The sequence below is a fragment of the Felis catus genome, chromosome D4 (assembly GCF_018350175.1).
Source record: "Felis catus isolate Fca126 chromosome D4, F.catus_Fca126_mat1.0, whole genome shotgun sequence".
NCBI classification, from domain to species: Eukaryota; Metazoa; Chordata; class Mammalia; order Carnivora; family Felidae; genus Felis; species Felis catus.
Window position 1 is genome coordinate 71782822 of NC_058380.1, and position 72089 is coordinate 71854910.

Consider the following 72089-nt stretch of genomic DNA (forward strand, 5'->3'; position numbering starts at 1 on the left):
TTTTTTTTAGACCTCACATATAAGTAATGCCACACAGTATTTTGTCTTGTTCTGACTGGCTTATTTCACTTAGTATAATGCCCTCCAGTTCATGCATACTGTTGCAAATGACAGAATTTCCTTTTCTATGGCTGAAGGATATTCGTGTGCGTGTGCGTGTGCGTGTGTGTGTGTGTTTATCCGTTCATATGGATACAAACACTTACGTTGTTTGCATACCTTGGCTATCGTGAATAATGCTGCAAAAATTCATTTCTTTGAAGTGTACAATTAGGGGTTTTTAGTATAGTCACAAAGATGTGCAACTATCACCACTATATAATTCAAGAATATTTTTATTTCCCCCCAAATAAATTCCATACCTATTAGTCATCACTTTCTACTCCTCCCGGTCCCATCTGTACAACTACTAAATCTACTTTCTGTCTCTAAATGTGCCCATTTGTTCTGGACATTTCATATAAACCGAATCCTACAATGAATGACCTTTTGTTTCTGTCTTCTTTCACTTTAGCCTAAGGTTTTCAAGATCTTATGTTGTAACATGTATCAGTACTTCATTCCTTTTTGTGGCTGAATAATATTCCATTATAAATATGCCACATTATAGCATATTGGACATTGGCTTGTTTCTTCTTCGGGCTGTTATGAATAATGCTGCTATGAACATTTGTGTACAAGTTTTTGTGTTGACATATGTTTTCAGTTCTCTTTGGTGCATACCTGGGAGTGACGTTGATGGTTCATGGGGCAATTAATTCTGTTTAGCATTTTGAAGAACTGCTCAACTATTTCCCAAAGCAGCCACCCCATTTTACATCCCTACCAGCAATGTAGGAGTACTGCTAGAATCAATTTTTTACCTCTTTGCCATCACTTGTTATTAACCTTTTTTGTAACAATTGGTTACAAAAATCCTACTGGTTCCTCTTTATTTTTCTTAAATGGAGTTTGCATTTTTTTTTAAGTAGGCTTCATGCCCAGTGCAGTGCCCAATGTGGGGCCTGAACTCAAAACTCAGAGATCAAGGCCTGAGCTGAGATCAAGAATTGAATGCTTAACCAAATGAGCCACCCGGTGCCACTGGAGTTTGTATTTTTGTTATGCCTTATGTTATTTTGGATGATTTTCCGGAGGACAAAGCAGAATTCTTTACTCCCTTAAAACCAGAAGCCCTATAGATCTTAAAATTTTTCAGTTGGGCTAATAATATGCTGTCAGTGGTAATGTCCTGCCTGGTTCTTCATCTGGAAATGTCTGTCACTTTACTATTGAAATTTCACTGAAAAAAATTATATTCCTGGGATATGCACAAGTTCACAGAACATATTACATGCTGGAAAAAAGCACATTTTTGGTGCAATCAGTTGTATCATATCAAGTCCAATTAGCTACCTGGAAGCAGTTCTGGATTATGCTGTTAGCATCAGGCTAAAACACTGCAGTGATGATTTTAAATGAGTTAATCCGAAATACTGTATTTAAAAGAGCACTCTTGGGGCGCCTGGGTGGCGCAGTCGGTTAAGCGTCCGACTTCAGCCAGGTCACGATCTCACGGTCCGTGAGTTCGAGCCCCGCATCAGGCTCTGGGCTGATGGCTCGGAGCCTGGAGCCTGTTTCCCACTCGGTGTCTCCCTCTCTCTCTGCCCCTCCCCCGTTCATGCTCTGTCTCTCTCTGTCCCAAAAATAAATAAAAAACGTTGAAGAAAAATAAATAAATAAATAAATAAATAAAAGAGCACTCTTTTCGGGACACCTGGTGGCTCAGTTGGTTAAACATCTGACTCTTGGTTTCAGCTCAAGTCATGATCTCATGGTTTTGTGGGTTCGAGCCCTGCATCGGGCTCTGCACTGGCAGCGTGGAGTCTGCTTGGGATTCTCTCACCCTCTCTCTCTGCCCCTTCCCTGCTCACCATGTCTCTGTCTCTCTCAAATAAATGAATAGACTTTAAAAAATATTTTAAAAAGGAGCACTCTTGGGGCGCCTGGGTGGCGTAGTCGGTTAAGCGTCCGACTTCAGCCAGGTCACAATCTCGCGGTCCGTGAGTTCGAGCCCTGCGTCAGGCTCTGGGCTGGTGGCTCGGAGCCTGGAGCTTGTTTCCGATTCTGTGTCTCCCTCTCTTTCTGCCCCTCCCCCGTTCATGCTCTGTCTCTCTCTGTCCCAAAAATAAATAAATGTTAAAAAGGAGCACTCTTGTAATACCCTATTAAAAAATGCATAATTGTGCATAGATTGACAGATTATTTAAAAACTTTCCCAAGCCCTGGGGCATCTGAATGGCTCAGTCGATTAAGCGTCCGATTCTTGATTTTGGCTCAGGTCATGATCTCACGGTGAGACTGAGCCCCACATTATTGGGGATTCTCTCTCCCCCTCTCTCTCTCCCTCCACTGCTTGTGCACGTGCACACACTCTTTCTCAAAATTAATAAACATTAAAAAAAAAAAACTTTCCCAAGCTATAGGAATAACTAATAAAAAGTGTAATAGGAAAAAATCCTATTCCCAGTAGTGACAAAATAATGAAACACAAAGATCAGTTGAGCGGGTTAGTCTAGCTATGAACCAAGTACCTATGAATAGAAAACACAGTAAAAGATGTGTTTGAAATCAGTGAAGGGTAGATGGGAGTATTCCATAAATGATGTAGGAAAAACTGGCTCCTAACTTGGAAAAAATAAAGAGGGATATGTATCTTACAGTGGGGACCAAGATAAATTCCAGACAAAGAAGTAGATGGGAGTGGGGGAAACATGAAGACCTGTGTTCATCCTGTCTCAAGTTGAAAATATTAATTCCCATTTAGGAGGCTTTTCCACAAAGTACATACCTTGTGGTTGTAGATCTTACAGACTTTGGCCTTACGCTGGCTGTTTATCATATTTCTTTCTCTCTGCACGTAAGTCAGGAGTCTGCAGTGGTTTGGTAGCAAGCAAGCTCCTGACTTGCAGCCTACCTTTCATACTGGACATATTATCTTCTTTTTAAAAATTAACTGTAGTAAGGTATAATTTACATACAATAAGATGCACATTTAAATGTACCACTTCATGAGTTTTGACAAATGTCTCCCCTTATGTAATACCTACCCCCAACAGGACACTGAAATCGCCCCCAGATAATTCTCTCTTGCTTCTTTGCAGTCAGTCTCAATCCCCTATTCTCTGCTGTCACAGATCTAACATAACAGCTAAAACTGTAAAACTTACAGAATAAAACATGGGAGAAAAATTTCATGACCTTGAGCTAGGCAAAGATTTCTTAGGTGAGAAACTAAAATCAGTAACCATCAGGGCACCTGGGTGGCTCAGTCTGTTAAGCGTCCAACTCTTGGTTTCAGGTCAGGTCATGATCTCATGGTTCATGGGTTCGAGCCCTGCATTGCTCTGCTGGCAGTGTGGAGCTGGTTGGGGTCCTCTCTCTCTCCACCCCTCCCCTACTCACCCTGTCTCTGTCTCTCTCAAAATAAATAATCTTTAAAATAAAATAAAAAAAATAAAATCAGTAACCATAAAGGAAAAAAAGATAAGTATTTTCAAAATTAAAAACAAATGCTCTTGGCTTCCAATTTCTGGGCCAGCCCATGTTGGGTTTGGAAGTCATCACTTTGTCCCAACAAGAAAGAAGTTGAGGAAACTGAAAAATCAACTCTCTTTAGAGACAGCAGAGAACTGAGGTCACAAACTGCTGCCCCCAAATTTAGAAAGTCAGACAGACACAGAGAATCATGTGATTGGAGTCAAAGCCCAAGAGCAGAAATCTCCATGGGAACCAGTAGTCCCATGGCAGGAAAACTGAAACTATAATTGAGGAATTATTGGAGGCTCTGGATATCTTTGAGAGTTAAAAAAACAAACAAAAAAAGCAGGGGTGCTCATCTTGGGGATACCCCACACTTGCCTGAGTTTTATCTCATCCCTGTATGGGGGACCCAGAAAGGTGAAGATTTTTTTTTAATTGTATTTTAAATAGTGGATAATTTGTAAGACCTAGAATTCAAAAAGTACAAAAGGTTACATAGTGTAAAGTTTCTTGCCTTCAGGCACTCCCCAGTTCTCTTCTCTGGAGACAAATCATATTATCAATTGTTTATTACATCCTTCTTGAGGTTTCTCTCTCTCTCTCTCTCTCTCTCTCTCTCTCTCTCTCTCTCTCTCACACACACACACACACACACACACACACACACACACACACACACACACACATTTTCTTCTTCCATTTTTTCCCTTCCATTTATCACTGTGGTCTAATTTACCCCTTACCCTATTTGGAGGCAGAATTGACATCTTTATAATTCTGAATCTTCCTATCCAAAAGCATGGTACCTTTCCAAATTTTAAGTCTTTGTGTTCCTCAGTAATGCTTTAAAGCTCTAAAGTGTTCGTGGGTGGGCACCTGGCTGGTTCAGTCAATAGAGCTTCTGACTCCTGATCTCAGGGTCATGCGTTCAAGCCCCACGTTGGGTGTAGAGAGTATATTTAAAAAAAAAAAAAAAGAGAGCTTGAAAGTGGTCTTCATTTAACTCTCAAACACTTTGGAGGCTTATATCCCCATGTGCTATCTTTTTGTAGCTGTTGGGAATGATAAATCCCTTCCTTGGTCTGTCATATTATTAGACTCAGCTGCAGAGAACCAGTTTGGGCTGCCCTGAGACCCCCATGAGCAATGATTATTTCTGCTCATGTAATCATAAGCAATAAAAGTGATAATTTTATGACTTCAAATTCACTGATTTCTGCAGGAAGATAACTAACACTTACTGGGTACCTAATATAGGCCAGGCATTATGCTGGTATTTTAAATAAATTTATAATATGTACATAACGCAGATGTTACTATCCTCACTTTACAGATCGGAAATAAAAACAAAAAAAACCAAAACTCCAAAGTCACAGAGGCAGTAAACTTTTGGCCTCTAAGCCATTATTTTCTCCCTTAACCTAGAAGGAGCTGTAGTAGGCAGTGACATGACTGGCCATTGTTCACTATGAAATTTTCACTCTCTGTTGCTAATTACATACCACTTAAATGTGTTTTATTAGATAGATCAAACTCATTACAATTTTTAGGTAATGAAGGCAGTATGTATTTTTACTAAATGGTTAAAAAGACATGGTAATCATCCAAATGAATTCTAGATTCCATGTGTCTTTTTTTTTTTTTTTCATGCTTTCACTATTGTTTTCCCCAAATTTTCACCTTTCAGCATTCCCATAAACGCAGCTGGCATGTTTTCAAACCCTTCAGTGATGTATTCACGGTACTGGATTTTACCCTGTATCAAAATGACAACAAATATAACAGATTAATTTCATATTCTGAATGATATACTTTTCTCATCATAGCAACAAATTTATCAGGAACATCATTATCTTGGACATCTAAGAGGGAGGCCCAATCCACCATGAGCGTATAGTCAATCTAGTGGCATGAGCCACAAAGTACACATAAAAGTTTGGTAACAGGTGTTAGGTCACAGTATAACAATAGAAGAAATGTTACAGGAAGTGATTAAGCAATTTATAAGTAAATCACATGGAAAAGTTTAATAATGTAATGATCTCAGAAGAGGTGGAAGAAGATGGAAAAAGGGGCCCCCTTCCAGAGTATTATCTACTTTAATCCGTCCAGTAGCTTCATGATGTAGCATCATTACCTCTCTTTGACCCCTGAAGCGGCAGAGCCTGTTCAGGAATTGTAAATACCATGGCAATCTAATAATTCGTCCTCCCTTCAAGCCCAGATTCTTTCAATATGTGTTGAACATTCACTTAGGAATGTGGGAGGGAAGGGTTATTTAGTGAGGGTTTTTCATTTCTCTGCTACAAGGCAGTCTACTAAGTGGAACTAATTTACATTTTCAAGGTTTTTATAAAGGGCCTTCTGTGGAGACTGGCGTTACCGGATACCATTTATTTTCTTAACATATTCCAGTGATGGCTTAGTACCCTTTATGAATTTATGGAGGGACAATTTGCTTGGGGTCACTCAACTAATTGATAAGTACGGAGGCTGGGATTTGAGGAGGCCTTGACTAGGAAGCCCCAGCTCTTTTCTGTTCTTAAAGGAGGCAAAGAACCTGTAAAGCGGCAAATGCTGTAATCAAAAGTTTATAAGTTAAAAGTAGAGGATGAATACTAATATATAGGTGATAATAATATGGTAAATTAAGGTGTAGAATACAGGGCATATTGAAACCCTTTGTACCATCTTTGTGATTTTTCTATAAATCTAAAACTATTCTAAAAGAAAAGTATCTTTTCAAGAAGAAAAAGAGATGAGAAAAAAAAATAAGTAGTTGAGAGAGAAATTAGGCCAATTCACTAGTTACTGAAAACAAAACTGTAATTAGGTCCACTCTGTTAGAAGGAGGCATTAGGAAGACCAGCACAGTGGTTTCTTGTTGTCAGTTGCCATCATGGGAGGGCTAGATCAGATTTCACCAACAGGGACAAAGAGGCTCCACACTGGGAGCTTGAAAATCATTCAGCTCTTCCCAGCTTCCTGGAAAGAGCCCAGCTCAGCACTCCAAGCGTTGGACTGGGAAAAACACCAAGCTCCAGTGGCTGCCAGAGGAGCAATCTATTTGAATTGGGAAAGGATGATAAAGCCAAGAGTTTAGAAGTGTGATATCACTTTTCCCCTCCAAAACTAAAATAATGCCCCTTGGTTATTCAGAATTCTGTTGACTAAAACTGCAAATTGTGAAAGACGGGAAAAGTATCACAACATAGGACAGGATTGGCTTCTTCCTGTGGATTGAAAGCCATGGCTATAGGAAGATGCCAATTTGGGAACTGGAAGAGCCACAGCCCCAAATATATGCCTCTCCAACATTTATCCAACAATATTCATCTAGAGTTTACATTGATTCAGACACTATTCTAGGTGGTGGGGATACATCAGGAAAAAACGCATGAATGTTGCTGCCTTCATGGAGGTTACATTCTCACAGGAGGGTGATGGGCAATAAATATACATGAATTATAGTATACATCATGTTAAAAGATAATAATTGCTATGGGTAAAAGTAAGATAAGGAGGATCAAGAATGGAGGGGGACTGCAATTTAAAATAGGGGCATTATGGGGCACCTGGGTGGCTTAGTCAAGTTAAGCGTCCAACTTTGGCGCAGGTCATGATCTGGTGGTTCATGAGTTTGAGCCCTGCATCCAGCTTTGTGCTGACAGCTCAGAGCCTGGGGCCAGCTTCGGATTCTGTGTCTCCCTCTCACTCTAACCTCTTACCTGCTCACACTCTGTCCCTTTCTCTTATTAATATTTAATAAACAAATATTTAAAAAATAATAAAAAAATAAAATAAAATAGGGCCATTTTAAAAGTTGCCTCATTCAGAATGTAGTTATGACTTGAAGGAGATGAGTGAATTAAGGAAGCAGTTACAGAGGGCAGAGGGAAGTGGGGAGGGATTGGGCAAAGAAAGCAAGGGGTGAACACTAAGAAATGAAATTAGGTAATGGAGGCCAGATCATGTACAATCTCGTAGGTTTTTTTTTTTTATTAGTTTATTTTTGAGAGGCAGAGAGAATCAGAGTGCCTGTGGGGGAGGGGCAGAGAGACAGGGAGACACAGAATCAGAAGCAGGCTCAGGCTCTGAGCTGTCAGCATAGAGCCAAATGCGGGCCCGAACTCACAAACCGTGAGGTCAAGACCTGAGCCGAAGTCGGTCGCTCAACCGACTGAGCCACCCAGGCGCCCCTCGTAGGTTTTATTGTAAGTGAAATGGGGAGCTTTGCAGAGTTTTGAGCATAAGAATGACATGGTTTGATTTATGCCTTAAAAGATCACACTGGCAGCTGTGTTGGGAATTGTCTATTGGGGCACAAAGTTGGGAGGCCAGACAGAGGCTACTAGGCTAGATAAGAAGGCGGCCTGGACCAGGGTGGTGGCAGTAGAGGTGGGAGAGCTGGACAGATTCTGTGTATATTTTGAAGGCTGAGCCACCAGAATTTCCCAACAGATTAAATGTGGGTCTGAGAGAAAGAAAGGAATCAAAGATGATTTCAAGGTTTTTGGATTGAGCAACTGGGGGGGTGGGGGTGGGGATAGAATTGCCGTCACTGAAATGGTGAGGTCTGTATATGGAATGGATTTGGCAGGAAAGATCAAGACATATTTAGTTTTTGACGTGTTGAGTCGAAGATGTGTATTACACATCTAAGTGCAGCTGTTGAGCAGCCCAGAGCCCGGGGAGAGATCCAGGCTGGAGACAGACATTCAGGAGCTGTCAGCATACCAATGATATTTAAAGCCAAGAGCCTGGATGAGCTAAGTAAGGGATAGACAGACTGTGGCAGAGAAGAAAAGAAGTCCAGTGATCATACCTTGGGACACTCTATTATTGATCTGCAGAGGAAAAAAGAAGTTAGCAGAGGAGGAGGTCCTCTGAGAAGGATGAATCTGTGAGGAAAACCAAGAGCCAAGGGAAGGCAAGGGAAGAAAGTGTACCAAGGACAATGTGATCACCTCTGTCAAACACCCCCCAGAGCCAAGTGATACTAAGAACTGACCACTGCAGTTCACAATCAGGACATCGTCAACCTTGACCAAAGCAATTATGGTGGAGCGGCAAGAGTACAAAAGCCTGATATGTGGGTTCACAAGAGAATGGAAAGAGAGGAACTGCAGACATTGAGTGTCAACACTTACTGGGGCATCTGGGGGGCTCAGCTGGTTAAGTATCCCACTTGGGCTCAGGTCATGATCTCATGGTTCCTGAGTTCAAGACCTGCATGGGGCTCTGTGCTGACAGCTCAGAGCCTGGAGATTCCTCAGATTCTGTGTCTCCCTTTCTCTCTGCCCCTCCCCTGTTCACACTCTGCCTGTCTGTCTATCTCTCTCTCTCAAAAAAAAAAAAAATCACATTAAAAAACAAACACTTCCTGGTATTTTGTTCTAAAAGGGGGAGCAGTGAGATGGACCTGTATCTGCAGTGGAAATGAAGCCTATAGTGTCAGAAGAGAATGGGATCCAGTGTACAACTGGGGGAGTAACTCTGGAGCTCCTCACCTCTAAGACCCATGTCAGCAAGTCTTTCAGAGCCTTCTGACGGACATCTCCTTGCCAGCGGGTGACAATGAACCCTTCCATGCGGAGTTGCTGATAGATGATATTCTCTGGGGGTGGGCCTGTGAAAGAGGAGGACACATTTAGGTGACAGGGTCCAGGGAGGTGGCTGTGGTGAAAACACAAGCAGTATAAGTAACATCACTGTTCTAGATTTCTCCACTCTTTTCTGATCCACGAGGTTGTCCAAAAATCAACATGCCCTCTGTGGTAGACAGAATAATGGTCTCCACAGGTGGCCATATCTTAACTCCCAGAACCTATGAATGTGCTTCCTTACATGGCAAAAAGGACTTGGCAGACATGATTAAGTTAAGGGCCTTTAGATGAAGAGATTATTCTGTATTATACAGGTGGGCCCAATATAATCACAAGGGTCCTTGGAAGGGATGCAGAAAAGTCAGAGTCAGGAAAAAATATGTGATGATGGAAGTATAGATTAGAGTGAAAGAGAGAGAAAGAGAGACTTTGGAAGATTCTGTGCTGCTGGCTTTGAAGATGGAGGTAGGGACCATGAGCCACAGAATGCAGGCAGCCTCTAGAAGCTGGAAGAGGCAAGGAAACAGACTCTCCTCTTGAGCCTTCAGAAAGAATTCAGCCCTGCTGATCCATGTTAGACTTTTGATCTCCAGAACTATAAGGCAATAAATCTGTGTTGTTTTAAGCCACTAAATTTGTGGTAATTTGTTACAGCAGCAATAGGAAACTAATACACACTCAGTCCTTGCACAGGCCAGGAAGCCAGGGAATGTTCAGCCTGCACATGCCAGAAGCAAGGCCCACCAAACACTGCCCAATGGCAGTCCATAGAACACTGTTCTATGGAACAGAAGTGGGTCCTGAAGATAACGTGAAAATGTTCCTGTACTAATCAACCATAAATACCCTGATATTCCCGACATGTAGAATGTTCTTTTTCAGAATCACATGGAAGGCTTATGAAAAGAGATTGCTGGCCCCTCCCCCAGTTTCTGATTGTGGATATGGAATGGGTCCCAAGAATCTATATTTCTAACAAATTCTCAGGAGATGGTGATGCTGTTAGTCCTGGGCCCACACTTTGAGAACCACCAGCCTAGAAAAAGTACCAGCCTACTCTGCAGCCTATCAAGAAGGTAGTATTCAGGGCCCCTGGGTTGCTCAGTCAGTTGGGCATCCAACTTCGGCTCCAGTCGTGATCTCATGGTTCATGGGTTCAAGCCCCATGTCGGGCTCTGTGCTGACAGCTCAGAGCCTGGAGCCTGCTTTGGATTCTGTCTCCCTCTCTCTCTGCCCCTCCCCCACTCACACGCTATCTCTCGCTCTCTCTCTCTCTCTCAAAAGGAAATAAACATTAAAAAAAAAAAAAAGGTAGTACTTTTCTGTGTGAGAGAGAAAAGGTTGTGTTGGTTGCCTGGCTTATTTTCCCAAGGATCCTGAGTGACCAGAAACTGAGGGAATGACACCTGAACATAGTCTTAAAAGTTTCAGGAAGTCAGGTGAACATGCCCCTGAAACCTCAGCACCAGATGAGCCGAGGTGACTGGCAGAATTTATTTGCGGCATCCTTGATAACTGGCATTGCTCAAGCTGAAAGTTCCTACTCCCTACTTTGGAGAAAGTCACATTAGCAGTCAGAAAAATAAGGCCTTGTCCTGAACCAAAAGAAACTGGTGCAAGAGGAGCGAGATACGAGGGTGACACAAGACAGCAGCACGTCCAAATGTCAGGTTGCCCTTGCAGAGAGGGTGCTTCTTTAGGAGATGCACACCAACCATATTTCTCTTTAGGTTAAGAACTGGAATCCTCATTTCCTCATCTTGGAAGAGGATGAAATACCATTTTGGGGCTTATCCACCCTGATGGGAATATAGTTTCTTTATTGGGAGCAAGAAGAATGTGGCATTTGAACGTGGCATTAATGCTGGGGCAAATAATTACCTCTGAGCTATCCTAACAGTGATATATGTTAGAATTTCTGGAGCTCAGAGGCAGGGCAGGATCTCATCTAAAATGAATGGACAAGGCCAGCTGACGTCTCAAAGACCTTCAACTTCCAAACTCTAATTGCTAACAAGACGAGATCAAGTTACTGGGCCCAAATATTTGGCTGTACCTTATTGGACTAGGGTCAAGAAAATGCATCCTGGTGCTTTGCTCAACGGACAGGCAGAAGATTTCCCAGGATTCTAGCTTAGCTTCAATTAGAAAAATAGAGGGGGGAAAAGTCCATAGCAATAAGACTGCCAAGTGCACCTGGAGTCTTTTTGGAGATGGTAGTATCTTTGATTTTTCCCAGCCCAAGAGGGAGTCTGCAAGCTGTCCTTTCTCAGTCCCTTCCACTCTCGCTCACCTGTCTCAGTGCAGTTGTGGAATTGTTAACTAGCAGGGCTGCAGGGTTTCATTCCCATGAGTGAAGCCCATCACAGAAGCCCAATTTATTTATGGTTATCATCCCAGATCTTGATGATAATCTCTAAGATTCCTTTTGCTCTTTTTTTTTCTTTTTTTGGACCACAGGTCAATCTATAATCTCACCAACAGCACAAAATCGTTGTAGTAGGAAAGGACTCTGTAGGAGGAGTGCAGAAGGCCTGTCTTTGAGTCTCTTGCTAATAGGATTTAAAGAGCCTCTGGCCTTCTTGCCCATTCATCTCCCCATTCATAAAACAAGAGGCCTGCACAACATCTCTCAGAGAGTTAGGATTTCACAAGTAGAGTTCTCTAGTTGATACTGCTTTTGGACCTCTGTGGGTATGAAGAGGGCAGAGGGCAGTCTCAGCATAGGAAGAGTGGAGAAGTGGAGATGGATGCACAAAAGAAACAAAATAAGGACAGTCCAGGAACAGAGGGGAAATGCATGCTCCTCTCCCTTTCCATGGAAATTGTCAGTCTGGGGGAGCCAGTGTGTCCTGAAGCTCTAGGACGCACTGCCCTCCACTGTCGGAAGCAAATGGCGGCCTGTTGTTTGCTTCAACCACATTGAGTCATCCTCTCCGATCCCCATTCCTCCAACGTTCTGAATATCCTAAAGAACCTTGATATTGTACGAGCCAGACCAAGGTGTTCTGTCTCTAAATCAAAGCATGGTTGTCTTTTCACAACTTTGCCCAAAACAATAGGTAAACAATTAAAACTTTTAACAATTATCAACATTTCTTCCCTATTTTCAGATTCTGTTATTTCTCTATATTAAAATCTAACATAAGCTATTTAGCACAAACATATAAAAATACATAGTTTTAGTTTAATAAACACTACTTCATCAAGAATATCAGGAAGTCTGGGGAGCCTGTGTGGCTCAGCCAGTTAAGTGTCCAACTTTGGCTCAGATTATGATCTCGCAGTTCGTGAGTTCAAGCCCCAGGTTGGGCTCTATGCTGACAGCTCAGAGCCTGGAGCCTGCTTCGGATTTTGTGTTTCCGTTTCTCTCTGCCCCTCCCCTGCTCGCTCTCTCTCTCTCTCTCTCTCTCTCTCTCTCTCTCTCTCTCAAAAACAAATAAACATTAAACAAATTTTTTTAAAAGAGGAAAAAGGAGAAAATTATTTTTTAATTATTTTTTAAAAAGGAGAAAATTATTATCAGGAAGTCTTTTTAATATTTTGATAGTCACTGGCCTATATACCATATCCGTGAATTTTCTCCTTGCCCAGTCTTTCTACATCTGTGATCGTGTGCATGAGCTCATTACCTGGGGGAAGTGGGCGAGTAGTATTATACACAGAGATGGCCCCACAAATAGCAATTCTTCCAAACTTCTTCATCTGGGGGATAACAATGTTTGAAAACTCTCCACCTACCTAAACAGGATGAAAAAAAAAAAAAAACAACAAACAATCCACTTTAATCTAAACACTAGAAGATTCAGGAGAATCATTAAGTCACAATTACCATTTCATAACATTTATTTTAGAAGGAAAAAAATCAGACTGAATTAGCACAACAGTGCAGAAAATTGCACTTGAAAGGGACATGTGAGGTTGGACATTTCTGTTTTACTGTAGGAACATACCATATATAACTTATACATTTTACTTTATTATATTTTGGGGTTTTCTGACCAGTTCAATAATCTCTTTGCCCCTATCTAAAACCATGGAAAAAAATAGAAGGCACATCAAGAACAAAGCTGGAAGACTCATATTTGACAATTTCAAAACTTACTACAAAACTGTATCAATCAAGACAGCATGGGAGCAGAAATATAGATCAACAGAGCTAAGTTGTGAGTCCAGAAATAAACTCTTACTTTATGGTCAATTGATTTTTGACAAAGTCCCAACACAATGAAATAGGGGAAAAAACAGTCTTTTCAACAACTGGTGCACAATTACTGGCTATGGTAAAGAATGAAATTGGACCCCTCCTTACACAATACCTAAAAATTAACTTAAAATGTATCATGGGCCTAAAGGTATAAGCTAAAGTCATAAAACTCTTACAAGAAAACAGGAGTAAATCTTTGTGACCTTGGATAAGGTAAAGCCTTCTTAGACATGACATCAAAAGCCCAAACAACAAAAGAAGACATAAATCAGCCTTCATCAAAATTTAAAACTTCTACAGGGCTCCTGGGTGGCTCAGTTGGTTAAGTGCCCGACTTTGGCTCAGATCATGATCTCGTGGTCTGTGAGTTCAAGTCCTGCATCAGGCTCTGTGCTGACAGCTCCGCGTCTGGAGTCTGCTTTGGACTCTGTGTCTCCCTCTGTCTCTGCCCCTCCCCTCCTCACGCTCTGTCTCTCTCTCTCTCTCTCTCTCAAAAATAAATAAACATTTTTTAAAAATTTAAACTTTTGTGCTTCAAAGGACACCATCAAGAAAGTGAATGAAAAGAAAAGAGAAGGTGAAAGACAACTCACAGAATAGGAGAAAATTATTGCAAACCATATTCAGTCAATCCTCATTATTGGTATATTCCGTAGTTGAGAAAAAGACTACTTGCTAACATTTATTTATATCCCTCAAATCAACACTCACAGGGCTTTCCTGCTCATTTGCAGACGTGCCTAAAGCAGTGAAAGATGCACAAAGTTCCCAGCTAAAGTAAAAAAAAAAAAAGTTGAGGTTCTCTCTCCTTTTTTCACCTCTCCCAGAGATTACCAAGGAGGGAAGGCAGAAGGGCACAGTACAGAGTAGTTCAAAAAGCTCCAGCTCTGGGGTTGGTTGGATGGGGTCTGAATCCCAACTCTGGGAGGATCAGTTTGTGGGGCAGCCATAGGCAAACTTCTTAACACTTCTGAACCTCCTTTTCTCTTTTAAAAAATGAAGAAAAGAAAAGCTGTAGGAAGAGTTGTTTCTAGGATTTAAGATTGCAATGGAGGTAAAATATATACATGTATGTACATACTTGCCCTAGAAGCAATCCTCGTTGTTCGTGGTGACTTGATAGAACATAACTACCAGGAATACTGAGAATTGACTGTATCTGATGAGGAACGTATCATAACTCTTATAAAGAACTCTTGGGTGGGAGAGAGTCAAAGCATAAGAGACTCTTAAAAACTGAGAACAAACTGAGGGTTGATGGGGGGTGGGAGGGAGGGGAGAGTGGGTAGTGGGTATTGAAGAGGGCATCTTTTGGGATGAGCACTGGGTGTTGTATGGAAACCAATTTGACAATAAATTTCATATATTAAAAAAAAAAAAAAAAGAACTCTTGGGGCGTCTGGGTGGCTCAGTTGGTTGAGTGACTGACTTCGGCTCAGGTCATGATCTCATGGTCCGTGAGTTCAAGCCCCACATCGGGCTCTGTGCTGACAGCTCAGAGTCTGGAGCCAGCTTCAGAGATTCAGAGATTCTAGGTCTCCCTCGCTCTCTGCCCCTCCCCCGCTCACGCTCTGTCTCTAAGAATAAATAAACATTAAAACAAATTTTAAAAACTCTTAAAACTCAACAAATTGAAAAATGGGCAAAATATCTGAGTAGACATTTCTCTAAAGAAGATATATAAGTGGCTCATAAGCACATGAAAAGATGCCCAATACCATTAGCAATTAGGGAAATGCAAATCAAAACCACAGTGAAATACGACTTCAAACCAACTAGTGCAGCCATAATCAAAATGATAGTAAGTGCTGGCGAGGATGTAGGGAAATTAGAACCCTCATACGCTGCTGGTGAGAATGTAAAATAGTGCAGCCATTTTGCAAAATAGTTTGTCAGTTCCTCCTCAAAATGTTAAATATGGAGTCATCACATGACCCAACAATTCTACTTATAGGCATATACCCAAGATCATGAATGTTCACAGCATTATACATAATAGCCAAAAGGTGAAAATTACTCAGATGCTCATCAATCGATTGATGGATAAATAAAATGTGGTATATCCACACAATGGAATATTATTTTTCAGCCATAAAAAAGGAATGAAGTACTGATACATACTACAACATCGATGAACCTTGAAAACATGCTAATTAATGTACAGTGTAAGAAGCCAGTCACAAAAGGCACTTGGCGGGGGGGGGGGGGGGGGCGGGAAATGGGGAGTAATTACTGAGTACAGCATTTCTTTTTGGGATAATGAAAATGCCCTAACATTCATTGTGGTGATGGTTGTACAATTCTGTGAATATGCTAAAAACCACTGAATTCAACACTTCAAAATGGGTGAATTATATCTCAATAAAGCTGTTTTTTAAAGGCATATGTACTTTATATATTTTAGATGGAACTCTAGAAGGCTATTCCCTTGTATAGTACTTTGTTAGTAAATAAGATATTAAATCCATTTTGTGCTTACGTTATCAAAATAACAATCGTAACCATCAGGAGAGGCTTTTTTCAAAGTTTCTTCCAAAGATTCTACTGTTTTGTAGTTAAAGGCAACATCATATCCAAGCTTTTTAAGGTAGGCAACTTTTTCATCAGACCCTGCTGCTCCAACAACTTTGCAGCCCTAAATGGGGAGAAAAAAATGGAGACCATTTATAAGCCAAAAGCATGGACTAACTCACCTTCCTAGCCTAGTATGGTCAGGTTCCCCAAGAACACCCTCTTAGGTACTGAACCACATACATGAAGATACCATAATGGGCCAACAGACCCATAGGTGAAATTGGTCCCTGAATCAGCCTACAACCCAACGTTAACTTTAGCTTGTCTCTGACCAACCAACAGATTCTGGTCTATGTTTATGTGGTTTACAGCTTGTTTCAACTTACTGACTTGACAACCTATTCATCTGACTCTCATTTCTTTATTTTGGGTCTTCTCTTGCAGTGACTTGCATGCTATCTTTTGGAACAGTGGTGCTTTAGACTATAATTTGGGCTCAGCTCTGGAACTCTCAGCCATCTTGTCACTTCTCCTGGTGACTGCCCCTTTATTCTTTGATTTGGGTTCAAGCATTGGACTAGATAGAACCTGTCTAATCATAGACTCATAGAGGAACTGGAGAGCATTCTGAAAAGCACTTTCAGGATGAGCTAGAGATTGTATTGGTACACAGAGAGTAGCACTTCAGAAATCTCTCTTGCATTCTCAATGTATCTTCAACTTCCAAGCAAGACCCACTAAACAAAACTCCCTGAGATCAGAGAAGGTCTGCTCTGTTCACTGTTGTATTCTCAGTGTACACTGTGGGTATTGAGTAAATGTTGGGTAATGGAAGAAGACACTTACCTTGAGCTTAGCTATCTGGCCCACAGCAGAGCCCACTGCTCCTGCTGCTGCATTAACCATCACTGTTTCTCCACCCTTCACACCACAGATGTCAAGTAGGCCAAAGTAGGCTGTTAGCCTGAGGGAAGAAAATTAAAGATATGTTGGTTGATTTGTGGCTTTCTCTTATAAGTTGTTCAGATATATCCTGGAGGCCTTCTCAACAGCCCAGTGCCATGGGTCCAATAAAAGACAGAAAATATAGGAATTGAATATTACCAGCCACTAATGGTCCACCTCCTCCTTCCTCACTCCTAGATAGGAATAAATATGATGGGAACCAGAGAAGAAATGGAGAGTTGGTTGGAAAGGGGCTGCACCCTGTCTATCCCTAGGCCAAGTCTCAAGAGCAAAAGAAGATTCTAGGACTCTGGGGGTCCTAGAATAGAGAGTTTGTGCCTCATTCCTATATACGCCCTGGGGAGATGGTGAACTTCATGGGGAAAGCCTCCATGTCATCATGGTGCCATAACCATAGAGCAGATGAGAGGATCCAAGAGAAACACCTTGAGTTTTCCATGGCTCCTAAGTGGTATGGAAGAGCTTCTGAAATTTCCCCATCTCATCCTAAGTGAGATGTTGAAGTTAGCTTGCAGGGAAAAAACTATGGGGTCTACAAAGATGCAGCTCAGAGAGTACTGACAAGAACTGAGTGAAGAAACCACCAGCTTGGATGGCCAGCTTGGAAGGGGATGTCACTGAGGACTCAGTGGGAAAAGTCACACTTTGAAGCAGGAGAACAGCATAAGACTAAGACAGATCAAGACCAAGAAGTTATTGGGGCACCTGGGTGGCTCAGTTGGTTAAGCATCCAACTTCGGCTCAGGTCATGATCTCACAGCTCATGAGTTCGAGCCCCACGTTGGGCTCTTTGCTGTCAGCACAGAGCCCACTTCAAATCTTCTGTCTCCCTCTCTCTCTGCCCCTCGCTTGCACTCTCTCTCTCTCTCAAAAATAAACATTTTTTATAAGTTAAAAAAAAAAAAAAGATCAAGAAGTTGCTGTCGCCCCCCTGCTGACATGGAATCTGTTAGCCCTGGAAGCTCTGCGTCAATTTTGGGGAGAAGAAAAAGAAAATTCTGGGTTTTGAACCTGAACAATGTGAGAAATCACTAAATTAAACTGAGGCTCTGTTTTACTACACAAGCCAAGATGCAGGCTTGGGATAGAGATGAAGTACAGCAATAGAAAAATTTTGAGTTTTATAATCACGCCCCTGAGTCTGAGTCAAAGAAATCTATATCCACTGTGGCAATTGCTAAGCCACTTGCAAAATTTCAGACAAATTCATGTAAAGTTGTTTCTATAAGAAACAAACTATACATTAGCCTTTGCCTATATCCGGGGACCCATTAGAGTTGGACATTAAAGGCAAGGCAGTGAAAGGCATAGAAATCTACACATTTTCTGAGGACCCAAAAGCTAATATTCCCAGTAATTTTCAAAAGATGAATGGAGCACCATCTGCCTCAGAATCACCTGGAGTTTTATTAAAAATTTAGATTCCCAGTCCCCACCTCTGGACCCACATGTCCAGAAATACTGGGACATGAACATCTGAATTTCATAAGAGTAGGTGATTCTTAGGAATTTAAGCAACTGAGAACCACCACCTTAATGAATGCCGAAACCAAAGCACACTGGGTGAGCTAGCATAACCTCAAAAGAGAAGCAGAAGGTGCATTTTCTGATTATATCATTCCACTCATGACAATCGTTACCACCCCCCAACCCTGATCTCCCTTCTAGAAACCCTAAAATCACCTCTCAATTAGACATACTGCCCTAGAAGACACAAGGCCTCTCCCAAACATCATATCCTTTTAGAAGTAAAATGGAGAAGCCAACAGTAAAGCAATCTTAGAGGAAAAATTAAAGGTACCCTTGGGACTAAGGGGGGACTTAACATATAACAGTTTGGAGAGCAAAACACATGAACTCCTCCAGCTTAACTGAGAAAACAGAAGTCCACTGAAGGAAATAATGCAAACCTGGAGGGAATGCTAAATCTCTGGAGCCTGGACAGCTGAAAGGCACCCTAGGTTTCAAAGTTCAACTTCTTTTTTTTTTTTTTTAATTTTCTTTTTTTTTTTTTTTTTGAACGTTTATTTATTTTTGGGACAGAGAGAGACAGAGCATGAACGGGGGAGGGGCAGAGAGAGAGGGAGACACAGAATCGGAAACAGGCTCCAGGCTTTGAGCCATCAGCCCAGAGCCTGACGCGGGGCTCGAACTCACGGACCGTGAGATCGTGACCTGGCTGAAGTCGGACGCTTAACCGACTGCGCCACCCAGGCGCCCCACAACTTCTTTTTTTATAATGTTTATTTATTTGTTTTGAGAGAGCGAGCGAGAGGGGGAGGAGTGGGGAAGAGACAGGGAGAGAGGCAGAGAATCCCAAGCAGGCTCCACACTGTCAGCAGAGAGCCCCACAGTCTCACAAATTATGAGATCACGACCTGAGCCAAAATCAAGAGTTGGACGCTCAACCCATTAAGCCACCGAGGCACCCTAAAGTTCAACTTCTTTTATGGTCTATAGCAGAAGTTCTAGCACTCTTGAAGGGCCGACCCATCCCACTGGTAAGTAGTCCAGAAGGCAGGAATTGCTCAAAGAATGGGCAGTGTGTCACTAGAGAAGGTTAGAAGCATGGGATAATGCCTCTCCCTCAATCAGTGAGAACGAATGGTATGAAGTTGATTGTTTATGGAGTAAAAATGCACTCCTTGGGGGTTTGGAACAGGGTGAATGAGAAGTACACACAAATGAGTAAGTTATCCTCTGTTTTAGGATTCAAATCTCCTAATATTTTACAGATTACTTTCTCCCCATCTAAGTCATGGGAGACTTGCTCCAAGGTTTCCTCATGTCTGCCTTCACCCCTGCATTCCTACACATGGCTCACAACTTAGAACGACAGGTGGGATAACAAGGTGGGAGGAGAAGCTCTCCTCGTAGAGGTTATGGAGCAGGTAGGCAGGACCTGGAAGTGCTACAATTCTATTTAGTGCTTATTTGAAAGTAAGAAGGGGGCGCCTGGGGGGTCAGTTAAGTGTCCCGCTCTTGATCTTGGCTCAGGTCATATCTCAAGGTTCGGGAGATCAAGCCCTGTGTTGGGATTCTCTCTCTCCCTCTCTCTCTCTTCCCCTCCTCTGCTCATGCTCTCTCTCTCTCTCAAAAAATAAATAAACTTTAAAAGAAGACTAAAAAAAAAAAAAAAGCAAAAAGGTATTAAGCACTCTCTAATTTCACATTAATTTCAACATTGCCTCTTGGTCACAGCAATACTAAGGAGTTCATAATCTGAGTGCAATATGAAGTTGGGGTGTATGGGACTGGTTTTTGCTAGAAGCTGATCATTTGAGGTATACATATCCAGTTCATTCTTTAGAAGTCCTTCAAAGTATGAAAAAGAAGGAGGGAGGGAGGGAGGAAGAGATCAAATAACTTAGAGAAAGAAAGGAAATACATGAATTTCAGGCTAAAAAAGTTTTGGGGGATTCCAAAAGGAATTCAATTGACCTTGCTTCTCCAGGCCACAAAAGGAAATTTGGAGCCTAAAGTACAGCTGAGATAGGATGAACTGACCAGGAGTCTTCCTGAGGGACAAGGCCAAAGGACTCTTGTGGAGTTTAAGTCTGTGTCAGCTGAGTGACTGTGCAACCATACTTGTGATTCATCTCATTTAAACTTCAGATCTCTTTATACCTCAGGAGATTCAGATGTGCATAGGGAAAGGTGAGGAATGAGAGACAGCACAGAAAAGCCAAGGTATATTGAATTCTCTTCCCCTTTTCAAACTCTGAAATGGAGACAGAGACCCTGAAGCCAAGACCCTTCCAGGGACAAAAGGAGCTGGTCCCTTTGTGTTACCATTTGCCAGCTGCTAAAGAGGGATCATGCCCCATGCTGCTTCTCACTGCCGCTCTCTGGTTCTGAGGGTCTCTGGCTGGATTTTTCCCTTTCTTTCCTTTAGTCCAAGGCCAACTCTAACCCATCTTATTCCCTTCTCAGTCCCACCATTTACTCTAACCAGCCCCTGAGCCTAGAATGTCTTGGGTCTCTTCTTGTTGACCCCATTCTAGACAAACTATTTTGGAAAACCAGAATGTCAGATATTCAAATAAATGAAACATACCCATGAAACTCACCCTGTCATGCCAATTGTTCCCAGAGCCAAAGACACTGGTAATGTGTCTGGCCACTCTGCAGGCAGTTTTTCCAGATCTTTCCCATCAGAAATGGAGTGAGTTGTCCAGCCTGAAGAAGCCACTACCATAGTTCCTGTTGGGAAGGCTGAGTTTTTACTTTCCACAACTCTGAAAGATAAAGCACATTAAGATGTGGGAAACCTCTTTTCTTTCAAGGGAGTTAGGATGCTGCAAGGTTAGTATTCCTAAAAGGGCATGGAAGTTAATATTCCATGATTGAATACCCCACCACATCTCTCCATCTTATTCCTAGCCATTGGTTTCTCCTCCTCCTTGAGAAAAAAATATGGGCCATTAGGGAGGAACTCTCTGAACTGGTTCAACATCTGTCTCTGTCCTCACCCACTTCTCTTTAAGCAAGAGGTGTACATCCTCTGGTTCAAGGTGTTCTGTTCTGTTCTTCAGGCGCCACCCTCCATCTCCTAGCCCCTCCTCTCTCCTGAATATTTAACATTGTCCTCTCCACTGCCCCCTTTCCCTTTTATATTCAAACTTCTTCACTGCCCAATCACTTGACAACCCAATGCAACATGGCCTCCACCCCTGTTACTCCACTAAAGTCACAATTTCTGATTGCAAAATCTAGTGGACACTCTTTACTCACCATCTGATTTCACCTTTCAACTGTATTCAGCACTCTGGGCTACCCAAACTCTTCTTCATTGGTTTCCACAATACTGCCTTCACTGGGCTTTTTGCCTCTCCCTCTAAGCTGCTCCTTTCCTGTCTCATTTGCTGAGTCTTATTCTCCCATCTTCTCCCACTGTTACCATTTTTTTTTACTGTCTTTCCCTTGATCATAAAATTATGTAACACATTTATTTTAGAAAAGTTATAATATATAAAATAAAAAATCAGTTCTAATCCCATAATACAAAGATAACTGCTAATATTTGGGGATATGTTATGGCAATCTTAATGATATATTTAAAAATGTGTATTATAAGAATGCAAACTGGTACAGCCACTGTGGACAGCAGTATAGAATTTCAAAAAATTAAAAATATAATTACCATATGATTCAGTAATTCCACTACTAGGTATTTACCAAAAGAATGGGAAAACACTAATTGAAAAAGATATATGAACCTCTATGTTTACTGCTGTACTATTTACAATAGCCAAACTATGGAAGCAGCACAAGTGTCCTTCCATAGATGAATGGAATAAGATACGCACACGCGCGCGCGCACGCACACACACACACACACACACACACACACACACACAATGGAATATTCCTCAGCCATAAAAAAGAATGAAATCTTACAATTGCAACAACATGGATGGATCTACAGGTTATAATGCTAAGTGAAATAATAAGTCAGTCAGAAAGACAAATACCATATGATTTCACTCATGTGTGGAATTTAAGAAACAAAGCAAATGAACAAAGAAAAAAAAGATACAAACAAAAAAATAGATCCTTAAATATAGAGAACAAACTGATGGTACCAGAAGGGAGGTGGGTGAGGAGATGGGTAAAATAGGTGAAGGGGGTTAAGAGTACACTTATTGGGGTGGCTGGGTGGCTCAGTCGGTTAAGCATCTGACTTGATTTTGGCTCAGGTCATGATCTCCTGGTTCATTGGATTCATCCCCGCATTAGGCTCCATGCTAACAGTGCAGAGCCTGCTTAGGATTCTCTCTCTCCCTCTCTCTGCCCTTCCCTGCTTGCTCTCTCTCTCAAAATAAAGAAAAAAAAATTTTTTTTTAATTTTTAATATTTTTGAGAGAGAGAGAGACAGAGCACAAGCAGGGGAGGGACAGAGAGAGAGGGAGACACAGAATTTGAAGCAGGCTCCAGGCTCTGAGCTGTCAGCACAGAACCTGACACGGGGCTCAAACCCACAAACTGTGGGATCATGACCTGAACCAAAGTCAGGTGCCCAACAGACTGAGTCACCCAGGCCCCCCAAAATAAATAAAATTAAAAAAAAATTTTTTTAAAGGAGTACACTTATTGGGATGAGCAATGAGTAATGTATAAAATTGCTGAATCACTATATTGTAACTAATATAACACTGTATGTTAATTATACTTGAAAAGAAAATAAGTGCATTTTATTTTTTTTTTTCAACGTTTATTTATTTTTGGGACAGAGAGAGACAGAGCATGAACGGGCGAGGGGCAGAGAGAGAGGGAGACACAGAATCGGAAACAGGATCCAGGCTCTGAGCCATCAGCCCAGAGCCTGATGCGGAGCTCGAACTCACGGACCGTGAGATCGTGACCTGGCTGAAGTCAGATGCTTAACCGACTGCGCCACCCAGGCGCCCCAATAAGTGCATTTTAAAAATGTTTATTATATATATTTACATAATTGAAACCACCTTATGTTTTGCAAGCCAGCTTTTCTCTCTCTACACTAGCATATATGACTTATACTTTTTCTCATGTTAGTAAGAATCCTTTAAAAATTGAAATGAATTTCAGGGCGCCCTTCTGGCTCAGTCAGCAGAGTGAGCAACTCTTGATCTTGGAGGTGGGAGTTGGAATGCCACGCTAGGTGTAGAGATTACTTAATAATAAAATCTAGGGGCGCCTGGGTGGCTCAGTTGCTTAGGTGACCAACTTTGGCTCAGGTCATGATCTCATAGTTTGTGAGTTTCAGCCCCATGTTGGGCTCTGTGCTGACAGCTCAGAGCCTGGAGCCTGCTTAGGATTCTGTGTCTCCCCCTCTCTCTACCCCTCCCCTGCTCACGCTCTGTGTCTCTCTGTCTCTCAATAATAAATAAACGTTAAAAAGAAAAAAATTTTAATAATAAAATCTAAAAAAAACCTGAAATGAATTTATTATACCAGTATTAGACACTTAGGTTATTTCCAGTATTTTCTAAATTATACTTCAATTAATATTCGTAAATATGAATTTATAATTTTCCTAGGCAATATTTCTATAAATGGAATTACTAGGTCAGAGACTATTAAAACATTTGTTAACTCTTGTTGCATGTATATTGCCAAATTCTTTTCCAGAAGGTTATGCCAACTTTTGCTTCCACCTTCAGGGTATAAGTGTATCATAACAACATTTCCATCCCTCAGTACTGTCTTAAAAAAAAAAAAAACCAGACAACTTTGCCAATTCAGCAAACACAGACATATGTTGTTCATATCTTTGATCATCAGCAAGAAATGTATACGACCTATATGAAGAAAACTGTTAATGGGCCATAAGACAAAGATGGATAAATGGACAGGCATACTTTGTGCCTGGAGAAAAATGTACTAAAGATAACACATTTCTTCTAAATGAATCTATGAAGTCATTGAAATCCCAAAAATCCAAATATAATTTCAATAAATGGTGTTATAACTGGCTTGTCACTTGGACATAAAGTAAATACTTCACCCATATTCCAAAATAAAAATTAAAGGATCTGAAGATTTAATTATAAAAAATTAGCATATAAAATACCAGAAGAGAGGCACCTGGGTGGCCCAGTTGGTTAAGCATCCAACTTTGGCTCAGGTCACGATCTCATGGTTCATGAGTTTGAGCCTGGAATTGGGCTCTTTGCTGTCAGTGCCAGTCCACTTAAAATAAAATAAAATACCAGAAGAAAACATGAATAAGTATTTTAGTTATTTTGGAGGGGAGGATGCCTTTCTAATGATGAAATGAAACCCAGAAGCCACAATTACAAATATTAATAATTGTATCACATAAAAATTTTAAATTATGACTGGACACAGGGGAAAGATAAAGATAAGGACACAGATATTTGCAACACTCCTATTCCTAACATATAAAAAGGCTTGTACAAATCACTAATAAAAGATAAAAAGACCTAAAGGAGGAAAGGAAAGGACATAAACATAATTCACAGAAAAAAATTGATAATTAATTTACAAAAAGAATGTCAACATCACTAATAAAAAATAGGAAACATTTGCTATCAGGAATAGATTACTTAAATGACAGATAACAGTGGAATAATTTGCAGCCATTAAAAGGTAGGTAGTATATTTATATACTATCAACAAAAGATATCCATATTAAGTGAGAAAAATAAATTTGCTGAAGGGCAATACTGCTAGTTAAGAAAAATTATAGACATTGGTTTGTGTACTGAACAATTTTTGAAATAAGAATACATTAACAATAGTCATCTCTAAGGCTCAGATGATGGAGGAACTTTCAGTTTCCAAAATAAAAAATTGTGGTTCATTGGAATTTTTACTATAGTCATAAACTGGACAAATGCAATTTTTTAACTAATTAAAAGCAAGACTAGCAAAGTGAAATTGCAGTGATGACAATCTCACAGTCGTCCCTCCCTCACAGGAAAGGGGCAAGATGTCCCAAGTTGCTTCCAAGGTCAGTGAGTGAACCATACAGGCTGAGGAAACTGTAGGGGCGATGGACAGACTCAGGACCCAACAGAAGGTAAAAGAGAGATGTATTTTTCAAGCCCTGGGACAAATAGAAATACCTGGCCACTTGCTGCCCCATCATCGTATCACCCTCCTTCAATCTTTTGGCTGCCACTCTGGGAAAAAAAAAAAAAAATTCTTAATACATAAGAGCATCAAGGGAAAACCATCTTGAGTCTCAAGCCAAATGGAAAATCAGTGGGAAAGTATGTGCTGATACATGAAGGTAATATAACTGGGTGAAATGCGGGAGAGCTGCTAGAAGTAAGTAGTTCTGCTCTGTGACCCCAAAGAAGCATTCTGATAGTATTTTTCTGGGAAATGAACATGAGAATCTTACCATCATATTCCACTGGGGTTGAGTTTCTACCAAGGACTTAAAAGATGACAAAGACACCACTGGGTACTTGTTACTCAAATCACAAGCTGTGATATTGTGATTTAGAATTAGAATTATTATATTCTGTCTATATCCTGTTTCTGGCAGAGCACCTAAACCCCTGGGATTTCCTAATTAATGAGACTGATAAAGGTATCTTTTGTTATGTTAATGAAGTGACTTTTGGAAAGCACCTAAGGATGGGAGCTGGTCGCCAGAACCAACCATGTGATTAGAGGGCTGTAACTTTCATTTCCCTTATCCAGATCTCAGGAAGGGGAGAGGGACTAGAAGTCAAATCAGTTGCCAATGGTTAATGATTTAATCAACTGTGCCTATGTAATGAGCCTTCATAAAATACGTTCAGAGAGCTTCTGGGCTGGTGAACACAAGGAGATCTGGGGAGAGTAGTGCCCTTGGAGAGGGCATGGATGCTCCTTACCCCTCCCCACATACTTTGCCCTATGCATCTCTTCCATGGGACTGTTCCTGAGTTATATATCCTTTTATAATAAGCCAGTAATCTAGTGAGTAAACTAGCTTCATGAGTTCTATGAGCCACTCTAGCAAGGAAGGTGTCGTTGGAAACTCCAAAGTACAGGTAACAGTGTGGACTTGAGTCTGGCGTCTGAAGTGTGTGGGGGCAGTCTTGTAGGACTGACTCCTTCACGTGTGGGATCTGACACTATCTAACTGTAGATACTGTTAGAATTGAGTCGAATTGTAGGACACCCAGGGGTTATCAGAGAATTGGTTGGTATTGTGGGGGGAAAACCTACAAATTAGAATTATTATTGCAGAATCGTACTCGCCACACATAAAGGGATGCTAGTTAACATTTTGAAACATTTTTTACATTAAATTTGAATCTCTATTGATCAGCTCTGAAAACAATCATTTTAAAGAATGATGACTACATTATTTACCTAGGCAAAAACCACTGAGAAGTTAGTGCCCCATAAAGGCCTTTTATTCCCTCCCCCCCCTCAAATTGTTTCCTGAGTACACACATTTGATTACAGGAATACAGGTAAATGGAAGTCAAGAAAACCTTATTTTAGTCTTACCATCTTCCTCTACACAAATAAGTGCCAGTAGTAAAATGGACAAATTGGATTTGTCTTAATTTTTTGGGAAGCAATTCTGATAAGCAATTTGAGGCAAATTGTGTACATTAAGATAGGAGATGATGGTAAAATACAGGGGCAGGGTAATCCCTCGTCAACCTTCTCACACCTTTGCTGGCAGAATGAGCATCCATGAATCTTATCGCTGATATTATACTGGGACAACAGGGGGAAATGACAATCAGTTGGATATTTGAAAAGATGGACTATTTCAGGGGCGCCTGGGTAGCTCAGTCAGTTGAACATCTGACTTCAGCTCAAGTCATGATCTCATGATTTGTGAGTTCGAGCCCCGCATCAGGCTCTGTGCTGACAGCTTGGAGCCTGCAGCCTGCTTCAGATTCTGTGTCTCCCTCTCTCTCTGCCCCTCCCCCGCTCTCTCTCTCTCTCTCAAAAATAAACATTAAAAAAACATTATAAATTTTTAAATTAAAAAAATTAATTAATCAATTAACTAATTAAATAAAAGATGGACTATTTCAGAACAAGGTCCCAAACACAATACATGAATTTTTAGGAGGAAAATAATACCTCATGTAAGGATCCACAGTGAGGAACAAAGCTTCCAGCAGGACCTCTACAAAATAAAGCATTCCATAGGCAATTAGATACTCAACACTCGATGCCTTCCTTGACTTTGGCACTCTAAATAAACACAGATAACCTTTCTGCTTCAAGGTTGCCCTTCCATCAGTACTTTCTATGGAAGAGACAAGAGGGGCTCTCACATTTGGTCCAGCCCAGATCATCATCATCATCATCATCATCATCATCATCATCATCACGTTATTTACTCAGCACTCCATGCTTTACATGGATTATTCTAGATGATATTCTCAACGATTACTGTTTTCATTTCATTTAGGCCTAGGTTAAGGAACTTGATCAGGGCCACATTTGTAATCACTATGTTACAATGATCATATAAGGTTTCACTAACAGCCCCCATCAGTATTAAAGAATCTATATTTTGTTGCAGTGACCTCATGCACACATTCTCTGGAATTTTGAATCTGAATCCTAGCTACCCCAATTTAGATGGGACTGAACTTTGCCATGCTATTTGATTGCATGTCCTTTTCTCAAAGCCTGCCTACCTACCTGTAAACACCTTTTATTGTCTGTTCTACAAAGCTAATCTCCAAACATGTTATGGCACGTGCTGCCATTTCTCTCCCCTAGATTTCTTTAGGTTTACCTTGTCCTTTCACTTTCCCTAAGGGGATGGGAGACTCTTCAATGAAGGAAGAGGGTTTATCCCTCCTGTCTGTGTATAGGATAATCTGAGCTTTGCACACAGCTGCTAGGTATTGCTTTCCCCACTTGCTTACCCCATCATCAGGCTTGCCAGGACAGAGAGGAAATCCTCCCCAGAGTCTGGTCAAAGTCATGAACAATGTACCCAACTGTGAGTTTCAATTATTCAGGAAATCAGAGGGATCCCACATGACATGAAGGCTTCACACAAGAACACCCTGAAAAAGTCTCTGTGGCAGATTGCAAAATTGTCACAAATGCCTCCCATCTCTTTGTGTGGGGCCTCTTTGCCACTCCTCCCAACAAGAAGTCTATTTCTCAATCCTTGAATCTGGACTTGGCTAATGTGACTTGCTTTGCATATTAGCAAACATGATATAACTTGAGGCATGAAAGTACTTGCACATTGGAGCCTGCCAACTCCTACTGTTCTAGATCAATGAGGCCACTGTGAAAACAAAGAGCTCAAGTCAGCCTACTAGAAGAACTGAGACACACACCTCAGCAGAAAGCTTGCTAACCACCAGACATATGAGGAGGGCCCATCCTACATTAAACAGTCAGCCCAGATGAGACGTGAAGAGTTACTACCAACTTAACCCAGCCCAAATTGCCAACTCACAGAATTGTGAGCAAATAATGATTGTTGTTTGACATCACTAAACTTTGAGGTACTTTTGTTATGAAGCAAAGGCTAACTGATACAGTCTTTTCCAACTCAAATCTTAGGACTTACCTCCATTGTTTAAGGGTAGGAGTTCAACTGTTTTCAACTCAAAGTTACCATGAGTGGGGCTGCCTTCGAAGTGCTTCTTCAGGGTCCAGCTCTTAGCATAAACCATCCTGAAGTTCCTGGAACACAGTAAAGATGTAGTCAGCTACCACGAAGTGACTGGATTATTAAGACTTCCTAGCCATTGCAACGAAGACAGACAGGAGGGTCTACTCATCATCTACTTCTCTTCATTATCATTTAATACCAACCACATTTATTATTTATTATATTTCTATTGCTGTGCAAAACACTTCAAATGCATTATCTCATTTTATCCTCCTAAGTTCCCTATTAGATTGGCATTGTTACTGCCAGTACCAATGAGGAAACTGAGGCTTCCTCAGAACTCTCCAAGGCAAGGGAAAATGTAAACCAACACAGAAATTCTTCTCAGCTACCGCTAGGGTTTCACCAGGACACTCAACAGCCACCTCATGTGCAAATATTCTGTTTCTCACCTTACATAGAGCGAATCCTGAGAAAGAGTGTCAAACACAAAGAACCGAAGGGAGGAACACTCAAATCTTTCAGCCGGATAAAGCAACGTTCTAAGGCAAACAGTCTCATCCTGCTGAACACCACGGCGTGGCGCTGCTGCTCTGCTCAGTGGTGAATTTACTCTGGCACCAAAAGGGAAATCCAGGGTTTAAACTTGCCTTCACAGGGAACCAAGAGAGATGATCCAGGCTGCCCTGAGCTTTGGGATCAGGACATTTTGCTTGGACCGATCTACCCCGCATCATGTGGGAGCCTCTCCTTCCTCACGTGTGTACTGCCAGCTGACAGGCCTGTCCCCCAGCAATGTAAGCAGAAAGAGGGGTTGACGGATATAAAAAGCTGAAATAGAGCTTTGCCGACACAGAAGTCATTTTAGGCCCTCCTGACACTACTTACCCAAGTGCACCTCCTTCAGAATTTCCTAGGAGGTGTTAGAATTACAAAGGAATGCAAAAACCTCAGAAGTTAAGGATTTTATGGAAACAAACCGTCTTTGCCGAGCCAGAGAATAGCCTAACCTTATCAGAGACAATAAATCAATGCCAAAGCTCCCAGCGCTGTTTCAAAAGCAAAGACTGACCTCATGCACATGGTTGGGCTGTTCTTTTGCTAGATTTGAAACCCTTTGAGCACTCAAATTACGGGCTAATTGGAGCCAGAGAACTGACGATGCCCACCCTTGCTGACCCTCAAGACTTCAATCAACTAGGAACTGGACTCCGTGGACTCAGGATGACCTTTGCCCCAATTCATAATGAATTTACCTTTGCAGAGCCCCTTCATGAATATGCATGTATATCATTAGCTTAAAACCTCCTCACTTTTCTTGTTCCGGGAGACACTACTTTGGGAAACATCCCTGGTGTTCTCCTTTACTCGCAAATAAAATCCTTCCTTTTCCTATTCTTTGCAGTCAAATGCTCTACCCCTGAGCTATACCCCCTACTTTTCCTATTCTTTGGCTCGGTTGTGTCTTTTCACTGAACACCCACCAAGAGGCGACCCCAGTTTAGGGTAACAGCAGGGCCCTGGACATTTCTGCATTGCCAGGGGAGCGATCCCGGCGGGCGGATCCGTAGTCCGGCTCTTCTACTTCTTTTCCCAAAAAGGCAGCTGAGAGCGATTTCTGAACTCGCTGCCAGTCCAGAAGCCCCCCCACCCCGGAAAGAGCGTAGCCGAAGAGGCCGCAGAGTTCACGGAGTCCCACCCACCAGAGGGAGACGTCCAGGTGCAGAGTCCGCAGGCGCGCTTGCTCCTAGCTTCCCACCTCGTCGGCCTGCACACACCCGTGCCCACTAACCAAATTCCGACCCCTATCTTAATTGTCCTTCCACACTTGTCCCAGTTCCGCGGTTCCACAAGTTACTTGGCCAGCCGCCGCCGGGGTTGGGCAGCTATGCTGAGAACCCGGAATGCAGACAGGCCGTGCCCTTCCCTCCAGTAGGTCTCTGATTTCTCCAAGAACTTGCTGGGACTGGGAGGAACCGATCCGGACATCTGGCTTTGTAGTTTCCTCCTAGCCCAAGACTCAGAGGTTATGCAGCAAGAAGTGAGGGAGAGCAACGCGCAAACGCTCCACAATAGGGAATTCTAGAAAATCAGCAGGAAAAAACGGTGAGGATGTTTACTTACGAGAATACGCGGGCTCCACTAGCTAGACACAGAACGTGTTTGAGGTTGTGCAGCGGACCTTCCACCTTAAATCCAGGCGGGTCCCGGGAGAGGGTGGGGCTTCCCGCAGGGGCGGAGCTGCTCCTGCAAGAGTGGTGGAGCCCGGGCCCGCCGAGGGCTTCGGAAGGGAAAGCCAGGATTACCCACAAGTGTGTGTGTGATAATGGCCTCTATTGGAGCCCTGCCCAGGTGGAACTGTGCTTCCACTAGCGTCCTAAGTGGCAATCCGGTGGAAAGACTCCGCTTAGAAGAACGAGCCTTGGCGTCCACCGTTCAGGAAGGAAAGAGCCAAACGCAGGGTCCCCCGGCGGCCGCAGCCCAGGTCTGGCCCAGGGCAGCTTTCGATCCGCAGGATCCTCCTCAGATCACAGCTTGCCTGGTGTCCACACCTCCACCCCGTGCCCAGTCCCCAAGTCTCCCTAATGAACACCTGTTTACCTTTCACAAGTCGATACAAAGGTCCCAACGTCTGTGAGCTGTGGTCAGATTCCCCCAGGCAGGAGTGAGTGCTCTTCACTGAGGCGACCTCCGAGTCAGAACATCTAGCCCTTCACAGGGCCTTTCTGGGACTCGGGGAGGAGAGGAGAGGTGGTCTAAGGGAGGGAATGTACACAAAGCCAAAGTGCTGGTTTGGGCTACCCTGATTCGAAGCTGGTGTGTCTCCCTTTTCCTAGTGGTGCAGCTTTGAGGGAGTTCCTCAGCCTCTTCCTGCCTAGATTCACCCCTCTGCAAAATGGGGATAAGATAGTGCTTTATGGGGGCTCCCCCTAGCTGCCCACCCCGCAAAGCCTGCGACTTTTGATCTTGGGTCTGAGTTCCAGCCCCATGTTGGGTGTTTAAAAAAATAAGTAAGACATTAAAAGAAAAATAGTGCTTTATGAACATTAAATATCTTCTCTCCCCGGTTTCTTTTTTCTTCTAGAGAGAGAGCTCACCAGTGGGGGAAAGGATCCCAAGCAGGCTCCGTGCTGAGCAGGGGCTGGATCACGTGATCCTGGGCTCTTACCTAAGGGGGAATCAAGGGTCAAGAGCTCAACAGATGGAGCCACCCACGCACCCCTTACGTGTCTTTTTAAAGAACAAAATGAGTTCTTAAAGCTCAAGTGCTTAGAGATTACCACACATCTGTGTGGTAAACGCAATAAACCTAGCTCCCAGTAACAAAATCTTTGGACTTCCCCGTTGACCCTAAGTCAGTCCCAGGAGCCCCACATTGTGTCTGATTCAATCATGTATCCCCATCTTCTAGCCCAATTCTTGCCAGCCATGTCATGTAAATAGTGAAACAATGCAAAGATGTTTAAGGAATTTTAAAACTACCCCTTAATTTCCTCCATTACCCTCTCACTAAGCTAACTCATGTTACCAGTGCAGTATTTACCTTTCACTCCCTTCTCTGCAGCCAGGCAGACATATACATAGAGAAGACTTTTCCCCCTGTTTTGACATCACTGGGATCATTGTCAACATGGTACTCTGTATCTTTTTTCCTTTTTCTTTTTTTTCCTTCTGCATCTTTTTTTCTTTTTTTTCTGATTTAACATCAGGGACCTGTGTCCAAGTAAAGAGATACAGATATAACTCATTACTGAAATAATTCTTAGATAATATTTCATACTTTGGGTGTATGATACTTTATTCCTCAATGTTGAGATTTTTTTTCTTTTTGAGATGGTTTCTAATCTTGCTTTGCTTTGTCACTATCAACAGTGTTGCAATAAATGCCTACCTAGGAAGAGCTTTATATTATAATGATTTTATTCTTATAGGCTAGTTTCCCAAAACTGAGATTGTTAGGTCAAAGAATATGTGTTTTTAAATTTTTTAAAAATGTTTTTATTTATTTTTGAGAGAGAGAGCACAAGCAGAGGAGGGGCAGAGAGAGAGGGAGACAGAATCTGAAGCAGGCTCCAGGCTCTGAGCTGTCAGCCCACAGCCAGATGCGGGGCTCGAACTCATGAACCATGAGATCATGACCTGAGGTGAAGTCAGAAGCTCAACCAACTGAGCCACCCAGGCACTCCAAAGAATATGTGTTTTTAATATATTGAGTTGAATCACATGAAACTATTGATACTCAACCACTGTGACCTAAAGAAATCACAATTTCAAAAGGTTAAGCCTAATAACCTTGTTTTCCAAAAATAAATAGCAATTTACATTTCTCTCTTTTAAAAAAAATGTTTATTTATTTATTTTTGAGAGAGCATGTGCGCATGAGCTTGGGGGAGGGGCAGAGAGCGAGGAGAGAGAAAATCCCAAGCAGGCCCCATGCCCTCAGTGCAGAGCCCAACTCGGGCTGATCTGCATGACTGTGAGATCATGAGACTTTGATCTCATGACTGTGAGATCATGAGCTCAGCCAAAATCAAGAGTCGCCACCGAGATGCCCCAGCAATTTACATTCCTACCATCAATGTATGTGAGCTTCTGTTACCTAAAGCCAATAATCAGGACTGGTGTTATTGTTGTATTCACTTTTTGCCAAACTGATCAGTGCAAATGAATTTATGCCCACAAACGGCTGAGATCTGATTTTATTCACATTTGTACCCTTGTACCTACCTGTAGTATCATTTAGAATATTTTTTCTTCCAAGTTACAGAGGACTCACATTGGCTTAAAAAATATGGCTCATGCGACTGAAAAGTGCAGAAGTAGAATGGGCTTCAGGGTTGGTCTGAATCAAGACCTGGCATATTTCATCCTTACCTACAGCTTTATGTGGCATCAGCATAATCCTAAAGCTTGCTTCCCTTATGGTAACAGAATGGCTGCAGCAGCTCCACTAACCTAAAGGAAAGAAAAATACCATGTCACAAAATTCCTAGCCAGAGTCCTCTACCTCTCATTGACTGAAATGTCTCTAAACCAATCTCTGGCCAATTAAAGACTGAAAAGCTTGGGCCTGGGTTACCCAAACCTATCATATGTCATCAGGGATAGGATTCCTCTTTTCCTTTTGCCAGGCTTTCAATTAACAAGGCACTGAAAGATTCAGAACTCCAAGAGAAAGCCTTCTCAGTTTTCAACATAAAATGGCATTAAGTAATAATCAGACGTTAGCGGTACAGTATTGTCAGTTTTGTAGGAAACCTTGTTTGTTGGCTTCGAAGGCTTTCAACAGAAGAATTGAAAGAAATCTGGGTGTCTCTGAGAAAGTATGTTGGATTTCTAGAACTGCCATAACAAAATACCATAGGTTGGGTGGCTCAAACAACAGAAATTTAGTTTTTCATGGTTATGGAGGCTGAAAGTCCAAGATCAAAGTGTTGGCAAGTTTGGTTTCTCCTGAGCCCATGCTTCGTGGCTTGCTGATGGCCACCTTCTTTCTGTGTCCTCACATAGTTTTTCTCTGTGTACACACATCCCTGCTGTGTCTCTCTTCTTTAAGAACACAGGTCATATTGGAGTAGAGCCCCACCTAAGAGTCTCAGTTGAATTTACTCATCTCTTTGAAGGTCCTGTCTCCAAATACAATCATGTAGATTAAAGCTCACTCATTTATGACTTCATTGAACTTTAATTACCTCTTTAAAGGTTCTATCTCCAAATACGATTTATTCTCAGGTACTGGGGTTGGGCTTCAATATATGAATTTTGGGGGAACACAGTTCAGCTCATAACAAAATGTATGTATGAAAAGTAGATGGATGCACACTGTGAGGTATACTGCAGCAATCAGAAGCACTGGGTTAGACGTACATAAAGCAACTTGGATGGATCCTAAAAACCCAATGCTGCCTAAGAAAAGAACATCATATGCCCCAACACAGTGGGGCATATAACTCAATATCATTTCTACAAATTAAAAGTATATGCCCAGAGGGGTGCCTGGTTGGCTCAGTCTATGGAACATGCAACTCTTGACCTTGGGGTTATGAATTTGAGTCCCACATTGAGTGTGGAGATTACTTAAAAACAAAATCTTAAAAAAATAAAAAATAAATACAAGTATAACCTCCAATATGCATTATGCAAGAACATTTACAAAAAAAGACAAACTATACATTAAACACACCACTCTAGGGGCGCCTGGGTGGCGCAGTCGGTTAAGCGTCCGACTTCAGCCAGGTCACGATCTCACGGTCTGTGAGTTCGAGCCCCGCGTCGGGCTCTGGGCTGATGGCTCAGAGCCTGGAGCCTGTTTCCGATTCTGTGTCTCCCTCTCTCTCTGCCCCTCCCCTGTTCGTGCTCTGTCTCTCTCTGTCCCAAAAATAAATAAACGTTGAAAAAAAAATTTTTTTTAAATAAATAAATAAACACACCACTCTAATTGTCTATAGTAGAAGGAGGAGAAGAGTAGAGGATGGGTCTTTTTTTAAGTACATAAATTAATGAGAGAGACAGAATTTTGGACAGACCAGTGGTGATGATACACTGTAAATTATGATGAGTATGAAGAACTCAACCCTCTGGCCCTGAGGTCCAAAATCAAATATGAACAGTGAAGAAATTAGGATACCTCTCTTCTTAGCAGGGTGACAGAAAGCTTTTCCCACAGTCCAGCTCCACAGACACAAGACAACCTATGTCCCTCTTTTTCCTCTAAAATATTTGGCCCATATTGTGACATCCAATTGCAACATATCCTTTCTGATTTGGGATGCAGAGAGTTTATGGTTTTCTCTATTACCCAACAGAAACATTGCAAAGTAACCAAAGTGGCAAGCATGTACAATTAATGGCAAAGAGCCAGATATAAACACTTAGAAAAATATTTCATGCTTGGTATTGCCTGTCCAATATCCACTTACCCCTCATTTTTCCTACAAACATATCCTAATTTTGTTCAGGGTAGCAGTGTGCCCAGTTAAAGAACTCTGCTTTCCAGATTCCCCTGCAGCTGGGGTTTTGACACAGTTCTAGTCAGTAAGATAGAAACAGAACTCTAATACCTAATGGGTAGGGCTTTTAGGAAAGTTATTGTTTTCCTGATTAAGATGAAAAGGGACAAACTTAATAGACATGATTTTTTTTTAAGTAAGCTCTAAGCCCAATGTGGGGCTTGAACTCACAACCCTGAGATCATGAGTCACATGCTCTACCAGCTGAGCCAGCCAGGTGCCCCCAGATATGCATCTTTTGTCCTTGGTCATTCTTCCTGCTTGGGATGTGGAGATACTGCCCAGTGGTACAACAAACATTTTGTGACTATGGAAGAAAGCCTTTCACTACAGACAGCAGTAGAAGAAGAGAAAAGGTGTCTGTTTTCCTGAGCAGTTGCAGAAGCTCTGGACTTTCTACCTTGGACTCCTTGTTATATGAAAAAAATAAATAAATAAAAAGGTTTTCAAGCCATTGTGATTTTGGTTTCTGGAACCACTGAATGCAGCCTTACATCTGGGGAATGGAACAAGATAAGCCTGTACCACCATGCTCCTGTCGTGAGAATTTATCAAGGCTATCTTTCTTCTAGATAAAGAGAGGACAATCATGACTATTGGTCAAGAAGCCCCTTCTGCCTGTGGGTTAGGGGTGAGAATTTCCAAAGCTTACCCAGCATGCAAGGACTAGATTTTGGGGAAATATCTGCAGTGCTCACTACATTATTAAACAAGATTGTTGAAAAGATTGTGACATGGGATATAAAGTACCAGCAAGTGGCAAGCCTCCAAAACACCTTCATTTCCCTCCCCTCTTCTCTATCTTGTTTTTTTTAAGCCATTAAAAAATACTTATTGACACCTTTTAGAATGGATAAAATAAAAGACAAGGAAAAAAAAAACAAGAAACAACAAGTGTTGATGAGGATGTGGAGAAAAAGGAACCCTCATGCACTGTTGGTAAGAATGTAAACTGGTGCAGCCACTGTGGAAAACAGTATGGAGGTTCCTCAAAAAATTAAAAATAGCAATATTATATGATCCAATGATTCCACTATTGGGCATTAATGAAAATAAAAACACAAACTTGAAAAGACAGATGCACCCCTACATTACTGCAGCATTATTTATAACCAAGACATAAAAGCAACCTAAGTGTCCATCAACAGATGAATGTACAAGGAAAACAGCACACATGTGCGCGCGTGCGCGCACACACACACACACACACACACACACACACACACCAGAATATTACACAGCCATAAAAAGGGATGTGATTGTGTCATTTGAGACAGCAAGGATAGACCTAGAGGGTATTATGCTAAGTGAAATAAGTCAGACCGAGAAAGACAAATACCATATGATTCCTTCCACTCACAAATGGAATCTAAAAAAATTGAATAAACAAAAAGCAGAATCAGAACTATAAATACAGAGAACAAATCAATGGTTGCTAGAAGGGAGGGAGGCGAGGATTGGGCAAAATGGGTGAAGGAGAGTGGGAGATATAAGCCTCCAGTTATGGAATGAATAAGTCATGGGAATAAAAAGCACAGCATAAGGAATAGAGTCAATCATATTGTAATAGTGATGTAATGGGACAGAGGTAGCTATACCTGTAGTGAACACAGCATAATGTATAAGGGTGTCAAATCACTAAGTTGTACAATGTAACACAGTATGTCAAGTATGCTCAAATTAAAAAAAAAATTACTTCTTGAGTACCTATTGTGAACAAAGCATGTTTCAGGTAAGGTACATCAGAGTTCAAAAATGAGAAAGACACTCTCTGATATTGAATATTGGAAAAGCTGATAAAATCACAAGTATGAAAAGTCTTTGTAAAGCAAATAAGAGTTATAGAAAAAAAGTGCCAGGAACAAAGTCTGCCTTGAACACTTACTTTCTTGACATTAAATGGAAGGTATGGATAAGAAGTGACCACTCTGGGCCAACCAGAATCTCTTTCTCAGTCAGTCATTGTGACTCAGGCTTATGAATGAAGTGAGTGTCATGATGATTCAGCTCAATCAAGGCTGTTACATCATCACACAGAGTTAGTTAGAATATGTCTTAAAGGATTAAGGAAGATTTTCCCTTACTTTGCTTTAGGACAAAATCTTACTCAATTCAGTGTTCTGATGTTAGGTTTCAAAGAGCTCTGATCTAGCGAGCTGAGGGAACACTCCACTTAAAACAATACAATCACATAAATAATAAGAGTATGTATCTGGGCAAATAATTCAGATAATACAGATGTGTAGAGCATAAAAAGCAAAAGCCGTTATCTGTTTCGTGGAAATTACTTGATGGCTTTCTATGGCAATGCACTTTAAAAACAGACAGACCTGTCTTCCCTTTCTTTTCTACAACTTCCATTGCATTGGTCCAGTGAGATAAGGCTTGTGAAATTATTAGAAAACTGGATAGTAATATTAGTCTCATAAGTGAAAGAATCCCTTAATAAACATAAGACACTATGTTTGGAGAGATAACAATTATGCCTCTTCCCACACAGAACTATGACGTGTGGCTGGTGCAGCACCAACTAGGAGCCTTTGGTATCTAGTATTTCTTTCTTCTTTTTAAATTAAAAAAAAATTATTTTAGAGAAAGAGATAGATTGAGAGCACAAGAGGAGGAGAGGGGCAGAGAGACAAAGAATCTTAAGCAGACTCCACACTCAGTGGGGAGCCCAACGTGGGGTTCAATCACACAACCCTGGGATCTTTTTTTTTTAATATAATTTATTTTCAAGTTAGCTAACACACAGCATAAACAGTGTGCTCTTGGCTTCAGGAGTAGATTTCCACGATTCATCACTTACATACAATAAACACCCAGTGCTCATCCCAACAAGTGCCCTCTTCAATGCCTATCACCCCCCCCCAAAGTTAGCCCCCAGCTTGTTCTCTGTATTTAAGAGTCTCTTATAGTTTGCCTCTCTGTTTGAAACTATTTCTTCCCCTTTCCTTCCCCCACGGTCTTCTGTTAAGTTTCTCAAATTCCACATATGAATAAAACATAGGATATCTGTCTTTTCTCTGACATTTCACTTAGAAATAATACCCTCCAGTTCCATATACATTGTTGCAAATGGCAAGAGTTCATTCTTTCTCATTGACGAGTAGTATTCCATTGTATATATAAACCACATCTTTTTTTATTTTATTTTTTATTTTTTATTATATGAAATTTATTGTCAAATTACTTTCCATACAACACCCAGTGCTCATCCCAAAAGATGCCCTCTTCAATGCCCATCACCTACCCTCCCCTCCCTCCCACCCCCCATCAACCCTCAGTTTGTTCTCAGTTTTTAAGAGTCTCTTATGCTTTGGCTCTCTCTCCCACTCTAACCTCTTTTTTTTTTTCTTTTTTTTTCCTTCCCCTCCCCCATGGGTTTCTGTTAAGTTTCTCAGGATCCACATAAGAGTGAAAACATATGCTATCTGTCTTTCTCTGTATGGCTTATTTCACTTAGCATAACACTCTCCAGTTCCATCCACCTTGCTACAAAGGGCCATATTTCATTCTTTCTCATTGCCACATAGTACTCCATTGTGTATATAAACCACAATTTCTTTATCCATTCATCAGTTGATGGACATTTAGGCTTTTTCCACAATTTGGCTATTCTTGAGAGTGCTGCTATAAACATTGGGGTACAAGTGCCCCTATGCATCAGGGTAAATTCCTAGCAGTGCTACTGCTGGGTCATAGGGTAGGTCTATTTTTAATTTTTTGAGGAACCTCCACACTGTTTCCCAGAGCAGCCGCACCAGTTTGCATTCCCACCAACAATGCAAGAGGGTTCTTGTTTCTCCACATCCTCTCCAGCATCTATAGTCTCCTGATTTGTTCATTTTGGCCACTCTGACTGGCATGAGGTGATATCTGAGTGTGGTTTTGATTTGTATTTTCCTGATGAGGAGCGACGTTGAGCATCTTTTCATGTGCCTGTTGGCCATCTGGATGTCTTCTTTAGAGAAGTGTCTATTCATATTTTCTGCCCATTTCTTCACTGGATTATTTGTTTTTCAGGTGTGGAGTTTGGTGAGCTCTTTATAGATTTTGGATACTAGCCCTTTGTCCGATATGTCATTTGCCAAATGTCAAATATCTTTTCCCATTCCATCAGTTGCCTTTTAGTTTTGTTGATTATTTCCTTTGCAGTGCAGAAGCTTTTTATCTTCATGAGATACCAATAGTTCATTTTTGCTTTTAATTCCCTTGCCTTTGGGGATGTGTCAAGTAAGAAATTGCTGTGGCTGAGGTCAGAGAGGTCTTTTCCTGCTTTCTCCTCTAGTGTTTTGATGGTTTCCTGTCTCACATTCAAGTCCTTTATCCATTTTGAGTTAATTTTTGTGAATGGTGTAAGAAAGTGGTCTAGTTTCATTCTTCTACATGTTGCTGTCCAGTTCTCCCAGCACCATTTGTTAAAGAGACTATCTTTTTTCCATTGGATATTCTTTCCTGCTTTGTCAAAGATGAGTTGGCCATACTTTTGTGGGTCTAGTTCTGGGATTTCTATTCTATTCCATTGGTCTATGTGTCTGTTTTTATGCCAATACCTTGCTGTCTTAATGATTACAGCTTTGTAGTAGAGGCGAAAGTCTGGGATTGTGATGCCTCCTGCTTTGGTCTTCTTCTTCAAAATTACTTTGGCTATTCGGGGCCTTTTGTGGTTCCATACAAATTTTAGGATTGCTTGTTCTAGCTTTGAGAAGAATGCCAGTGCAATTTTGATTGGGATTGCATTGAATGTGTAGATAGCTTTGGGTAGTATTGACATTTTAACAATATTTATTCTTCCAACCCATGAGCACGGAATGTTTTTCCATTTCTTTATATCTTCTTCAATTTCCCTCATAAGCTTTCTATAGTTTTCAGCATACAGATCTTTTACATCTTTGGTTAGATTTATTCCTAGGTATTTTATGCTTCTTGGTGCAATTGTGAATGGGATCAGTTTCTTTATTTGTCTTTCTGTTGCTTCATTATTAGTGTATAAGAATGCAACTAATTTCTGTACATTGATTTTGTATCCTGCGACTTTGCTAAATTCATGTAGCAGTTCTAGCAGACTTTTGGTGGAGTCTATCAGATTTTCCATGTATAATATCATGTCATCTGCAAAAAGCGAAAGCTTGACTTCATCTTTGCCAATTTTGATGCCTTTGATTTCCTTTTGTTGTCTCATTGCTGATGCTAGCACTTCCAACACTATGTTAAACAACAGCGGTGAGAGTGGACATCCCTGTCGTGTTCCTGATCTCAGGGGGAAAGCTCTCAGTTTTTCCTCATTGAGGATGATATTAGTTGTGGGCTTTTCATAAATGGCTTTTATGATGTTTAAGTATGTTCCTTCTACCCCAACTTTCTCGAGGGTTTTTATTAAGAAAGGATGCTGAATTTTGTCAAATGCTTTTTCTGCATCGATTGACAGGATCATATGGTTCTTATCTCTTCTTTCATTAATGTGATGTATCACATTGATTGATTTGCGAATGTTGAACCAGCCCTGCATCCCAGGAATGAATCCCACTTGATCATGGTGAATAATTCTTTTTATACGCTGTTGAATTCGATTTGCTAGTATCTTATTGAGAATTTTTGCATCCATATTCATCAGGGATATTGGCCTGTAGTTCTCTTTTTTTACTGGGTCTCTGTCTGGTTTAGGAATCAAAGTAATACTGGCTTCATAGAATGAGTCTGGAAGTTTTTCTTCCTTTTCTATTTTTTGGAATAGCTTGAGAAGAATAGTTATTATCTCTGCTTTAATTGTCTGGTAGAATACCCCAGGGAAGCCATCTGGTCCTGGACTCTTATTTGTTGGGAGATTTTTGATAACTGATTCAATTTCTTCGCTGGTTATGGGTCTGTTCAAGCTTTCTATGTCCTCCTGTTTGAGTTTTGGAAGTGTGTGGGTGTTTAGGAATTTGTCCATTTCTTCCAGGTTGTCCAGTTTGTTGGCATATAATTTTTCATAGTATTCCCTGATAATTGCTTGTGTTTCGGAGGGATTGGTTGTAATAATTCCATTTTCATTCATGATTTTATCTATTTGGGTCATCTCCCTTTTCTTTTTGAGAAGCATGACTAAAGGTTTATCAGTTTTGTTTATTTTTTCAAAAAGCCAACTCTTGGTTTCATTGATCTGCTCTACAGTTTTTTTAGACTCTATATTGTTTATTTCTGCTCTGATCTTTATTATTTCTCTTCTTCTGCTGGGTTTGGGGTGTCTTTGCTGTTCTGCTTCTATTTCCTTTAGGTGTGCTGTTAGATTTTGTATTTGGGATTTTTCTTGTTTCTTGAGATAGGCCTGGATTGCAATATATTTTCCTCTCAGGACTGCCTTCACTGCATCCCAAAGTGTTTGGATTGTTGTATTTTCATTTTCGTTTGTTTCCATATATTTTTTAATTTCTTCTCTAATTGCCTGGTTGACCCATTCATTCTTTAGTAGGGTGTTCTTTAACCTCCATGCTTTTGGAGGTTTTCCAGACTTTTCCCTGTGGTTGATTTCAAGTTTCATAGCATTGTGGTCTGAAAGTATGCATGGTATGATCTCAATTCTTCTATACTTATGAAGGGCTGTTTTGTGACCCAATATGTGATCTATCTTGGAAAATATTCCATGTGCACTCGAGAAGAAAGTATATTCTGTTGCTCTGGGATGCAGAGTTCTAAATATATCTGTCAAGTCCATCTGATCCAATGTATCATTCAGGGACCTTGTTTCTTTATTGACCATGTGTCTAGATGATCTATCCATTGCTGTGAGCGGGGTGTTCAGGTCCCCTGCAATTACCACATTCTTATCAATAAGGTTGCTTATGTTTGTGAGTAATTGTTTTATATATTTGGGGGCTTCTGTATTCGGTGCATAGACATTTATAATTGTTATTTCTTCTTGATGGCTAGACCCTGTAATTATTATATAATGCCCTTCTTCATCTCTTGCTACAGCCTTTAATTAATTAATTAATTAATTAATTTTTTTTAAATGTTTTATTTCTGAGACAGAGAGAGACAGAGCATGAGTGGGGGAGGGGCAGAGAGAGAGGGAGACACAGAATCTGAAGCAGGCTCCAGGCTCTGAGCGGTCAGCATAGAGCCTGATGTGAGGCTTGAACTCACAAACTGTGAGATCATGACCTGAGCCAAAGTCAGTGGCTCAACTGACTGAGCCACCCAGGCGCCGCAATTACAGCCTTTAATTTAAAGTCTAGTTTGTCTGATATAAGTATGGCTACTCCAGCTTTCTTTTGACTTCCAGTAGCATGATAAACAGTTCTCCATCCCCTCACTTTCAATCCGAAGGTGTCCTCAGGTCTAAAATGAGTCTCTTATAGACAGCAAATAGATGGGTCTTGTTTTTTTATCCATTCTGATACCCTGTGTCTTTTGGTTGACGCATTTAGTCCATTTACGTTCAGTGTTATTATAGAAAGATATGGGTTTAGAGTCATTGTGATGTCTGTAGGTTTCATGCTTGTAGTGATGTCTCTGGTACTTTGTCTCGCAGGATCCCCCTTAGGATCTCTTGTAGGGCTGGTTTAGTGGTGATGAATTCCTTCAGTTTTTGTTTGTTTGGGAAGACCTTTATCTCTCCTTCTATTCTAAATGACAGACTTGCTGGATAAAGGATTCTCGGCTGCATATTTTTTCTGTTCATCACATTGAAGATTTCCTGTCATTCCTTTCTGGCCTGCCAAGTTTCAGTAGAGAGATCCGTCACGAGTCTTATCGGTCTCCATTTATATGTTAGAGCACGTTTATCCCTAGCTGCTTTCAGAATTTTTTCTTTATCCTTGTATTTTGCCAGTTTCACTATGATATGTCATGCAGAAGATCGATTCAAGTTACGTCTGAAGGGAGTTCTCTGTGCCTCTTGGATTTCAATGCCTTTTTCCTTCCCCAGTTCAGGGAAGTTCTCAGCTATTATTTCTTCAAGTACCCCTTCAGCACCTTTCCCTCTCTCTTCCTCCTCTGGAATACCAATTATGCATAGATTATTTCTCTTTAGTGCATCACTTAGTTCTCTAATTTTCCCCTCATACTCCTCGATTTTTTTATCTCTCTTTTTCTCAGCTTCTTCTTTTTCCATAACCTTATCTTCTAGTTCACCTATTCTGTCCTCTGCCTCTTCAATCGAGCCGTGGTCATCTCCATTTTATTTTGCAGCTCGTTAATAGCATTTTTTAGCTCCTCCTGGCTGTTCCTTAGTCCCTTGATCTCTGTAGCAATAGATTCTCTGCTGTCCTTTATACTGTTTTCAAGCCCAGCGATTAATTTTATGACTATTATTCTAAATTCACTCTCTGTTATATTGTTTAAATAGTTTTTGATCAGTTCATTAGCTGTCATTATTTCCTGGAGGTTTTTTTGAGGGGAATTCTTCCGTTTCGTCATTTTGGATAGTCCCTGGAGCGGTGCGGAACTGCGGGGCACTTCCCCTGTGCTGTCTTGAATAACTTGCATTGGTGCGGGGCCACAGTCAGACCTGATGTCTGCCCCCAGCCCACCGCTGGGGCCACAGTCAGACTGGTGTGTACCTTCTCTTCACCTCTCTAAGGGGCGGGATTCACTGTGGGGTGGCATGGCCCATCTGGGCTACTTGCACATTGCCAGGCTTGTGGTGCTGGGGATCTGGCATATTAGCTGGGGTGGATCGGCAAGGTGCACAGGGGCAGGAGGGGCAGGCTCAGCTTGCTTATCCTTCGGTGATCCGCTTTGGGAGGGGCCCTGCAGCACCGGAAAAAACACATCATCTTTATCCATTCATCAGTTGATGGACTTTTGGGTTCTTTCCATAATTTGGCTATTTTTTTTTAACGTTTATTTATTTTTGAGACAGAGAGAGACAGAGCATAAACAGGGGAGGGTCAGAGAGAGAGGGAGACACAGAATCTGAAACAGGCTGCAGGCTCTGAGCGGTCAGCACAGAGCCCGACTCGGGGCTCGAACTCATGGGCCATGAGATCATGACCTGAGCCGAAGTCAGATGCTTAACCGACCAAGCCACCCAGGTGCCCCATTTGGCTATTGTTGATAGCACTGCTATGAACATTGGGGTATGTGTGCCCCTATGAATCAGCACTCCTGTATCCTTTGGATAAATTCCTAGTAGTGCTATTTTAATTTTTTTTTTACTGTATCTCCTAATGTTTGTTTGTTTGTTTGTTTATATTTATTTTTAATATGAAATTTATTGGCCAATTGGTTTCCATCCAGTGCTCATCTCAACAGGTGCCCTCCTCAAAGCCTATCACACACTTTCCCCTCCCTCCCACTCCCCATCAACCCTCAGTTTGTTCTCAGTTTTTAAGAGTCTCTTATGGTTTGCCTCCTTCCCTCTCTGTAACTTTTTTCCCCCCTCCCCTCCCCCATGGCCTTCTGTTAAGTTTCTCAGGATCCACATAAGAGTGAAAACATATGCTATCTGTCTTTCTCTGTATGACTTATTTCACTTAGCATCACACTCTCCAGTTCCATCCACGTTGCTACAAAAGGCCAGATTTCATTCTTTCTCATTGCCAAGTAGTATTCCATTGTATATATAAACCACAACTTCTTTATCCATTCATCAGTTGATGGACATGTAGGCTCTTTCCATAATTTGGTTATTCTTGAGAGTGCTGCAATAAACATTGGGGTACAAGTGCCCCTATGCATCAGCCCTCCTGTATCCCTTGGGTAAATTCCTAGCAGTGCTATTGCTGGGTCATAGGGTAGATCTATTTTTAATTTTTTGAGGAACCTCCACACTGTTTTCCAGAGCAGCTGCACCAGTTTGCATTCCCACCAACAATGCAAGAGGGTTCCTGTTTCTCCACATCCTCTCCAGCATCTGTAGTCTCCTGACTTGTTCATTTTAGCCACTCTGACTGGCGTGAGGTGATATCTGAGTGTGGTTTTGATTTGTATTTTCCTGATGAGGAGCGACGTTGAGCATCTTTTCACGTGCCTGTTGGCCATCTGGATGTCTTCTTTTTTTTTTTTAATTTTTTTTTTTCAACGTTTATTTTTGGGACAGAGAGAGATAGAGCATGAACGGGGGAGGGGCAGAGAGAGAGGGAGACACAGAATCGGAAACAGGCTCCAGGCTCTGAGCCATCAGCCCAGAGCCTGATGCGGGGCTCGAACTCACGGACCGTGAGATCGTGACCTGGCTGAAGTCGGACGCTTAACCGACTGCGCCACCCAGGTGCCCCATGGATGTCTTCTTTAGAGAAGTGTCTTTTCATGTCTTCTGTCCATTTCTTCACTGGATTATTTGTTTTTCGGGTGTGGAGTTTGGTGAGGTCTTTATAGATTTTGGATACTAGCCCTTTATCCAATATGTCATTTACAAATATCTTTTCCCATTCCATCAGTTGCCTTTTAGTTTTGTTGATTATTTCCTTTGCAGTGCAGAAGCTTTTTATCTTCATGAGATACCAATAGTTCATTTTTGCTTTTAATTCCCTTGCCTTTGGGGATGTGTCAAGTAAGAAATTGCTGTGGCTGAGGTCAGAGAGGTTTTTTTTTCCTGCTTTCTCCTCTAGGGTTTTGATGGTTTCCTGTCTCACATTCAGGTCCTTCGTCCATTTTGAGTTAATTTTTGTGAATGGCGTAAGAAAGTGGTCTAGTTTCATTCTTCTGCATGTTGCTGTCCAGTTCTCCCAGCACCATTTGTTAAAGAGACTATCTTTTTTCCATTGGATATTCTTTCCTGCTTTGTCAAAGATTAGTTGGCCATAAATCTTTGGGTCCAATTCTGGAGTCTATATTCTATTCCATTGGTCTTCTATTTTTAATTTTTTTGGAACCTCCACACTGTTTTCCAGAGTGGCTGCACCAGTTTGCATTCCCACCAACAGTGCAAGAGGGTTTCCATTTCTCCACATCCTCGTCAGGAGCTCTTGTTTCCTGAGTTGTTCATTTTAGCCACTTTGACTGGAGTGAGGTGGTATCTCAGTGTGGTTTTCATTTGTATTTCCCTGATGATGAGCGATGTTGAGCATCTTTTCATGTATGTGTTGGCCATCTGGATGTCTTCTTTGGAGAAGTGTCTATTCATGTGTTCTGCCCATTTCTTCACTGGATTATTTGTTTTTATTATTTATTTTATTATTTGTTAAGTTCTTTATAGATTTTGGATACTAACCCTTTATCCGATATGTCATTTGAAAATATCTTCTCCCATTCTGTCGGTCGCCTTTTAGTTTTGTTGATTGTTTCCTTTGCTGTGCAGAAGCTTTTTATCTTCATGAGATCTCAATAGTTCATTTTTGCTTTTATTTTCCTTGCCTTTGGAGATGTGTCGAGTAAGAAGTTGCTGCAGCTGAGGTCAAAGAGGTTATGGCCTGTTTTCTCCTCTAGGGTTTTGATGGTTTCCTGTCTCACATTTAGATCTTTCATCCATTTTGAGTTTATTTTTCACAACCCTGGGATCTTGACCTGAGCTGAAATCAAGAGTCAGATATTCAACTGACTGAGCCACACAGGCACCCCAGTATCTAGTATTTATAATCCTCATAACAGTCCAGAGAAGCAAATATTATTATTATCTTCCTCAGAAGCCTAAAGAACCTGAAGTTCTAAGAGGTGAAATCAGTTAGACAAGCTCACAGAGCTAGTCAGTAGGAGGGTTGAGATTTGAATCCGAGTTAACATGCTCCAAAGCCCTGCACTTTTCACTCTTCCATGTTACCTACCAATATAAGTGAGATGGATTCCTCCTGTAGGCAAGAACAAACGTGGGAAAGATCACACTTATGGGATCTCTGTATACAACTATTAGTAATGTTATTTCGTACATACAAATATACTTGTCTTGGAATGTCACTCTCTCATCTTGGTTTCCTCTCTTAGTCCCTCTTCCCACCTTCCTCTCCACTTGGCTGGTGTCTGATGTAATTCCGTGGCAGAGCTCCTTTCTGTCGCATGAAGGCTGTGGCTGGGACTGGGACAGAGAAAATACAAAACGAACCTGAAATACCTTTTGGTACCAGTAAGTAAGAAAACACATAAAATATGATGGGAACAAAAAAGGACATGGAACATGTTAAAAGGATACAGAACCATCTTAAAGGAGCTTCCCTTGGCCAATTCTAAGACAATTTGAGCATCAAAACAAGTAATGAAATTGACAGATTAGCACCCATATGATTAAAAATAACGATTAATACATTAGTCGAATTAACATATTTTATTGCCCATAAAATAAGTTTCCATGAGTTTATAAATGTAGAAGCAAAGAAAGATCTTCGTTGGAGCACCCGGGTGGCTCAGTCAGTTAAGCATCTGACTCTTGATTTCCACTCAGGTCATGATCTCGAGGTTTGTGGAATTGAGACCTGGCTTGGGCTCTGTGCTGACGGCATGGAGCCTGCTCGGGATTCTTTCTCTCCCTCTCTCTCTCAAAATAAATAAATAAACTTAAAAAAAGAGAGAGAGAAAGATCTTCTTTATAGTAAGAATGTAAATGTGGTTGGGGGGCACCTGGGTGGTTCAGTCGGTTGAGCGTTCCACTTTGGCTCAGGTCATGATCTCACTGTTTGCAGATTTGAGCCCTGCATCAGACTCTGTGCTCACAGCTCAGAGCCTGGAGCCTGCCTGCTTCAGATTCTGTGTCTCCCTCTCTCTCTCTCTGCCCCTCTCCCACTCATGGTCTGTCTGTCTGTCTCTCTCTCTCTCTCTCTCTCTCAAAAATAAATAACATTAAAAATTTTTAAAAATAAATGTGGTTGGAACGACAAAATTAGAATGTCACCATTCTGCAACCATCGTATTAATCATTGGTTCAGGCAAAAATCATGGAAGCTAAAACAAATAGGTGAAAGTTTGTTTCAGAAAAGAATACACCTAAAAGTTTCTCTTCACACATTATTTATTAGGGGAAAAGGTAACTTTACAGTATAAAAACCTGGCAGATAAGTGGCCAAAGTTAACATTAACAATAATGAGACAGATGTTATCTTGTTCTTTCTGATATCATCCACTGAGAAGGACCTTGCATCGGTTCTGTGGTATCCTGACAGAAATGCATACCTGGAGTTAATTATGAGGAAACAGAAAACTCAAATGGAAAGAAGGCCTTCTACAAAATAATTCGCTTGTGATCTTCAAAAGTGTCCAGGTCATGGAAGTCAAGGAAAGCCTGAAAGATTGACTTTCTAGATCAAAGAAGACTAAGAGACATGACACTTAGATGCAGTGCAGGAAACTGGGTTGGAATGGGGATTGCAAGACAGCTCTAACTGCATGATAGAAACAGCTGGTGAGATCTGAATATGTACTATTGGTTAGAACAGGAGCTGGCAAACAGTGTATGACCCTCTGGTCAAATCCGGCCTACAATTTTTATATAGCTGGCAAGCAAAAAATGGTTTTAACATTTTTAAAAATTATGGAAAAGAACCACAAAACATAAAGTTTATCATCTAAGTCATTTTTAAGTTCCATAGTGTTAACTATATTCACGTTATTGTGCAACAGATCTCTAGAACTATTTTTGGAAAACTAAAACTCCATACCCTCCAAATGACAAAACCCCATTGCCATCTCCCCCTAGCCCTTGGTACCCACAAGTTTATTTTTTATGTCTACAAATTTGACCTCTTTAGATGTCTTGCGTGAGTGAAGTCACATAGCTTTTGTCTTTTTGTGATGTGCTTATTTCACGTAGCATAATTTTCTTTTTAAAAACTTAAAAAATATTTTTTTAATGTTTTGTTTTATTTATTTCTGAGATAGAGACAGAGCATGAGTGGAGGAGGGGCAGAGAGAGGGAGACACAGAATCAGAAGCAGGCTCCAGGCTGTCAGCACACAGCCCGATGCGGGGCCCAAACCCACAAACCGCAAGATCATGACCCGAGCTTAGCCGACTGAGCCACCCAGGTGCCCCATCTTTTAAAAAACTTTTTAAAGTTCTTATGTATTTATTTTGAGAAAGAGAGTGAGCATGGGAGGGGCAGAGAGAGAGAGAGGACAGAGAGAGAGAGAATCCCAAGCAGTCTCCACATTCAGCACGGAGCTGGGTTTCCTAAGCTCAGAGTTCCTCTGCTGTGATATACTGCACTGCACATGCAGTATTCACCTGGGCTCCCCTATGTTGCCCCTGTGGGCTAGGGTGGGGTGCAGGTGGGGAGCCAATGTGAACATGAACTTCATGCTGCTTGCTGGGCTATAAATAATAAAGTCCTTTGTCTCTGACCAAGGAGTCTGTGTCTTCTGCCATCATCTGTGAAACTGTGGCAGGCTAACTTGCTAGCTTGCAAAGGAAGGTAAAAATCTCAACCCCTTCACGGTTCCTGACAATTACAAAGTACAAAAGCATGCAGTCATATATAAGGAAGCACAATTTGGCAAACAAAAGTGATAAAAAGTAATTTCATTTTTCACTCCTATCTCTAAATGAATATTTAAAGGATTCAATTCATAATTATCTTACTGTACAACCATGGCACCATCCAGCTTCTTCCACATACAATTATGGTCCCCATCTTATCTCCTGATTTGAAGGATACTCCAAATGACCCATGGAATCTAAATCTATCTGGCCATTATCCAAAATCACTGATCGGTGGCCAAGGGGTAGAGTAAAGAGTGTTTTAAGAGAACTGGCATTTCTGAACTCCCTCCAATATCTCGACTGACCCCTTCCTCATTGATTCTGGTGTGTGATGCACAATTCCTAGTATCTTCTTCCCAAACACCCAACTTCAGAGCAACTATATAGTTTTGTCCCTGTTACTTCTCAGTCCACTCAGTACCAGTGACATCCTGATGGCTGACCCAGGCCTAAAAGAAATACAACTCACCAAGAAGGACAGCTAGGAAACCCTGAGTGTGTGAGTGTGTGTGTGTGTGTGTGTGTGTGTGTGTGTGTGTGTCAAACACTATTAGAACAATGATTAGTGGTACTAGCTCCAGACAGAAAACCTAAGTGGTGGACACTGCCTGGTTCTTCCATCATGATTTACATATCTTCCAGCCTGAAGGAGGAGCACAGTTACTTGAGTTCTCTCAACATGATGGAAGTTGGGGGCACCTGGGTGGCTCAGTCAGTTAAGTGTCTGACTCTTGATTGTGGCTCAGGTCATGATCTCACGGTTGGTAAATTCAGCCCCATGGCAGGCTCTGTGCTGACAGTGCGGAGCCTGCTTGGGATTCTCTCCCTTCCTCCCTCTCTGCCCCTCCCCTGCTTGCACTCTCTTTCTGTCTCTCAAAATGAATAAACATTTTCTTTAAATGATGAAAGTTGTCAGACCAAAGCCCTTTGGATCCCAGTGTATTTACTCTGTCTTTTACCATTCTTTGTCACGCCAAGTTTAACGAGGGCACAGAATAGATAACAAGAGAATGTTGTTCCGGAGAGGCTGGACTCCTGGTAAGTCCCAGTACACAGAGGATGGCTGTGGGGATGGATCACCAGAGCCTTGCCCCTCCTAATGTGATCCCTTGATCAGCAGCATCAGCACCAGCTGTGAGCTTGTTAGAAATGCAGAATTTCAGGTCCCACTTCAGACTTACTGATTCAGAAACTACATTTTCAACAAGATTCTTGGATGATTCAGATGCATATTGTACAGACTGAGAAGTATTGCGTTAAAGCCTTCTATGTGGGAAACCCTACATAGAAGGGTTTGTTTGTTAATGATGACCCATTAACAATGATGACCTGGGTGTGAGACAGAGTGTGTGTAATCTAAATGGCCTTGTAGCCCCTAATACTCTTCACACATCATTGTGGGTTTTGCTCCATCATCCCAGGAAATGTCTCCCAATCCTGTCTGGCATTCTGAAGCCATGTAATCTGTTCTGGGGTCTCTGATTGCTATCTCCTTATCTTGTACTGGGTATCATCTCCCTGATGCTTAGCTGTCTGCTCCACCCAATTCCACCTTTCATCCTCACCTCCACATGGCCATGGGACAATCTCATCCTGCCTGCATCCCACAAGCCCCATGTTAGCCCTCCCAAATTCTGCTTGTGTGGGAGTGGGGTTTAATGACACACACCCACCTCCCTGCTAGAGTTCTACACGCCCAGCTAGAAGCCTTTGGCCAGGAAAAAGTGAATCAGTAAGAAAGTGGTCTATAGGAGCACCTGGCAGCTCAGTCAGTTGAGTATCTGACTCTTGATTTCAGCTCAGGTCATGATTCCAGAATCGTGGGATTGAGCCCTACATTAGGCTAGAGCGTGGAGCCTACTTGGGACTCAATCTCTCTCTCTCTCTCTCTCTCTCTCTCTCTCTCTCTCTCTCTCTCTTTCCCTCCCTCTACCCCTATCTCCTGCTTGTGTTTGCTCTCGAAAATTAAAAACAAACTGTCTATGGTCTTTGATCTTTCTGGAAGGCTTGGGAGAAGAAACATCTCTTGGCTGGGTCCCATAGCAGAGGCTAAGGGCTCTGGCTAGACACTTCTGGGCATGTTTGTTTTGGCTGAGGCTGAAATGCAATGCTGGTGTTTGCTACTGCCTTCACTACACTTGTCAGGCTTCGTGAAAAGCCCCTTGACGGGAAAGGAACAAGGAATGAGGCGTTGGCAGAGTCGGCAGGGCATAAAGCTCAATTTTAATAACCTATGGGTTCTTTTATTTATGTGCTTTTCTTTCCCTGGTTTTGACATTCTGACTTTTAATTACCATTATCATAGTGGGTATGAATTTTAGTCCAACTTAGTTCAGGTAAGATTCCAAGGTTCTTCACTATAATTACTGCCTAGCAAATGCCTTCAGCTTCCTTGCTTTTCTCTTCCTTTATCAGTCACCTTGGCATAATACTAACCCTGAGTAAAAATGATTGCCTTTTTCACATCTGCTCATGAACAGCTAAACATTACTGGAGAAAACCACACAACCACTGGTTTGGCTCAACCCCACCCAACAATCCCAGTCATTCTCCAGTAAATTTGCTTTCTCACACAGTGTGATAACAATTTCATATTTTCACTTCTGTTCTCAAGTCTTATCCCTTAAGAGATAATCTTACCTTAGGTTTCATTAAGAAAATAGAAACCATTAGATCAGAGACCTTGACTTTTCATGGTCAAAGTTACAAATTTCTCTGCATGTGTACACATCTTCCCTTTTCTTCCTCTGATGATGGGGGAAGCCATCTCCTCCTACTGAAGGTTCATGAACTTGGATTGCATCCCTTCTAACTTCTTAGGCTACTTAGGTTATTTCTTTTCTCCCGCATAATCAACCTCTTTTGTATCAACTAGAGTACTTTCGACAACAAATAAAAAGGCAAAAACCCCTTGTAGACTAAAGGCTCTCAAATTTATATCCCCTCCTTCCACTCAGGAGCCATCCATATCTGAGTGGGTACTATGCTAATTAGTAAATTCATATGTCCTTAAACTTCCCATGTAAAACCTTACCATGGAGAATATTTCTGAAGTGACTGTTTACCTAAGTTTACACATTATTTCGACAAAAAGTAAATAGATATATGTTTGTACATCGGAAATGTTTTTCCTCCCTTTAAAAACAGAGCCAATGCCAGTGTTTAAATTATATGTTTGGTGCAAAATCCTCGTAACCACCATCCTGTTATGAAGCATGCCAGGGAATGGGTGCTAGAACTGTGTTTAGCTTTCCCCTCTTGTCTATGCAACCAATCAGGTTTCGTTTCCCTTATTAGATGCTTGTTTTTAAAAGGTGCTTCATTCAAGAATTCTGAGGGAAGGCTAAGAAAAACAGAAACCATTGTAAATTATGGGGTTTATCCATCAGACATTTATAACAAACTGTGCAGGAATGGGTAGCATCCTCTAGTGGACAATTTGGAACTGGCATCAGTCTCTGTTGGGTGCTTTGGAACCAGTTAGAGGTACAGGGCCAGGTTGAGTTCTCTCCAGAATTTCTGCTCAATGAGATTTTATCTGTGGTTTCCTGGTGGTCAGCAAATACACAACAGGCTTCTGTCTTCCTGATGACCTAGCAGGTCCAGGATATAAGCCCAGTAAGAGTGGGGTGTGTGTGGTGTGTAATTTTTGTCCTTGCCTTCAATAAGAATAACAGAGGAGGGGAGAATTGTAAAATGAGTTTCTCCACATTAGTGACTGAGTGGGCTAAATAGTTAAAAGGCAAATGGATGTTTAAAAAAGCAAGAATTAATACAGTCAGATACTAACACTCTCCCATTCTTCAAGTGGGTGGCTGGTAGAAGAGATAAGGAAGAAACAGATATTAATTTTTAAAAAGATAGGCATATGTAAAGAAAACAAGAGAGAGGGTATATTCATACGAGTCTGACAAAATTTAAAAATGGGTTTGGCAATGAAATTGGTGGTGTTCTGACTCCATAAATCACCTCACTCACATGACCAGACCTCTGGGCTAACAGATATGACCAAAATGAAGTTCAAGAGCAATGCTGGTTTTGAGTTAGCCTTTTTTTTTTTTTTTTTTGCCTTCCTAGTTTTAGAACATTCTTAAAAATCTTTTAAAAAGATCTTATAGTACCAATTCCTTTCCTTAGAAGTATAGAGAACTTTAAAACACTATAATATCCCAAGTTGTATATAGAATGGTTGTTTTTCAACCATTTATTGATTTGGGGGTATGTAGGTGTAACTTTTGTTCACTCAATTCAAGTCAACTTTTGGGCCAAGCAATTCAATGTAAGTGTGAAAAAAAGTATGCTCAATTTGAATGGGAAGACCTTTTAAAAGTCTTATACCAGAAATTATAACAAGGTTTTCTCTCACTTCAGGTGACTTTTGGCCAGACTGACCAGTAGTCATCTAGCATAGTGGTACAAATGTCATCTATCTGGGAGTGTGAATTACAACACCCCACTGCTCTAGTTGGACAGTGTAGATCCACTAGGCTAAAATCCATGGTTAGAGCAGTTTCTTATCTTTACTGTTTCACCATTGGAGACACAGAAAAAGCCAATCGACTCTAAATTATTTTACCCAGATTATTCACCTGGTAGATGAATCAATTTGTGCATCAGTTGAAATGTATTTATTGAATGCTAATTACATAAAGACACTAAAAGAATACAAAGAATTAGAAGGCATGGCCTTAGTGGCTTCTTTTTAAAGTTAATTTTTATTTTGAGGAGGGGAGGGGCAGAGAGAGAGGGAGAGAGAAAGAATCCCAGGCAGGCTCTGCACTGACTGATCTCATGAACCATGAGATCATGACCTGAGCCAAAGTCAGGCGCTTAAGTGACTGAGTCACCCAGGTGTCCCCTTAGTGTTTTTTAATTTTTTTTCCCAACGTTTATTTATTTTTGGGACAGAGAGAGACAGAGTATGAAAGGGGAAGGGCAGAGAGAGAGGGAGACACAGAATCGGAAACAGGCTCCAGGCTCTGAGCCATCAGCCCAGAGCCTGACGCGGGGCTCGAACTCACGGACCGCGAGATCGTGACCTGGCTGAAGTCGGACGCTTAACCGACTGCGCCACCCAGGCGCCCCCCCTTAGTGTTTTTTAATAGAATTTTTTTTTAATTCTTAAAATTTTTTTTTTAATGTTGATTTTTGAGAGAGAGAGAAAGACAGAGAGTGAGCAGGTGAGGGGCAGAGAGGGTGACACAGAATCTGAAGCAGGGTTCAGGCTTTGAGCTGTCAGCACAGAGTCAGATGTGGGGCTAGAACTCATGAACCATGAGATCATGACCTGAGCCAAAGTTGGATGCTTAACCAACTGAGTCACCCAGGCACCCCTTTAATAGACTTAAAAAACATTTTTTTTTAACATTTATTTATTATTGAGAGACAGAGAGACACAGAGCATGTGCAGGGGAGGGGCCGAGAGATGGAGAGACACAGAATCTGAAGCAGGCTCCAGGCTCTGAGCTGTCAGCACAGAGCCCGACACGGGGCTCAAACTCACAAACCGCGAGATCATGACCCGAGCTGAAGTCGGATGCTTAACCGACAGAGCCACCCAGGCGCCCCTAATAGACGTTTTCAAAGAGCGATTTTAGGTTCACAGCAAGACTGAGAAGAAGGTACAGAGATTTCCCATATGGCCCTTGCCCCCACATATGCATAGCCTCCCTTATTTTTAACATCTTCTACCAGAGTGGTACATTGGTTACAATTAAGGAGCCTACATTGACACATCATAATCGCCCCAAATGCAGTTTATACTAGTGTTCATTATTGGTGTTGTACATTCTATTTGTTTGGACAAATGTATAATGACATGTACTTGTCATTACAGTGTCATACAGAACATTTTCACTGCCCTAAAAATTTTCTGTGTTCTGCCTTTTCATCCCTCCCTCTTGCCTGGCAACCACTGATCTTTTTACTGTCTCCATATATAGTTTTGCCTTTTCCAGAATGTCATATAGCTGGAATCATACAATATGTAGCCTTTTAAGATTGGCTTTTTTCACTTAGTGATAGGCATCTAAGCTTCCTCTATGACTTTTCATGGCTTGACAGCTCATTTCTTTGTAATACTAAATAATGTTCCATTGTCTGGAGGTACTTCAGTTTATCCATTTCACCTGCGGAAGGACAGCTTGGTACTTCCAGGTTTGGGCAAGTACTTCTATAAACATACTTTGGGCAAGGCTTCTATAAACATCTATGTGCAGGTTTTTGTGTGGACATAAATTTCCACTTCCTTTGGGTAAATACCAAGGAGTGCAATTGCTGGATTATATGGTAAGAGTATACTTAGTGCAGTGTTTTTTTTTTTTTTTTAATGTTTATTTATTTTTGAGAGAGAGAGAGAGAGAGAGAGAGAGAGAGAGAGAGAGACAGAGCGCAAGTGGGGGAAGGGCAGAGAGAGAGGGAGACACAGAATTGGAAACAGGCTCCAGGCTCTGAGCCATCAGCCCAGAGCCTGACGCGGGGCTCAAACTCCCGGACCGCAAGATCGTGACCTGGCTGAAGTTGGACGCTTAACCAACTGCGCCACCCAGGCGCCCCAGATTCTGGCCATTCTAATTGGTATGTAGTGATATCTCATTGTTGTTTTGTTTTGTATTTCCTTGATGACATATGATGCAGAGCATCTTTTCATATACTAATTTTACATTGATATACTTTGGTGAGATGTCAAGATCTTTGGCCCACCTTTTAATCAGGTTATCTGTTCTCTCATTGTTGAGTGTTTTATTTTTTTAAGATTTTTATTTTTAATCAATCTCTACACCCAATGTAGGGCTCAAATTCACAACCCCGAGATCAAGAGTTGCATGCTCCTCTGACTGAGCCAGCCAGGCACCCCTCTCTTTGTTTAGTTTTAAGAGTTCTTTGTATATTTTGGATAACAGTCCTTCATCAGATGTGTCTTTTGCAAATATTTTCTCTCAGTTTGTGGCTCATCCATTCTCTTGAGCTTGCCTTTCACAGAGCATAAGTTTTTAATTTTAATGAAGTGTAGCTTATCAATTATCTCTTTCATGGATCGCATCTTTGGTGTCGTATTTTTTAAGTCACCACCATACTCCAGTTGACTTAGCTTTTTAAACCATAATTTCATTTTTTAAATATATGTGAATTAAGGCATTTCTTCCTCCACTTTGAAGGGAGTGATTTAAATTTTGAGACTTTCTGCTATGTGTGTAAATTAATTATGCTTGTATTTATAAAATTTCAAATGTTACTTTTATTTTTTTTTAAGTTAATTTATTTATTTTGAGAGACAGAGTGAGAGTGAGAGCACAAGTGGGGTAGGGGCAGAGAGAGGGAAAGAGAATTCCAAGTAGGCTCCATGCTGTAAGTGCAGAGCCCAATGTGGGGCTCAAACCCATGAACCGTGAGATCATTACCTGAGCTGAGATCAAGAGTTGGAGGCTTAACCAACTGAGCCACCAAGGCGTCCCTCAAATGTTACTTTTAATAGAGACTTACATTTTGGAACAAGTTTGTGTGCTTATTCCAAATGTAACAAGTTAACATCAAGTGAAATAAAGTTTATGGAAGTCTCAAGACCATGCTGACGCTATAAAATCAATTGTGTTCCATATGACTTTCCACTGTGGTTTATGAAAACCTAGAAATGATGTAGAGTTCAATCTCAATTACCAGAATCCTAAATACAGTTGTCATCAAGTTGCTAATCACAAACTTGGTTAGCCTATGAACCTACTAACTCATTGAAGTCATTTGGCAAAGGGTTATCTGTGAAGAAATCACTATTTACCATGCTTAGTATTTCTCCTTTCATATACCTTAGGAAGAAATTCAAGGTACAGATAATTGGTCTGTAGAAACTACATCTCAAAATTCCATCTGTGATCATCTAATATTGAACTTTGGACTATAATAAGTGGAACCAAAGGCCAGAGTTTAAGTAATAAGGATATTTTGGCTTAAGATATTATTACTCAGATAGGTTATAGTGGTCAACCAAACCTACCCAGATGATTTTTCTGATTTATTGAACATGTTTTTACCTAAGCAGTTGAGTCACAGGAAATAACAGCCTCAAACCCCCAAAATTTGATGACTTTTCAGTTTCCTTCATATTTACATAAACACCAATCTTGGCGTTTTATATATTTCTAGGAACTTTTGCATCTCATCCAAATTTTCCAATTTACTACCCATATAGGAGTTTTCCTGATATTTTATTCCAGATTCTGATTCATGGAGTTTCCTATAGTGAGAGAGAAGAAGTGAGACATAGGTGGGTCAACACTTTTAGAGCACCTTTTTCACCTCTCTGAGTAGGGTAATTCTTACCAGGATGTAGCCCCCTGACCCTTGTCTGGCCTGGCTTTTTGTGACCCTCCTTGGCTGCCCTCTGGTTTGCCTTCCCTTCCCTCAGAGTTCTAACCCTGGATTAGGGATACTCCTTCATGGTGCCAGCCATAGTGACTAAAAGGGGGCTAAAGAGAGCTCTAAGGGGGTACAGAGCAAAAGAAGTAGTAAATGCATTGCATGCTTTAACAGATACAGCATTTCTTTTTGGGGTGATGAAAAGTTCTGGAACTAGATCATGGAAATGGCTGTAGGCCACTGTTAAGGTACTTAATGCCATTGAATTGTACATTTTATTTATTTATTTATTTATTTTAAAATGTTTATTTATTTTTGAAATAAAGAGAGAGCAGGTAAGCAAGCAGGGGAGGCACAGAGAGAGAGAGATGGAGACAGAGGATCCAAAGCAGGCTCTGTGCTGTCAGTGCAGAGCCTGATGCCGGGCTTGAACCCACGAATGTGAGATCATGACATGAGCCAAAGTCGGATGCTTAACCAACTGAGCCACCCAGGTGCCCTATTTTAATTTTATTTTTTAATTTAATTAATTCATTTTAAGTAATCTCTACACTCAACATGGTGTTCAAACTCATGGCCCTGAGATCAAGAGTCGCATGCTCTTCCGACTGAGCCAGCCAGGTGCCCCTGAACTGTACATTTTAAAAATGGTCCAGATGGTAAATTTTATGTGTATTTTACCTCAATAAAAAGAATTAATCTCAGATGTGGGGCAAGACACTCCTCTGAGTTTCTGAGTTCCTTGTTTCCTTTTCCCCTTAGCCTCAGGGGTAGCTGTTACCCTTTGCATTTACTCTTTCTTTCTTTCTTTCTTTCTTTCTTTCTTTCTTTCTTTCTTATGTTTATTTTTGAGAGAGACAGAGACAGAGTGTGAGTGGGGGAGGAGCAGAAACAGAGGGAGACAGAATCTGAAGCAGACTCCAGGCCTACTGAGCTGTCAGCACAGAGCCTGACGTGGGGCTTGAACTCACGAATCATGAGATCATGACCTGAGCTGAAGTCGGTTGCTTAACCGGCTGAGCCACCCAGGCACCCCGTATTTACTATTTCTTTTTAATAAAATTTACCATCTTAGCCATTTTGTGCAGCCATCACCATGATCTAGTTCCAGAACTTTTCATCATCCATTAAGCATGCATTTATTGTATATTACTATAATTCCTTTGGCTCTGAGGAGAGAGTGTGGTTATCACCGAAGCAGGCTGCCTGCTGCTGTGGCGAAGAAACTGCTGAAAGCTAACAGCTGCTGCCCGTGTGGTGACTAAGACCCTGACTGGAGATTTATCCATTTCCTAGGACTGCTGTAACAAATCACCATGAGCTGGCTGGCTTAAAACTACAGACCCTTACTCTCTCACAGTTCTTGAGGTTATAATTCTGAAATCAAGCTGTTGGCAGAGTTGGTTCCTCCTGGGGCCTCTGAGAGCAAACCTTTCCATGCCTCTCTCCTAGCTTCTGGCAGCTGCTGACAATCCTTGGCATTCCCTGGGTTGGGGTAGCATAACTCCAATCTCTGCCTCTGTCTTCACATGGTCATTTCCCCTGTGTGTCTGGCCGCTTTCTTATTAAGGGGACAAGAGTTGTTGGATTAGAACCCACTTGTATCCAGCATGACTTCATTTTCTTTTTTTCATTTTTTAAAAAAAAGTTTATTTAAAGAGAGACAGGGAAAGCACGTGAGGTGGAGGGACAGAGAGAGAGAGAGAGAGAGAGAGAGAGAGAGAATCCCAAGCAGGCTCTGTGTTATCAGCACAGAGTCAGCCTCTGGACTCCATCCCATGACCATGAGATCATGACCTGAGCCAAAGTCAAGTCAGATGCTTAACTGACTTAACTGCCACCCAGGCACCTCCAACATGACTCCATTTTAACTAATTACATCTGCAAAGCCTCTATTTCCAACAAAAAGTTCACATTCACAGGTACAAGGGGTTAGGACTTGAACATGTCTTTTGGGGGGAGACATGAATCAACCCATAGTAGGAGCCATCACCAACATGGTGGCAAAGAAAGTGGTGCTGAACAGGGAATTTTGCATATTGATCTGTTTGAGAAAAAAAATGCAATGCTCTTTTTCTTTTCCAGCCTTGCAGTGTGCCCCAGCACCCTCTGTAGGTAGAGTTTAACAGTCAGGTGGCCATGGGGGAAATGCAGTCTGCAGAGTTCTGTTCCCCAGGGCAAGGAATTGTGAGATTGCAACTCAGAGGCACTAAATTAATATCCTCCACAGTTCTGTCTGCTCTGAAGTGAGCTTTCCCTCTGCTAGTTTGATCTTGAGTACAAAGCTCCAAATCAGCTGTGGGACTATGACACGACAAGGGGAGAGTTCAAATAGAAGAGAACTATCTCTAAGTCCTGCAGGATATAGGGGGTTGGAGGGGACTTCAGCAGGGGAGGGATGATATTTTACACAGACAGACCAGTGTGAGCAAAATCAGAGTGTATGAGGCCCTAGATTGTCACAGAATCTTGAGAGCCTGCTAAAGTATTTGAACTCTAATCTGAGGGCAAAGTCAAGTGAGAGTAACACTATCACATTTGTAATGTAGAAAATTTCCTTTAACTCAAGGTAGAACAGCAAGTTCTTCCAGTTGGGAAGGAGAGCCTGAACAGGTAGCAATGAGCTTCTATAAGAAGAGCTTGCATGGAGGAAGTGGACTGGGAAATCTGCATATCTGAGAGCCTCATGGGATGTGAGGTTCAATGAGAATCATCAAATGTTTCAAATATGGACGTGCCATGCTCTGATGTGGACATGGATGGAATTTCAAACACAGTATGTCCCAAATGGATGCATCATCTTACACCATAAACCCACTTTCCTTCTGTGTTCCTTATTTTATTTTATTTTTTTCAACGTTTATTTATTTTTGCAATAGAGAGAGACAGAGCATGAACGGGGGAGGGGCAGAGAGAGGGAGACACAGAATCCGAAACAGGCTCCAGGCTCTGAGCCATCAGCCCAGAGCCTGACGCAGGGCTTGAACTCACGGATCGCAAGATCGTGACCTGGCTGAAGTCGGACGCTTAACCGACTGCGCCACCCAGGCGCCCCATGTGTTCCTTATTTTAGAGATGGCACCTGGCTGTCCAATCCAGAAATGTGAGCATTATCATGACTTATTCCTCTCCTTAGCTTCTCCAGAACCAACGATCCTAAACTGCCCATTTTGTTTCACGAAAGTGCCTCAACTTTTCACTATGCTTTCTCTATTCTCAGTGTACTACCTTGAAATGGGCCTGTAGCATCTCTTACTTGGACTCTTAAAACTGTCTCATAATGGTCGTCCTGACATCTCCCAACTTATTTTCTCAGCAGAGTAATTTTTCTGAAGTGCAAATTTGAAGGTGTCATTTTACTACTTAAAATTCCACTCTGGCTCTCCATTGCTCTTAGGATAAAAAGTAACTTCTTCGACATGGAATAAAATGTCCCCTCACAATCTGGCTGCTTCTGGTTTCATCCCCTTCACTCCTCATTCCCATCCCAGTCCTATGGACTATATTTTATTTCTTGAAAAGCTTCATGTTCTCTTCTTGCCTGCCTCTTTCCCCTTCTTGATACTTCCTTCACCACTCCTTTATCCCAAAACTCCCTAACTGCCATTCCTCAAGTCATCCTCTATTTGTCCTTCAAAGTCAGTTTAGATGTCCTGGAATTGACCCTAACAATTGACCCTGGCTCTAATAATTCCAGCTTAGGTGACTTTCCTATGTGTTTCATTAATTCTCTCTCTCTCTTCTATGTATGTATGCTATTATATCATACATATATGTGTATCTTTTCTTTGTTTCATTTTCTTAAAGGAAATTATTATATCGTAAAGTTTACTTATTTTCTTGTTTATTGTCTGTCATCCTCCACCAGAATATATGTTCCCTGAGATCAAGAACTTTTGTCTACCTTACTCACCACTATGTCCCCAGAGCCTCCAACAGTGCCTAGCTCCTATTAGAGACTCAATAAATATGTACTAAGCGAATGATAGAAACACATTTTTTGAGGCAAAGTTCTTCATATTGTTGTATAGTCCCATGAAATATTTGGGATACAATTACACTAAGAAATTATTTGTTGTGTCAGAGATTCAAATTTAAGTGAGCCGCCTGTATTGTTTTTCTACACCCAGAACACATTTGGCAATATCTGGAGACATTTTTGACTGTCACGCTCAGATAGGTGGTACTACTAGCGTGTAGATGTCAGGGCTGCTAACCATTTTACAATGCATAGGCCAGCCCTTTACTTGGCAAATAATTATCTTGTCCAAAATGTTACCAGTGTGGAGGCTGAGAAACCCTTTAAGGGTCCCCAGCAGGCAGAGAGTGACTAGAATCTCTAAGTTCATCTTCCTTTGGGAAAGACAGCACGGGACTAAAGGAAGGCGTCTGGGGCTCGGGACTCGCTTTAAAACCCTGTGTACACATCTTCACGGCGATAACCAGACGGTAAGAGAGCCAGACTACCAACTGACGCAGGTGAAGTAAGGCTGTACAAAAGATCGCGTGTGAAGGGTACCGTGGACGTTACGTAAAGCGCTCTGCGCACACTGGTTACGTGCGACACTGAGACATCCTTTAAGTCTAACAACAAATCCTCCAGCAGCTGAGGCTAGGAAAGAGGTCAGCTGCATACCGGAAGCGGCCCGGCGGATGAGGCGTCCTTCTCCCCTAGCAACGGTCGCGAAACAAGTGCTTGTCGCAGCAGTGCCCAGTGCGCCTGCGCGGAGGCGGCGCCTGCTGATGTGGAGTTAGGTCGGGGAGGCGGAGCCCGGCGCACGGCGGTGTGCGGCAGAGGTGCTGGGGTGGTGGAGCAGCGGCCGAGGCCGGGATGGCGGCGCCGCTCGCTCCGCGCCGGGGAGCCGGGGCTGCCGGCCGGCGCTGGTTGGTGCTGCTGCCGCCCCTGCTGCTGGTGCTGCTGCTGGTGCGGCCCGCGGGGGCCCTGGTGGAGGGGCTCTACTGCGGCACGCGCGACTGCTACGAGGTGCTGGGCGTGAGCCGCACGGCAGGCAAGGCGGAGATAGCGCGGGCCTACCGCCAGCTGGCCCGGCGCTACCACCCCGACCGCTACCGGCCTGAGCCTGGCGATGAGGGCCCGGGACTGACGCCGCAGAGCGCCGAAGAGGCCTTCCTGTTGGTGGCGACCGCCTACGAGACTCTTAAGGTGAGGTCTGGGGGAGCAGATGGGCTGCGAAGACTCCTGGCCTGCGGAGCAGGGTTCTCGGTGACCCCGACTCCGGGCGCGGCCACCGCCACGACTCCTATCTAGGATGTTCGCGATTTCCTACGTGGCCCCGCGAAAGAACCCATACGGCTCATTGACAAAGATGGGAGCCCCGCGGGCCTTGGGGGACAGCCCTCTCCTTTTTTGTTACAGTTTTGCAAAGCTTTGGGCATCTAAGGATTTAATGAAAGCGCTTTAAAAACGTGTAGCTTACACTTGTAAAGCAAGGTAGTTGTTATTATCAGGATCTGTGATAGAACACAGGAAAGGTCTCCAATATTGAATGACTGTGATGGCGCCAATTTGACATGACAGAAACTTGATTTCTGGGCATGGTATTAAATGTGCCATTTAGCATGGGTTTACGGATCTGGAAAAACAAAACAATGAACAAGCAGTCAGAAGACCGGATATTTGACTCTTGGCTCCTACACCCCAAGTATGACCTTGGATAGTGACTCAATATGTCACAGTAGCTGTTTCTTCATATGCAAAATTAAAGCCGTGATACCTCCTCAGGGGGTTATTATGAGGATTGAGTAAGTGTGAGAAATCCACTGTATAGGACCTGTAAATAGGTGCTTAATGACTTGGTATTCAAGACTCTGAGAATTTTTGACAGGAAAAGTTTGTGAATATGTGTGTAGTCATTTGACAAAGGCTTTATGGAGTCCTTTGGGAATGGGGAGATTTAGCCTGATCCTGTTCTCTTCTCCTACTGCAAAAATCAAACCATATAAGGAATCCCAAGTATAACTCCTATTGGATGGAAATGTTACTGCTTCAAGGGCCCCATCATGCAAATGTACCAGCAATTTACAGCAATTGTAAGGTACTTCTTTCCAGCCTTAAAAAAAAAATAAAAATAAAGATAAATAAATATATATATATGTATATATACATATATCATATATATTTTTTATATATATTTATATATATTTTTTTAATTTGAGAGGGAGATCACCAGTGTGTTTGTGGTGGGTGAGGGTGGGGTGGAGGGGGAGAGAGAGAAAGAATCTCAAGCAGGCTCCACACACACTCAGCTCTGAGCTGCCCCGCAACCCTGCGATCATGACCTGAGCCGAAATCAAGAGTGGAGTGATCAACTGACTGAGTCACCCAGGCGCCCCCCTCCTTTTTTTTTTTTTGAGTCATAGTTTTCCATGTTGCTATGTTGTCTGCTTTTAATGACTACTTTGGGTATACTAATTTAACCATGGATTATTTTTATAGATTAGCTTCCCAGAGCTGAAAATACTGAAACAAGGAGTTAAAGGCTTTTCATTCATGCTTTCCAGAGCAGTTTATATAATACGGAGTCATATTAATGAGTGTGCTGAGTTTGCTAAATTATGACTAGCATTGTTTAGATTGTAATTCTTACTGGCAATTAACTGAAGAATGAGTGGGGCATGGGGAAAGTGCAGATACCAGAGGGTTTAGTTGCTTATTATTTAGGATATAGAGTGATTGAAGAAAGACTTCCCAAAAATGGGAAAGAACTTCTCCATCCAGGACAACCCAGCATCTAAAGCCCCAATCTGTGTTTTTTCTGCAGTGAGGAAATCTAGTGGTTCAGACAAACAGGCAGAAGGACCTGGTGGCATATAAGGAAGCACTGGAGGGATGGAGAACTTCCAGAAGAGAGGGCAGCAGAAACACTGGCAACTGTTGCCTTATGCTGGGGTTGGAGATGGTTTGGCATGAGAGTGGTGAGCATGTTAGTAAACGAGAACCAAGAATGAGAGATGGTAGATAAATTCTTGCTGGGAGGAACCCCAAGATTCTTAACTATTCTTGCCATTTTCTTGCAGACACATATTTGGAGGCTGATTTGGCAGATCTGCATTGGTTGCCTCTAAAAGGTTTTACCCCTAAAGTTTAGGGTTGATTGGTTAGCTAATGAAAGCTCAATGAAATAATTTGTGCACTTTTTGGCAGTTAAAAACTGGTATGTCTGGAGAAAGTAACAATTTTTTTTCAAGTTTATTTATTTATTTAGAGAGAAAGAGCAAGTTGGGGAGAGGTGGAGAGAAAGAGGGAGAGAGAGAATCCCAAGCAGGCTCCCGCACTGTCAGTGTGGAACCTGACATGGGGCTGGAACTCATGAACCATGAGATTGTGACCTGAGCCGAAATCAAGAGTTGGACGCTTAACTGACTGAGTGACCCAGGCACCCCAAAAGTAACACTTTTAATCTTGATTCCAACAGGAGGTTTGCAGTACTACAAATGTCTCCAAACAGGAAACAATTGGAGTTGTGCTGATGGAGGAGGGAGTGAGAGAATGTGCAGTAGTTTCCCCAGCCCCATTCAGAGTTACTGTCAGAGGAAAGGGATGTCTAGGGATGGTTTGGACCCTGAAAATCAGACCTAGCTCAGCTCTATGAAAACAGTTTTACAGTTATAGAGATGGACTTCTAAGTGGAACACTTCCAGAAACTTTTCTTCTTCAAACTTCATTGCAGATTCCCTCTCCTGGAATAAAGGAAAGGACTTTGATTTGCTGTATGTGGAAGTTATTAAAAACAAACAGGGTGGTCAGGTTTTATTTCTGTCATAATGAAAAACTGTGAGTAAGCGGCCAGAGAATTCATTTCTGGGTAATGCAAAGATCTAGTGAACTGGGGTCATCCAATTTGGACAGCCTCAGCCTTCAAATTATCCCTTTGAGGCAATGGGGATGTAACTACTACTTGAGTTATATCTGCAGGCTGGAATCAGGGCTTGTGAGGGATAAGAGGTTCACATGGCCTTTGCTACGAGCAGATCAGATAGAATAGTGGGAGGAGTTGGTAGGTTCCAGTGGCTCTGGAACAAGGAGATGCAGAAGCCTATCTAGAATTCCACATATCATCTCATGGAGGTAGCAGATGCCTACCTGGGACCACTTCTTTTCTGTTTGCTAGTTTTCGTATGCGCTGTATCTTTCTCCATAAAGAATAACAGTAAACCCTGTGAGAGGTGTACTATGTACAAAGCCAGCCAGAAAGAGGAAGGGACTTGGGAAGACTGTGTCCTCCTTCATAGCCATGTGCAGTTATTGCTGGCATATGGAAGAAGTTGATTTTATATTTGCTTTGTAAAATGCACAGGTAGATTCCATCTTGAAACAGTGTATCTAAAAGAAATTTTTCCTTTCTTGAAATCTGAAATGATTACTTATAAGTTCATTGGAGCTAGGAGTCTTTTTTCTTCCCCCATAATTTTTTGATAACCTTTTGATTTCTCTTATTGTTAGTCTGTTCAAGGCTCTTAATATTTTTAATATATGTGATATAAGAAGCTACATTATATCTTCATTATAAGCTTATAGTGGTTTTCCATCAAAACTTCTAATAACCAAGGATCTCTGAATGTTGATAATAAAATACATCACCAAAATGGGAACTTATATTTGTGAATTCTTGTGGATTTATGCCTGAAGTTGTCTTGGTCAAATAAATACCTCTTTGAGAGAGAGAGGCTTTTTAAGATGGCGGTTGTTAAAAAAATAAGTACACTAACGGGATTTAAATATAGTTGGTAAGACAGGAGATATCACACTTGGTCATTGTTATTTTAGCAACACGGATTCTACCTGTGCACAGAGATACTGAGGAAAACCAGAAAAAGAAGGATGGGTAATTGTGGAAGGCGAAGGCACTGGTCAGATGCTTTCATCAAGTCATGCTTAGTTCAGATTTTCAAATAACTTAAAAATGCAGTTCTCAGCAGGACGTCAAACCATTATGATTTTACACACTGTGTTATATTTGCTTCATCATATGAGCAAAGTTAAGACAATGAAATAGTATTTAGTGTATTCGACTACTGGGATTCAGGGAATTTGTGGACTTTGGAAGTAAATGGACTCTCACTTGCTGTGTCAACATTGAATCTTTTTATGTGGATATAGCACTTATCACACTGCACTGTAAATATGGAGTAGCCCACCTTTCTTCACTAAACCGTCTCCTTGCCTTTTTGTATGTATATCCATGGAACCTAGCTCAGTGTCTGGCACATCAGATAATGAATGTTTGTTAAATGAAAACTCATATTTGGAGATAGATTCAGATTGAATGGAAATTGAAAGTGGATTTCTGACATTGTGACCTTGTTATGTGAAGCCTACTTTGGTATTTTACCCTAAATTAACTGTAGTTTTAAAGAGTGGTATAGATAAAGTAGATTGGATGGCTATGAATGAAAAGTTCCCGCATGAGAGAAAATGCACATCTATTTTTTAGGATAAATTCTGTTTTTTTGAGTGAAAACATTAACCCTTTTTGAATATAGATAACAATTGGATGAAGTAGATGGAATACGGAAGGCATAGAAGTAAGCAGATGAGGGAACAGGTGGAAAGAATGCACTTAGAAAATGGGAAAATAGAATTTGACACCATTTTGCAAAATCACAAAAGAACAGAAAAGATCTTGGCAGTATTGCCAAAAGATCTTGGCATGAATGTTATCTGATAAGGTAGGAGATCTGTAGTGAGAGCCTTTTACTACTTTAGCCTTGTCTTGGCAGGGAAGTCACAAGAACACTTTTCTATCAGTCTAGTTGGTGTAGCAGAGCTTTAGCACTTATGAAGAATTGGGCATAAGGGGGGGGGGGATTCTGAACACCCTACCCTTTTATGTGACTGTTTATTGTTCTTCCTTAGTTTATTCTCTTATTCAGTCCTTTCTGTAACTGGTGCTGAGGGAGGCACTGAGGGAGGAGACAATAACAATGAAGAAGGCACAGTTCTTGCCTTTAATCTTTTAACATAACAAGGAGACAGGTACTTATTGTGTGGTTATTATTTATTTAAGTTATATAATAAAATGTGTAGGTTATATTGCAGCACTGAGAGGACACAATTATTTCTTTGGGGATTGGAGAAGAATGTACTCTTTGATCTGGATGTAGAACAGTCACCAACAGTTGACAGTGAAGGGATATTTTTGGTAGAGGGAAAACCTGATCAATAAAAACATGGAGTCATGAGTATGTAAGACTCATTCCAGGAATGAGATCTAGTTTGGTAAGGTATTATAATAGTATTTTCTCCACCAATGATCACTTTTATTATATTTCTCTGAAGTACTCTTTGTTTTGAGGAACAATTAACTGCATTTCTTAGAATTATTGTTTTTCTTTCCTAGCATCTATCCAGATTAATCAATCATTCATAATAATTGGGTATTCATAAAAATAATAAAAAACATGTAAATTTTGAATACAGTTGTGATGCTGATAAACAGCCAACTTAATTAAGCTTGATGGCAGATAGTTTTCATTTTACATGTCAACTCTGATTGGTTATGACTCCCTGAAACACTTGTAAAGGTTTTGAGATCTTGTCTGGGTTTAGTGAGAAGGAAGGAGGACATGTTCGATAGTGATTTCTCCCATGGGCCCAGAAGAAGGGTGTGGTACCTTATGCACCACACACACTATTTCTGCTGTGAGTCCATAAGTGTTTATTTTTTACTGATCCCTTAATTTCAACTGTTATTCCCTACTTATGGCAAAGACTGATTGTATACCAGATGTATTTAATTTTAGTTCTGTGACTACCTGACACATGATGTTATCAACACCCAATCAGAGCTTTTGATTAACACAAAAACGACTGAGTTGTTAGAATTCTGGCCAGAAACTGAGCACTTGAGATTTTAATTTAGCCTGTGCAGATTTATCATGGGTAAAAAGAACATTTTGAGATATTCACAGCACAGAGACCCTTATTGCATTTTTCACAGATTTTAGAGGATCCACTACTTTTAGGTTAGAAGCCTGTCAGGCATATGGTAAGGAGATGTTTCAGGAGACTGGAACATAGTTTGGGATCAGATAATGAACAACCTTTTAATCTGTGTTCAGGAATTCGAACTTTATGTATCGAATAGTTACCAGAGGTTTTAAAGAGGAGAAATAACACAACCTGATGTTTCTCTCAGGAAGAAAATTCTGAGAACAATCTTGAGAATGGGTTAGGGAAGACGGAGAGGTTTTTGACTGAATTCATTTCCACCATTTTCTGGAATTTTGTCATTCTTCTTTGGCAACTTGAAAATCTCTTAGTTGGTTCATTTCACATTCCTTTCACTTAATTTTGCTTCTTTCAAAGCTACTGTCACATCTTTCTTCTTTTTTCACTGTTGGCTATCTTTACTTCCTCACCTCCTTTTCCTTCCAGCTGCCATAGACTGACATGTATCAGCACACATACTGGAATTGTTCTTCAGGTGAACAGTGGTGCTCTAGGTGTCAGATCTGAGAGCTGCTCTTCCTTTCTCCCTCCTGGTGTGATCTGTGGCATTTGATGTTGCTGATCATATGGTTCTTTAAGCTGTTCTCCCTAAACACCCTCAGTGTTATTCTCTCCCTTTTCACCTGTCTTTCTAGTCATTTCTTTTCAGTCTTTATAATCTTTTCTTCTGCCAACACCTTAAACATTGCTTTTCCTTAGAGTTCTATCCTTTGGGTACTCTTTTTTATTTTTGTTTTCTAATCTCTTCCTGGTGAAACTCAACTACATCTGTGACAACTCTAAAATCTGTGTTCTCTAGGTTCATATTTTCAGTTGTGTCTCATTTTGTAGCATAGTTACCCAAAATTAAACATTTGAGAAGTCAATCTTGTTATGTTTGTTAAAGCATACATTTTAAAAGAGGATGCAATTATGACTCATATAAACACAAAATGAACATTGTCAGATTTTATTTAATTAATTAATGAAGGAACCACTAAGATATTAAAATCAGTTCAAAAGAGAAAAATTGCCACACATTCACGAACAGGGAACACTAAAGTGCCTGTAAAACTGGCCAGTATGACAAGGCAATAGTCAGTTGTATTCCATTGGACACAATTTATCTTTCTGTGAAGAAGAATTATCTGCATTACTTCCAGTTTTCTACATGTTACTTCTGTCCCTATAAAGGTGCAACCCTCTTTCAGGAATAGATAATCCCAGGAGGCTCCAAGAATTGAAAAGATTCCAGTAATTTTTTTCTTCCTTTTTCAGAATCTTCCACTATTTTCTCTAGCATCTTCTCTAAACTTGATATCCTGTTCTTTTTTTTTTTTTTTTAAGCTTATTTATTTTGAGAGAGAGAGAGAGAGCAAGAGTACATGAGTAGGAGAGGGGCAGAGAGAGAGGGAAGAAATCCCAAGCAGGGTCTGCACCATCAGCGTGGAGCCCCATATGGGGCTTGAACTCTTGAACCATGAGATCACGACCTGAGCTGAAATCAAGAGTCTGATGCTTAGCGGACTGAGCCAGCCAGGCACCCTCATTCCATTAAGCACGATAGTGTCAGAGTTAGCTTTCAAAAATAAACACTTCTACTTAGTGGTATTGTTCTCATGCTTTAAAACATTTTGTTTTTGAATAGCACAGACAATACTACTCTAGCACTTCAGCATGGCATACAAGGTTCTCTCCATGGTTCTTATCCAAATCTGTCTTCCTGGGCACATTTACTACACTTTCTTCCTAAATTTCCCTACTGTGCAACCTTCGCTGAATCCATTAAATTCATTGATGCTTCTGTACTTCAACACTTGATGTTACCTGTGCCTGGAACAGATTTTACACTGTACTTGCTTTTCAAGATCCAGTACTTATTTCTTCTCTGCTGTGGTTTCTGTTACCAGTGGTCTCAGGCAGAGTTAGTCTTTTCTTCCTTAGCACATCAAATTGCATTTTTCTTGCTAGATTGTTCTAAATGGAAGAGTTCTTGAGACCAGGACGTTATCTTATTTGTCTTTTTATCCTCCTTTGAATTGGGCACAGGCTTAATGCCCCGTGTAATTATGCCCCTGATTTGAAAATAACCAAGGTTTTTAAAAGCTCAGGTTACCAAGTAGATGGTGATACTATACTATTAACTGACACGGAGGGACAGATTTGCATGTTTGTTTTGAGATAGTTATGTTATATTTAGGAAATGCTTAGGAGACATTTGAAAATAGGAGGACACAGGAAAAGCAAATCCAAGTATCACTAGTATGTAGGTGATACTGCAAATCGTGGAAGTTGTTGAGGTCACATGTGGAAAGAAGAGAAGACATGGGAAGACAGTGGCATAGTGACTGGGGTCAGGAAGCAGGGAGAGAAATGAAACTGACAGCAGTAAATTTCCTTCCTCTGTAGTAGGATGTAATGGCCTGGATAAAAATGTAGGAACAGATGTTATTTTTTTTTAAAGGATCATTTGTGTGTGTGTATTTCTTTTCAAATGGGATTAATATATATTTTTAAGAATGAACAAAAATATTACGTTTTTTTTTTAATATACTATTGATTCCTGGCCTTTAAC

The 72089-nt window shown here is 41.3% G+C and overlaps 2 protein-coding genes and 1 non-coding gene across 7 annotated transcripts in view; 1 reads left to right on the forward strand and 2 right to left on the reverse strand.

The window, feature by feature from the left end:
- Positions 1-5021: 5021 nt before the first annotated feature.
- Positions 5022-31625, reverse strand: PTGR1 (prostaglandin reductase 1). 5 transcript variants are annotated; one of them, XM_019816320.3, is made up of 11 exons: positions 31472-31625; positions 30995-31151; positions 28826-28941; positions 27364-27409; positions 25386-25442; positions 20886-21053; positions 16696-16813; positions 15815-15970; positions 12761-12869; positions 9033-9151; positions 5022-5278 (listed from the first exon to the last, which is right to left on the reverse strand). In XM_019816320.3, exons 3-11 carry the CDS (start codon positions 28929-28931, stop codon positions 5168-5170), a joined length of 990 nt encoding a protein of 329 aa, XP_019671879.2. In that variant the 5' UTR covers positions 28932-28941; positions 30995-31151; positions 31472-31625; the 3' UTR covers positions 5022-5167. The 5 variants fall into 5 exon arrangements, with proteins under 5 accessions (XP_019671879.2, XP_023098333.2, XP_006939428.2 ...); XM_023242565.2 differs by lacking the exon at positions 30995-31151 and having other exon boundaries at positions 31472-31616; XM_006939366.4 differs by lacking the exon at positions 31472-31625 and having other exon boundaries at positions 30995-31152.
- Positions 31626-36026: 4401 nt separating this feature from the next.
- TRNAM-CAU lies at positions 36027-36099 on the reverse strand. The gene has a single exon. It is a non-coding gene; the product is annotated as a tRNA-Met (tRNA).
- A 27223-nt stretch (positions 36100-63322) lies between these two features.
- The window catches only part of LOC101093721 (dnaJ homolog subfamily C member 25), a 19786-nt gene continuing 11019 nt past the window's right edge, over positions 63323-72089 (forward strand). The window contains exon 1 of the mRNA XM_023242564.2: positions 63323-63727. Coding sequence (XP_023098332.1) covers positions 63395-63727 — 333 coding nt within the window. The 5' untranslated portion in view covers positions 63323-63394. The remainder of the gene's footprint in view (positions 63728-72089) is intronic.

Coding starts and splice junctions, on each gene's coding strand:
- PTGR1 (XM_019816320.3), bottom strand. CDS start 28,931: ATGGTTTATGCTAAGAGCTGGACCCTGAAGAAGCACTTCGAAGGCAGC. Junction 21,054..25,385: donor ATGGGGCAGCAAGTGGCCAG/GTATTTCTATTT, acceptor TTTATCTTTCAG/AGTTGTGGAAAGTAAAAACT. Junction 5,279..9,032: donor TGCTGACATGGGTCTTAGAG/GTGAGGAGCTCC, acceptor ATTTTGATACAG/GGTAAAATCCAGTACCGTGA.